The sequence below is a fragment of the Ochotona princeps genome, chromosome 8, assembly GCF_030435755.1.
Source record: "Ochotona princeps isolate mOchPri1 chromosome 8, mOchPri1.hap1, whole genome shotgun sequence".
Lineage (NCBI taxonomy): Eukaryota > Metazoa > Chordata > Mammalia > Lagomorpha > Ochotonidae > Ochotona > Ochotona princeps.
Window position 1 is genome coordinate 15,118,424 of NC_080839.1, and position 72,089 is coordinate 15,190,512.

At 47.9% G+C, this 72,089-nt stretch overlaps 1 protein-coding gene across 1 annotated transcript; it reads right to left on the reverse strand.

Annotated features, from left to right (window-relative positions):
• Window positions 1–30,552: 30,552 nt before the first annotated feature.
• On the reverse strand, window positions 30,553–54,633 carry RPIA (ribose 5-phosphate isomerase A). Its single transcript, XM_058667643.1, has 9 exons — window positions 54,297–54,633; window positions 46,626–46,686; window positions 44,864–44,919; window positions 40,810–40,869; window positions 39,456–39,520; window positions 38,723–38,791; window positions 37,829–37,970; window positions 35,445–35,544; window positions 30,553–31,011 (listed from the first exon to the last, which is right to left on the reverse strand). Exons 1-9 carry the CDS (start codon window positions 54,579–54,581, stop codon window positions 30,914–30,916), a joined length of 936 nt encoding a protein of 311 aa, XP_058523626.1. The 5' UTR covers window positions 54,582–54,633; the 3' UTR covers window positions 30,553–30,913.
• Window positions 54,634–72,089: the final 17,456 nt, after the last annotated feature.

Here is a 72,089-nt window from a genome sequence, read left to right on the forward strand (position 1 = left end):
ACAATGGATGGATGTCTATTTGTAAGCTAGGAAACACACAAAGAGACCCCTAATGCAAGTTGGAGGGAAGAGAAAATACATGGCCTCACCTGTCTACTCACACATTAGCTATCTGACACCGAAGGTGACCACACAGCCCTCTAAGAAATATGGGTTAGCAGGCTCCCACATGGAAATCCACCACTTAGAAACTTACATTCTTTTTTTAAGATTTATTTATTTTGATTGGAAAATCAGCTATACAGAGAGAGAAGAGACACAGAGGAAGATCTTCCATCCGTTCATTCACTCCCCTAGCGTCCATAATAGCTGGAGCTGAGCCAATCCAAAGCCAGAAGCCTGCAGCCTCTTCCAGGTCTCCCACATGGGTACAGGGTCCCAAGGCTTTGGGCTGTCCTCAACTGCTTTCCTAGGCCACAATCAAGAAGCTGGATGGGAAGTGGGGCCACTGGGATTAAAGCCAGTGCCCATATGGGATCCCAGTGTGTCTAAGGAGAGGATTTTAGCCACTAGGCTACTGTGCTGGGCCCAGAAACTTACCTCCTTTTTATCTTCAGATCTGTCTACAACAAAGCAATAACAATAATACCTCTATCTCACCATTACTGTGAGCAATACATGAACTACTGTGCATAATTCAAGTAGTACAGAGCATGGCTTAGAGTATGTGCTCATTCTGTGACCTTTTCAAATTCTTAATCATCAACAGGTTCTTGAGCCTGGGCCTGGACCCAGTGGATATTTCCCCTATAGTAATTGCACAAAGAACCCTTCTTTGGTTTTTTTAAAAAATTGCTTCTTCCCATTATGCAATGTTATAATACGGACCTTCTAATCATAATTACCTGATTTCACATGTATGGATAAGAAAAACTATCTCCAACTGAAATATGAAGAAACTGAGGCACTATTTGTTGGTTACTGTATTTTATCCACAGACAGAAGGATCTACCCTTTACCCCCATCCTGTTCTCTAGACACAATGGAACTCACAAAATGTTACAGAGTTAAGGTGGAAGACATGTTTTTTCAAAAGAGCAGTATTTCTAGTGATTCAACTACACAACTTTCTTCCCAACTGAAAGGACAGCTGTATTTCTATGGGGAAGGAGACTCTGGAATCCAAGCAATCACAAGTTCATCTCAAGCTCTGCAGGCAAGTAAGGGATTTGGAATGCACTGAAGGTTTCAATTGACTAAAACTTGTGTGTGTGGTGGGATGGTGGTGGGACGGCATTCACTGTACAAAATACAGGGAAAAAAATAAAATCACAGTTAAAGCTGAGCAAGAAAACTGATAAACAACCTGGGAAATCAAAACACACTCACCATAGCTTCTTATGACTCTGGACCACCATGTCCTCCTGGGTTCCTTCAGCCTATAAACATTTGTGAGCACCTGGTCCGTATTCCAGAACCTGGAAGATGGATGAGGGAAGGGATGCAAGAAAAGGGAGGACATGGCAATCCCTGTTCTCCTGGGCCCTAGCCCTTTGAGAGTCTCACCAAAAAGGGGGCCAAGCTCTGTGGCCTAGTAGTAAAAGTCCTCACCTTGAATGCACCAGGATCCCACATGGGTGCCATTTGTAATCCCAGCAGCTCCATTTCCCATCCAGCTCCCTGCTCCTGGCCTGGGAAAGCAATGGAGGATGGCCCAAAGTCTTGTGACCCTGCACCTGCGTGGGAAACCTAGAAAAGCTCCTGGCTCCTGGCTTTGGATTGGCTCAGCTCCGGCCATTGCAGCCACTTGGGGAGTGAATCATCATATGGAAGATCTTCCTCTCTGTCTCTTCTCCTCTCTTTATATATGACTTTCCAATAAAAATAAATAAATCTTTAAAAAAAATTGTCACCAAAAAGGAAGCCCAATCTGTTCCCTGGATCCAACAAAAACAGAAGGACCTCCAACCTGCTCATATTCAATTCTCACTACTCTACAGACTCAAGACCCACAAATCAGTTCCCAATTTATATTTTCACTTGTCATCCACCAAAGATAATTATCTAGACATGATGAAATTTTGCATTGAGGAACACTGATGCAAGCAAGTAACAGGCCGCAGTCCTCTATGTTCCTTTAATTTTTTTTAATTATCTTGCATTTTTTTAAGATTTGTTTTTATTTGAAGGGCAGACTTACAAAGAGAAGGAGAGACAGAAACTGATTCACTCCTCAAGTGCCCACCATGGCCAGAGTTGAGCTGATCTGAAGTAAGGAGCCAGGAGCTTCTTCCAGCGCTCCATCGTAGGTGCAGGATCCCAAGATTTTGGGCTGTCCTCCACTGCTTTTCCAGGCTACAAGCATGGAGATGGATAGGAAGTGGAGCAGCCAGGACACAAACTGGTACCCATATGGGATCCCAGCACTTGAAGGGGGAGGAGTAGCCAACTGAGCCAAAGCACCAGGCCCTCTCTTATATTTTTAAGGAAACATTCTGTTGGTGTGCATGTATGCTACAATTCATTTACAAAAATAGGCATAATTTAACTCCATCACGTGGACAATAAAAGTAAATGTCGGAAAGAGTTAAAGGAGGCAAAATAATAAAGCGAACATGAAGAAAAATAAAAGATGATAGAGACAGAATAAGGAGGAAATAGAAGAAAAGACAGAAATAGAGTGATGGACAGCAGCCTTTCTCTGCAGGAGGCCTGACTGGAGACTTCTGAGGATTGTTGAGATGTTCATTGGCTGGCCTGCTGCTCACTGACCAGAGTTCTACTGCTTGACAACACAGCATGGAAAAGTCTCCACTGACTGTTAACCTGAGCAGCCCACCTGGAGATGGAAAGGTACTCTCAGATTGCAGCAACAGCAAAGACAGCCACACTGGCAAAAGGACCAGAACATTCTGAGGCTCATGCTCTGTCTTCAGTCATTCCCCACACCACTCATCCTTTTAACATTGTCAGTGCTTACGGACACAAACAAGAGCTCCACAACTAACTTTAAAAACCAATGTTCATGGGGCCCGGCATGGTAGCCTAGGAACTAAAGTCCTCACCTTCCACATGCCAGGATCCCACATGGGTGCTGGTTCTAATCCCAGTGGCTCCGCTTCCTGTCCAGCTCTCTGCTTGTGGCCTGGGAAAGGGTCGAGGACAGCACAAAGCCTTGGGACCTTGCCCATGCGGGAAACCTGGAGGAATTTCCTGGCTCCTGGCTTTGGATCAGCCATTGCAGTCACTTGGGGAGTGAATTATCGGATGGAGGGTCTTCCTCTCTGTCTCTCCTCCTCTACGTATATCTGACTTTCCAATAAAGATAAATAAACCTTTTTTTAAAAATACAAAATAAACCTGGTTACCAATATAAACAATTCAAGAGCATTCTTTAAAAAATTGCCAATGTTCATGTAACACAGTTACCTATGGATACATAGGTGGAAAATGACAGAACACGATGCTCATGGTCCCTGAGCCGGCACACGTGCACACGCACACACACACACACACACACACACAGAGCTTCTGTTTGGTTTGTTCTCATCCCTGCTGCTGGATCTACTCAACCTGTTTAGTTTCTAATAATATTGATCAGAAGCATAGTTAGGTATTAATTATTAAGAAAAAGAATGTTGGGCAGCTGAGCCCTGAGGCAGGGGAGCCCAGCAAGGCCCAGGCCACCCCGGCCATGGATCTTTCGGACCCTGTAGCCCAGGTACCAATGGAGCCAGCTAAAGTTCTTGGGCAGCTTGGCAGCATGCTCTGGGGGGTTGGGAGACTGGGCTTGCCTGGGGCCTGGGGGGTGGCATGGGGAAGAGGCCGTACAGGGATGTGAGGGCTTACATCCAGGTGAGGAATGACTTCCGATGGACTTGCATCGACAAGGCCACTGTACTTGCAGGTAAGTGCGGGGACTGACCAAGCGGTTTGAAGGAAGGAATGGGAGGAACTTTAAGGGTCAGACAGAAGCACTTGCACATATGGGAGACCAGAGCTGGGCTACTTAACATTGACCACTGTTGAATATCACTCACTGGCACATTAAAGCCAGGGCTGGGAGCCCACCTATCAGAGCTAGATCACAGTCGTCTACAGCCATACTACCCTGATCCAGCACTATATCACAGCACCCACCAGTGAGAGTCAGAACAGAGAAAAGGTAATGTTAGGCTGGGGGCAGATTAAGTGCAGGGGTATGTGGGCTCATCCCTGTGGAACTGCAATTTCTGTTGGTTTACTGAAGAGCTGGGGTTGGTGATAAGCTGAGCTAGCACGATCACGAAATCCTCCAGCACTCATGGGTACTGGGGTTGGGTACAGGCTAGGCTGATCCAGGATGCAGCACCCAAAGGTGCACCCAAGAATAGGGTGTGTGGGCCCACCATGGTAGCCTAGTAGCTAAAGTCCTCGCCTTGCACACGCCAGGATCTCACAGTGGCACCTGACGGCCCCACTTCCCATTCAGCTCCCTGCTTGTGGCCTGGGGAAGCAGTCGAGGACGGCCCAAAGCCTTGGGACCCTGTGCCCACATGGCAGACCCAGAAGAAGCTTTGGATTCCTGGTTTCAGATTGGCTCAGCTCCGGCCATTGCGGCTGCTTGGGGAGTGAATGAACGGATGGAAGATCTTCCTCTCTGTCTCTGCTCTTCTCTGTATATCTTACTTTCTGATAAAAATAAAATAAATCTTAACAACAACAACAAAAAGAATAGGGTATGGGGCAGGCCGGGCTGTAACATCCACCAGCTCGTACAAAGGCCAGGCTGGAGGGGTCAGACTGCTGGGTAAGGACCTAGTATCCACTGGCACAACCCGCACCATGCGAAATTTGAGTCTGGGAATGGGCCTGGTGGGGGAACTTGGGAAACTCCCCTGGTGCGGGCCATAGCTCCTGCTAGTGAGCATGTGACTCAGGCCTGGGTGTTGGTCAACCTTATAGGGTAGCTCCATCCGTTGGCAAGTGTGTGGGTTAGTTTTGGAGTGGGAGCAGACTAGGCAGGGCCAGGCCAGCCTTAGCTCATTAGCAAGTGCAGGAGCCAAGTTTAAGTATGGGTCATGATGGGCTAGACTAACACACCAACCAATTTGCAAGAGGCAGGGATGGCAGCAGACTGAGCAGGGCCAGGCTTCAGCACCCACCAGTGAGAGTTGGGACTGGGGACAGGTCGGGTCAGGCCAGGCTGAAGCATCCTATGGCAAAGGCTAAGATGGGGGATGAGCTATGCCAAGCTTAGTCTTGGCTCACACAAGATCTGTGGCTGGGAACAAGCCTGGTTGGGGAACTAAGAGGACACCCGGCTGGATTGTAGTTTCCACTGGTAAGCTTGAGGGCCAAAATAGCGACAGCACTCTAGGCTGGATATGACTGCAGTGCCCCTTGGCACAGGTGTGGACTGGGTCTGGGGTACACCAGATTGGGCTAGACTGCAGTACTCACTGGTGCTCATGAAAGCCAGGGTGAGTGTAGAATGGGCTGGGCTAGGTCTTGGCTCTCACTGAATCACACAAGAGCGGTATCAGGGCATGAACCAGGTGTGGTTGGGCTGTAGGACCCAACAGTAAGAACTGCAATGAGTGTGGGCCAGTTGGGCAAGGCCACTGTTCCTGGCAGCACAGAACACAGATTAAGGCAGGGCCAAGGATCCAGCAGTGTCCGTGAGATCTGCCCCTGGGAGAAGACCTGATAGAGGAGCTTGGGGAACTCCTTTGCCAGGACATAGTCCCTAAAGATGAGCTCAAGAAACAAGGCTGGGAGCAGCCCACACCAGGTCAGGTTACAGTACCCGCTGCCATATGTGTGGGTCAGGCATGCGGCCAGACCAGGCTGGGTGAGTTCATAACACCAACTGGCAGATCCAAGAACCACAACGTGGTGCAGGACAGGTAGGGTCAGGCCACAACACCAGCCAGTTCACATTTAGGGTCAGGACTGGGAGTTAACTGGACCAGATTAGGTGGCAACACCCACCAGTACAAGCTGGAACTGGAGGCAGACCAGGCCAGGCCAGATTATGGCACCTACTGGCATATGCTGAGGTGAAAGGGGCTATGCCAGACTGGGCCACAGAACCCACCAGCACACACAAAACCCGGAGTGAGGGTGGCATGAGCCCAGTAGAACTATGGGGACTCCCCTACTGGGCCACTACTCCTGCTGGTGAGCATGAGAGCTGGGACTTGGGTCAGACCAGGACAGAAAGGGATACAACTCCTGTTGGCTTGCATATGAACTGGGTTAGGCAGAGGGCCAAGCTGGGTTAACTGACTGTATCCACTGGTGCAGGCATGACCCAGAGTAAGCACAGGCTGGTTGAGCTTTGCCACAGGATCAGCTGGCAAGTGCTGGGACTAGGGACAAGTCGTGTCAAGCTAGAATGTAGAACCACCTGGAGAGTGCAAGATCCATGACTGGGAGTGGGCCCAGCAGGGAAACTGTGGGCATTTTTGTGATGGCTGCAGCTGCCACTGGTGAGCATGAGAACTAGGACTGAGGGTGGGCCTAGCTAGACAGATGGTGGCACCTGCTGGCATGAGTGAAGGCTAGAGGGTGGAGTTGAATGGGTTTAGTTAGGCTCCAATGCCCAATGATGTATAAGAGAGCTCACTACATGTGCTGACAGGCACAGGAAACAGGGCTGGGAACTGGCCCAGTGGGGGCTATTGGGAATTGTTCTGACTGGGCTCCAGCTCCCAATGGTGTATGTGAGGGCTGAGAGTATAGTGGGTAGGGTTGGGCTGGGCTACAGTATCTACTGGTTTGCGTAAGAGACAAGGCTGGAGACAGAACTGACCCAGCAATTGCAACTACCAGTGTCTGTGTAGGCTGATGTGAGTGACAGAATGAGCTGGACCCCGTCCTGGCAGGTTCATACAGGAGTCATGTCTGGGATCATCTCAGATGAAATTTCTTGGAGGGGCCCCTCAACTAAGCTGCTGGACTCAGAACTCCAACCATGGGGAGAATGGCAGGACCTGTCATCTGACTGTGGAGTACATGTGTCAGAACTGGGCCTTCTCAGTTACTGAAAATGGTGCTGTGGTGAGCATACCCAGATGCCCATGGAGAATTTGGCAGTCCATTGGAGCCTGTGGAGGACATCTGGTACTACAACAGAGAACAAATTGGTTAACTACCCCAGCAAAGCTTGACAGTAAATTTTCGGGTGAATGGAGACTCTGAGGTGGATTATGCCAGCCAATGGACCTTGGAAGGATTTCCTCATCATTGGATCTGCAAGATCAACAGCATTTCAGAAGTACTGAAACCACTTGAACAGAATCCTCAGAACATATTCCACATCGGAAACCCTTGGATGACATGAAGTGGCTGTTCCCCATCCCTGGGTACTGAGGTGGTTGGGAATCTGGGTGTGGCTTCTCCTCTTATCTCTCCTCTTCTCCCATATACAGGAAAACTTTTTAAAAATGTGGAAATATGATCTTACCCACTTTCCCTTAATCCTCAAACACTGCCACCCTAATCAACTAGATAAACATTATCATAAATAAAACTTTAAACAGAGAAAAGAACAAAGAATGTAGTTCTTTCAGGAACTATATTCAGTAGTATATGAACAGATTCCTAAAATTTAGCTGTTCAATAGATTAATCTGATAGGCGGTCACAAATCTCAGTGTCACTCATGTTGTAGGATTTATGACATTCCCCAAAATAATGAGGTTTGGTAACTGTAACACAAAGTTGATAGTCTTCTAAATTTGAGGAGCTAATTATCTAAAGACGTGTCTAAAAATCAATAACAGACTGTTTTTTCAGTAGGCCTAAGGATTTCCCATGTTCTGGAGCCAGCAAGATGGTTGAATTGGCCAAGCATCTGCCTACAGTGCCTGGGCATCAGTACCTGTCCTGGCTGCTCCACTTTCGATCCAGCCCCCTGCTTATGGTACTTTGGTCTTCACATATTTTTAAGCTTTTTTTTTTTGTAAAGTCAGATTTACAGAGAGAAGCAGAGACTCAGAGAAAGATCCTCCATCTACTAGTTTACTTCCCAAATAGCTGCAATGGCCAAAGCTGAGCCAATCCAAAGCCAGGAGCCGGGAACTTCTTCCAGGTCTCCCATAAGGCGCAAGGTCCCAAGGTTTTGAATGATCTTCCATCCTCTGCTGCTTTCCTAGGCCACAGGCAGGCACCTGGATGGCAAGTGGAACAGACAGGACATGAACCTGCATGTACATGGAGTGCTACACCTACCAGCCTCTGAGATAATTTGAACTGAGATAGTTTGACCAGAGGCAAATGCTTATTGAGTTTCCCTGACATAGAATTACTACTTTTTCACAGCTGGGAAAGAATTGGTGTATGTGCATTTTTAGATTAATTTAACAAACAACTTGACTTAGTTAAAAGAATGAATCTTTCCAAGCTTTCTCTGGACCGAGCCTGGCTCCACCTCTGGACCCCCACCCTCCCTTGCAATGACCATCAGGATCGCTCCGAAAACCCCTCATAGCAAACAAACAATCATACAATCTAAAAAAACCTAAAATAAATAGACAAACAACAAAAAGTAGAGCTTGCAATCTGACAGGAAAGAGCTGGCATGGATTGGCTAATGCCTCGCTGGGTAGGACACGAAGATTAGTCACTCTTCACCATGGTGTTGGGGACTTTCCTGCACACCCCCCCCAAAAAAAAAATGTTCTGCACCTCAACTGTTGACAAATGTCTTGTTAGAGTTACAAGCCAGTCTAGATTATCCTAAAATCTGCCAAGATCAGCAAAATTATACTTCAACACAACAAATGGCTACATACTGAAATGAAATAGACATGAGACAGCTGAATGGTACCTTATAGCCATTTTAAGGTATATAGCAGCCAGTCCTGTGTACAAACTAAAATTGAAATGTCAATGAGCAAATCATAGGTTGTGGTTAAGATCATGCTTCTTCTTTTTTTTTTTTTTTTAACATACTGGTTACTCAAAACCATGTCAATTCCATAATGTTACAAATTGCTGTTGATGTTATATTGGGACTCTTAATTGACTGGGATGATATTCTACCAGCTCTAACTTTGGACCAGAAATGGTCTCCCCAAGAAACTGTTCAACCCATCTGGACAATAAGTAGCTGGACTCTATGCTTGGTATATGTTTGCAAGGAAAGAATCTTGATGGAATTTGAACTGTAATACTGCATCAAGGTGGAGGAATCCACCAGGGGGGAGGGGCGTGGGGAAGGGTGGGGGGATTCCCAGAGCCTATGAAACTGTCACATAATGCAAAATAATTAATAAAAAAAGAGAATGAATCTTTCCAAAGCAAAACAAACAACGTGAGACTAGCATTGTGGCAACACCAGCCAATTCATATCCCAGTTGCTTCATTTCCAATTCTGCTCCCTGAAAAAAATATTCCTGCAGCAGAAGGTAACCCAAGCCCTTGTGTTCCTGCCACCCATTTGGGAAACCTGGATGAAGCTCTTGGCTTCTGGTTGCGAGTTGGCCCAATCCCAGCCATTGTAGCCATTTGGGGAGTGAACCAGAATTGCAAGATTGCAATTCTCCTTAACTCCACTTTTCAAATAAATAAATAAATCTTTTTTTCAAATCCTTTGGCAAAATGTCTACAACATCAGCCCAAAATCATATATTAGATCTATTAAAATCCCAGAATTTGTTCAAAATATTTTTTTCAAGATTTATTTGTTTTTATTGGAAAGCCAGATATACAGAGAGGAGGAGAGACAGAGAGGAAGATCTTCCATTCGATGATTCACTCCCCAAGTCAGTGCAACGGCCAGCGCTGCACCGATCCGAAGCCGGGATCCAGGAACCTCTTCCGGGTCTCCCATGCAGGTGCAGGGTCCCAAAGCTTTGGGCCATCCTCGACTGCTTTCCCAGGCCACAAGTAGGGAGCTGGATGGGAAGTGGAGCTGTCAGGATTAGAACCAGCGCCCATATGGGATCCTGGAACGTTCAAGGCGAGGACTTTAGCCACTAGGCCACGCCACCGGGCCCCACTTGTTTAAAATATTAATAACTTTTGACTCTTGACTTATGACTCTTTCACACATATGAAAGCCTAAAGCAAAGACAAAATCATGGTGAAGCAATAAAGCAAGTGACTAGCGTTTGACAAGAATCCCCAAGAATGTGGGGTACAGGGATTAAACAGCTTAGGGATATAAGGGGCCTGTGTGTAGAAAAAAACAAACAAAAATCTTTGCCAAAAAAAAAAAAAATGAAAATACAAACCAGGAAAAACTATAATAGTACAAACAGCACTAATGCTCTGAGAAGATCCAGGTAAAAGTAAGAGTGATTGAGGCTAGATTATAATTAGTCAAAAAGTTGGATGAAAGAACAAAAGGTGAATTCCATGAGGTCTAAAACAGCACCCAGCAAAAGCAGAATACCTTCTTCATACTGACAACTGAGGCTAGAAGCAATCGACTGGCAGCACTATCAGTAGCTGAACTTGAACAAAGACTACAGGTCAGGTCTTGAGGCTCTTCTGTCTGGTTCTACCTCCTCTAGTCTACATTGTCAAGCAAACCCAGGTGAAAGACCTTGAGAAGCGGGCACACAGACTGAGACTGAGGTTGTAGGGAAGAACAGGGAACGACATGAGCCATCCTGTTCCAGCTAACGCAAAGGGAATGGTTGAACCAGCAGATTCACTGGCACACGTACCCTAGTACTACTTGGTCTGGTTGTGCTAAATCAGAGTGCTCTGGATTCGTGCATGTACAGGGCTGAACTAATGCGGCTTGAATCAAATTGAAAGCTGGAAGATGCTGCATCTCATGAGATTATTTCCACTTCACAAGAACTCACCTATTTGAGCCATGGAAGGGCCACCCCTAGGAAGGCATTACCACCTACTTAGCAAGCCAATGCGTAGTGCTAATGTTTCCTCTGAGATTCAAAACATATTTTAAGGAAGTTCATAGAGTTCTTTTTCTTCTTCTTCTTCTTATTTTTGATAGGCACATAATAGTTGTACATGTCAAGGATCAGATCACCTCAAACATGCATCATTTCTTTGTGCTGAGAACTTAAAACAAATTTTAAAGATTTATCTCTTTTTTATTGGAAAGTCAGATATACAGAGAGGAGGAGAGACAGAGAGGAAGATCTTTCATCCGATGTTTCACTCCCCAAGTGAGTGCAATGGCCAGAGCTACTGCAACCCACAGAAATGTTTATTGTAAATAAGTATCTGTCTGTGAGAGTAAAATGTAAAGCCTCTGTGAAATTACCCACTCAGGTGGTGCTACTTGTTGAGCTGACTGATTCTAGAGAAAGCCAGGCATTTTATAAAGCAGTGTGGGACAAGCTCTGAAGTCAAACATCAGAGTTCCCAGAGCCTGTCCCTTCCTTTAAGGATCTGAGGTCAGGTTGTAGGGAATTTGAGAAGCAAGATCCAGAAAAATATAAATGACAGAGAGAAAATTCTATTACCTGCTATATCTGTGGCACTTCCTTCTCTTAAGAAAAAAAAGGGGGGGTGGGGAGGGGACCACAGTGCTTAATAAACTGCCCTATCAGAATGTCTGGTTCCAGTTTTGGCTGCTTCCTGCTGATATGCACCCTAGCAGGCCAGAGATGGACAAGTATGTGGGTCCCTGCTATTCACAGAAGACCTGAATTGATTTATGTGCCTCTTTCTTCAGCCCAACCCAGCCCTGGCTGTTGCAAGCATTTGGAGAGTAAACCAGTGGATGGATGGGTCTCTCTCTATCTTCCTCTCAAATAAAATGAGAAATATATCAAGATGTTCAAAGCATAAATCATGATGAATACCAGAGATAAAAGTTTGCCCCCCATGCCTGGCGTGATGGCTGAGTGGCTAAATCCTTGCCTTGCAAGCAGCACCATATGGGTGCCAATTCGTGACCCAGCTGCTCCACTTCCCTTCCAGCTCCCTGTTTGTGGCCTGGGAAAATAGTGGAGGATCACCCAAAACCTTGGGACCCTGTACCTGCCTGGGAAACCTGAAAGAAGCTCCTGGCTGCTTACTTTGGATCCGCTCAGCTTCAGCCGTTTGCAGCTGTTTGGGGAGTGAATCTGTGGATGGAAGATCTGTCTCTGCATCTCCTACTCTCTGTAAATTTGCATTCCAATTAAAAAATAATAATAATAAATTGCCCCTGGAACTGGTAATTATTCAACCCAAGTCATTATTCCACATAAAATCATTTAGAATATCTAACTTATTTCAATTATTAAAAGTTAAGGTCTAGGGCCCAGCGCAGTGGCCTAGCAGCTAACGTTCTAACCTTGCATGTGCCAGGATCCCATATGGGTACCGGTTCTAATCCCGGCAGCCCCGCTTCCCATCCAGCTCCCTGCTTGTGGCCTGGGAAAGCAGTCGAGGATGTCCCAAAGCCTTGAGATCCTGCACCCATGTGGGAGACCTGGAAGAGGCTCCTGGTTCCTGGCTTCAGATTGGTTCAGCTCTGGTCTTTGCGGTCACTTGGAGAGTGAATCATCGGATGGAAGATCTTCCTCTCTGTCTTTCCTCCTCTCTGTATATCTGCCTTAAAGTAAATCTTTTTAAAATTTTTTGGAAATTTCAAGAAGGATATTTACTATTTAAGCCAAAAAGGAAGAATTATTGTCATGGAAATAACTTACCATGATACTAAATTAAATCATCTATGGCTTTCTGTGACTTTCAGCACACATAGGGTTTGCTCAAGCCTGTGAGTGACACTCCCAGCACGACAGAGGGCTGCTGGGACAGAGTAAATGTCAGCTCAAGTAGGAATATGATGTGCTCTAACCATTGAGAATAGTCTTTATGCTTAGATACTCCTGCTAGAACAACATTACCAGAAGACTTGAGTGAAATAGAGATGGCAGATTACAAAATCAAGCTCTAATCAGAACTAAGAGCACAGACTATCCAAGCTAGGAGAGACCCTGAGGTGTCAAGAATAAGTCCTATATTTTTTATCAATGAAGAAACTCGGAAAAAAAAAATCAATTGATAAATGAACGTCACACAGAAGTCAGGAGCAAGCCATGATGAAGACAGAGACCATTGCCTTAACCTGAACAACAGGTGAAGAAACTAGGGGATTTCCATAGTGCCACATCACACGGAACAAAGACTCTATTTTAAGAGTCCACCCCTGCACCTGCTCTGGCCAGATGGGCTTGGCAAAAGAAGAAATGAAAACAGACTTTTCTCACTATAGAGCTGGTATGAGTGTCTGGGTCACAGGTCTCTTGCACAACACCGGAAGAACTGAGTGAAGCTGACGCCGCCAACCCATGGGGGTGGGGAGCCTTCCTCCCAAGATTCCCACTCAGTTACTCCACTTGTTCCCATAACACAGAGTGGAAACAGAAGGTCACATCAGCAGAGGGAACTGTTTTTAAATGCAGTCCTACTGTGTGCTGCTTCAGCAGGAGTGGGAAGCAAAAAAGGACCATCTGTTAGAGGCAATGGTGGGTTAGGATCCCATGCCTCCTACCTAGCACGTCCACAAAAAAAAAAAAAAAAAAAAAAAAGGAAGTGATCAGACATTGGAATCAGTTGTCAAAGAAGGCAGAAAAGCATCTTAATTCTAATTACTCCAAGATATTAATAAAACTGTGATGGGAAAAGGATGGGCCTTTGAGTCAGGAAGACCTGACCTTGAGTCCAGCTCACCTGTGTGGCTTGACCTTGAACCAATTATCACTTCATGCATAATTCCTCATCTATCATTTCTGCAGATAACATAGTAACTCTTTGATGGCTCTTGTAAGAACAGGGGCAACGTGACAGCATCTAAGGAAGGGCCTAGGCAAAGGTATCCTCCACCAACCTAGGTGTGAACGGTGCATTCCACTTTGCAACCTCCACACAGGAAGCTTCACCCCTCTGTCCCCCGTTCACAGAACATGGGCAACCAATATTCTCCTTGAGCTCCCACCTGTGACATCCAGGCCCCTGCCCCAGAATCTGTCACTCAAGCTTACGGGATTTTGCAATTTTTTCATTTTTAAATCACATCACTAGATTTTAAATCTGTCCCATGTGGTTATCAAACTCCCCAAACCAGGGTGAGTGTTTACCTTGGTGGTTAAGACATGAAGTGTGGTGCCCGCATCCCACACAGAGTACCTGTGTTTTTATCCTGACTCTGCTTCCTGCTAGTGCAGACCCAGGGAGACAACAATAATGACTCAGGTACCTGAGTTACTGACAGGCATATGGGAGACATGGATTACACTCCCAGACCCCAGCTTTGGCCCATGGCCTTTGCAAGCATTTGGGAGCAAACTATCAGATATCAGCACTCTCCCTTCACTTTGCCACATTTGTGTGTGTGTGTTTATGTGTGTGCGTGTGTGTACATGTGTGTATATGTGTTGGCACCTACCAAATAAGATTAATTTATAAAAAGCTTTAAGGGCCCAGTGCAATTGCCTAGTGGCTAAAGTCCTCACCTTGCAAGTGCCAGGATCCCATAAGGCCACTGGTTCTATTCCCAGCAGCCCCGCTTCCCATCCAGCTCCCTGCTTGTGGCCTGGGAAAGCAGTCGAGGATGGCCCAAAGCCTTCTGCACCCGTGTGGGAGACCAGGAAGAAGTGCCTGGCTCCTGACTTTGGATTGGCGTAGCTCTGGCCATTGCACTCACTTGGGGAGTGAATCATTGGATGGAAGATCTTCCTCTCTGTCTCTCCTCCTCTCTGTATATCTGACTTTGTAATAAAAATAAATAATACATCTTTTAAAAAGTAAATAAAACAAAAAGCTTTTGAAATCTGAAACTTTATTTCTTTAGCAAAGGTGAAATAAAGATATTGATTGATTGCAGTGCAAAAGAAATGGATAAAAATTGTTTAAAGATTCCCCTGAACAAAATGGAGGAATCAAAGCATTAATCAAAAAAAGATGGAAAATGGAGTAGATGAATCAACCACCTCAGCTTTATGCTTGCAGCGGAAAACTGGACAAGGGGAAACCCTAAGACGGACTATGTCAATCAGTGGACTCTGCACCAGCCTCATCATACCTGGACTGTTGCTGATGATATGTTGGAGCTTCTAATTGATCGAGGTGACGCTCTGCTGGCTCTGCCTACAAACCTGAGAGGGCCTCCCTAAGAGGCCGTTGAACTTGAACTGGACAAGTGGGATGCTGGACTCTGTATGGTGTAAACTTTTAATTAGGGAATCTCAACGGAACTTGAGCTGTGGTTATGCATCAAGGTGAAGGAATTCATGATGGGGGAAGGGTTTGGGATGAAGGGGGGGGTGGAAATCCCAGTACCTATGAAATTGTGTCATGTAATGCAATGTAATTAATGAATAAATGAATATTAAAGAAAAAAAAAAGAAGGCTTCACCACAAAAAAAAAAAATTGTTTAAAAAGCTCAGGAAATTCCATGTTAGCTTTACTTAAGGAATGAATCATTCTAGTTCAATGAAATATATTTCAAAATCCTCGCTGAATTAGATAAAGCCAGAAGTGCTGTCCTTTCCTCAGCAGTTGAATTCCTCTGATCATTCATGTAGGTAGCTCACAAGTCACTATAACACTACCCAGGGGCAAATATCATGAATTAGACTATGTTTCATAAAACTGCAAATAAATCTTATCTTCCATATTCATGCTTCTATGTATTCAGAAGTTTAAGATTCATTTATTTTTATTGGAAAGGCAGATTTACAGACAGAAGGAGAAACAGATCTTCCATCCACTGGTTCACTTCCCAAGTGACCACAAAAGCCAGAGCTGACCCAATCCAAAACCAGGAGCCAAGAGCTTCTTCAAGGTCTCCCATGTGAGTGCAGAGCCCCAAAGGCCTTCGCCCATCCTCCACTGCTTTCCCAGGCCACAGGCAGGTACTGGATTGCAAGTGAGGCAGCAGGGACTTGAACCCACACCCACATGTGGATGCTGGTGCTTACAGGCATAGAATTAGAAAACTAAACTATTGCACTGGCCCCCTATTCAGAAGTTTATAAACTGCAAAGGACCTCCCAGTTGTAAGGTGCTGCTATAGTTCTTCTTATTTACCTGTGATTTCTAAGCCAGGATCTTCCTCCCTGCGTCTACTATGGCACCCTTTTGGAAAAGAGTTCAGATCAGAGGCTCAATGTGTAGCGCAAAGACAGTAGGCTGGAGGCCCTCCTCGGCCAGGCAATTCAGTGAGCTTTAGTTCCCCCATGTAGAATAAGAGAGGGTTGGATCAGGCGAGTGTAAAGGTTCTCTTCACCTCTGAAAGGTCACCACTTCCACATGGCGACAGAGGAATTTTTAAGGTTCTTTCTTTGAACATGAGTTGCTACCTGGAATGTGGAAATAATCACAGTACTATGAAAAGGGGCCTTGCAGTAATCCTCCTGGAGTAACAATGAAAGAAGAGCTGCTCTGAGAAAGACAGATGGCCAAAAAGAAACTAGAACAACAAAGACAGACTGGGCCCACCGTGCAGCTCGCCCTGCCGCCCAGGGTTCAGGTCTCATGCCAGGCTGCACCCGTGCTCGGGAGCTAACCCCCTAAGACACATGCTCATCGCCACACATGCTGGGCATCCACATCCACACACAGAGGAATGAGATCAAGAGAGGATGCAGGCTGCTGAGACAAGGTAAAATTAAACCTGCAAACTCCTAGGACCCCTGGTTTAAATGCCAGTGTTGGACAAATCTGCCAAGGCAGATATCCCAGTGTTTCCCTCCTCCTATGCTGCAATTGTCACTAGAGAGCGTTTGAGATGCTCTCTGATCGCATGTTGGAAAGTAGTGAAGTGGCCTCAAACAGAAGTAAGTACTCAAACGTCAACACTGGCTTTGAAAACATCCATCCTGGTTTACTCTGTCCCTAGCTGACACTGACTAAGATACTCACCCATCTACAGTAAGTCTCACTGTGGAATCGCAGTCAGGATTACCTGCTTACACTCTGTGGTTGAGTACTGCTCACACAGCAGTGTTCAGGAAAATGCTTTGCAACCTTAGCACATGAGACCTTCAGAATGCTCGTTCTGGGGAGGGGGAGCAGAATCCACTTCCAGGATGGGAACTCGGGGAGCCCCCCCCCAGTCCCTATTCCCTCCATGGGAGAAGAGCTGGCAAGCCCACCTGCCACTCCCTGCTGAACATCAACGTGGCCCCGCCTAACTGGACTGGCGGGAACAGCTTCCCTCCACTCCGCACACCTGCAGTCATCGAAACAGAAAACCAGAGCTTCCAGACCACTGTTCAGGGTCTGTGACAAAAACATTCAGAACCGGATTATCAAATAAGAGCAAAAAAAAAAAAAAACCAGACTTGAGGCCTGGAGCTAAATTGGTTCTTTCTGTTTCCCGGTAAGAGACTATTTGCAATATACGTGAACAACACGTGCACACAGACATGTCTACTGTACTCTCAAGCAAGTTTTTTTTTTTTTTTTGCTGAATGGGGGGGCAAAACAATGACGTGTGGAAATAAACTGCAAGATAATGCCTACATGGTTAAAAATAGCCTTTGTGACCACTGAATTGGCATTTGTAAGTCAATATATCCTTTAGAAATGGAGTTTATAACAGCTATCAAAAACCGTTAAAATTTCATTCTCAACTCCCTAAACTCAAGAAGTCTAAACATCAAACAACAGAAATATCCTCAGTGCCCAAGGTCCAGCATACGGTCAAGGAAACCAAGGGAAATCAACTCCATGGACTGACCTACAGTCAGTTGAGGGGTTTCTAAAGTCTGCTTGGCAACACAGAAAACTGCCAATTAATAAGGTACCTGCAAATAAATAAGCTCTGTGTAAAAATGGTATGCCATGAAGGAAGATTGGAAAAGGGGTAGATTGCTGTTACAATCAAGTGCAAGATTATGAATTTCCTTCCTTTAAAATTTGTGTTGTTGGGCCCAGAGCAGTGGCCTAGCAGCTAAAGTCCTTGCTTTGAACATGCCAGGATCCCATATGGGCATTGGTTCTAATCCTAGCAGCCCTAATTCCCATCCAGCTCCCTGCTTGTGGCCTGGGGAAGCAGCCAAAGATGGCCCAAAGCCTTGGGACCTTGCACCCATGTGGAAGACCCAGAGGAAGATCCTGGCTCCTGGCTCCTGGCTTTGGATCCATGCAGTTCCAGCTGTTGCAGTCACTTGAGGAGTGAATCAACAGATGGAAGATCTTCCTCTCTGTCTCTTCTCTCCTCTGTATATCTGACTTTCCAATAAAAATAAGCAAATCTTAAAAGAGAGAGAGAAGAAAAAATAATAAAGCTTTGCTTCTTTTCTGATTGAGGTGGAACAGTCACTCCCTGCCTGGTCCTGAGTGGTTCATTCTGTGGCCACGGAGACCCCACTCCAGCCCACAAAGTGCCATCACTTAATCAAACAAGCATCAACATCTTCTAACAGGAGTGATCTGAGAGGTAAAATTTACCAGAATCATGAATTATCTCCTTCTGGCAAGTGGCACGTGAGCCCTACGAAGAAACCTGACCACTCTGGTCTGGAAACTGGAATGATTTTAGATTTAGACAATCACCTAAAGAGAATTAGCAGGGTATGTCGGGGAAGGCGCAGACCATAGAGCAGGGCACTCTCATTGCTCACACGCCTTTGTTTCATTCTGTTCTTGAGAGTTTTCAAAAAGGCCTGAATATGTTCAAGAAGAGAAAGCTCAGATGCATCCTCTGTTTTACTGCCTTGATGACAGAAATTATTCTCACTGAATTTTTGGAAAAGTAATCCATGTATCTAATAAAGTAGTGAAACAGTGCAAAAAAAAGAAGTGGCCACAGGAAGTAACTCTCTCTACTGGTCCATATCCTCCATGCTGAGACATCCTTGATAACATCTTTAAGCTCTAAAGCATGTTGGGATTTTCTTAAAGGTGGACTGAAACCAGAAAGTGCTGTGTCAGGAACACCAGAACAGCAAGTGAAGGCTTAGAGGTATGAGCTGCATGAAGGTAATTCAAAAAGTCTGTGGAAAATGGAATTAAAGATGTTTACATTGGTGTAAAAAAGTTGAAATACACAGCTTTTTTTTTCACAATACACATATTTCACGAATTTTGCAAAAATGCCCTTACATCAGGTCTTCTTGCTGAGGTAAAATACTTCTTTAATTATAAAACCAAAATTGGGGGAATTTGTTTAGAATGACTCTTACACTAAAATTCAGATTATAAAAATACTGATCATTTCTACCACAGAAAGCTTTCAGGAAAGTGGGGTCAGAATGCAGTCTTCATTTGGGTTTGGTTTTGGATTATTTACTCACTGCCATCATTTATATTCAAGTGAAAACCCAGAATTACAGACATTCTAGTGGGTTTCCTAAGGGAAAGAGTATCCAGGAAGTATATGTTGTCCCTAAATGTCATTATAACTATAGAGCACTTACCACGTGAATGCAATTAAAAACCAACCCCACAGGGTTGCTCACAAAGGGAACATAAATATAAATGTTTGCACAAATATCCTACAAATACAGCACTCTAAATAAGACAGCACAGTGAGAATCTAATTGCACGTGAATTATAGCATAATTTGACAAATAAAAGTGTAACACATGAAACCCAAGAAAATTGTACTCAGGGAAGATCCGGTCTCCTGTGGACACAGCTCACAGACACCCTCAGCCCTGCTCCGTGCTTCAGGAATCTCCCAAGCCAGGATAATGGCTTTCTCTGGCACTCAGCTTTTCTTGCCTGAAATAGTGCACTTTGAGGAAACCCCACTTCATTTTCACAATTAAAACTGCATCCTGAGCCCTCTTTACCCACAGAGCTCGGCTCACACGGCTTCTTTATGTTCCTCCACAGTGTTTTAACTTGGGCTCAAGCGGTTTTCACTCACATTCCCAAAGAGAAAGGCATGAAATAACAATGCAGTCTACATTCACTGAGGGACAAAAGACACCCAAATAAGACCCGCCTTCAGTTGAGGAAGGTGGGAAGAGGGCTACTCGGAAGAGCCAGACTGTAAAAACTAAACGAGTCTAACCTTCTATCCTTCTCCCTTGGATTTCCAATAACAGCCCAACACACCTGCCCACTCACACACAGAGGGTGAGAGACTCACAGCCTCAGGATGCTCAGGACACACACACAAGCACACACACACACGTATACATGGTGAGGGACACATGGCCCCAGGGTGCTCAGGACACACACATACACACACACACACACACACACACACACACACACACACAGTGAGGGACACATGGCCCCAAGGGGTGCGTGGTCAGGAGCCAGACCTTACCCAGAGTTTCTGCACAGGCAGCAGGTTGGCAGCGCTCACTGTGAGCACCCCTACCGCAGCCCAGGGGCTCCCTGTGGGGCTGCAGCTGCTTTCCAGAGCTGAGCCCTACTGCATTAGTGCAATGCCCCCCACTTTGGAATTTGACCTGTTCTCCCACATGACAGCCTTGTCATTCCCTAAAACGAACTTCCTCTGATCCCTGGGGACTCATGGGAAGATGTGCAGTGAAAATCAGCTGCCCAAAGAGACCTCAGAGCACCTTCGGGAAGGCAGGATTGCAGTAGGCCCGGCCAGCACAGAGCCAAGGAAGCTGCCACCGTGCAACCCTAACTACACCTGGCCTTTGCTAGTTGTAGCAGCCAGAGCTGGTCTCCCAGAGTCAGTGCCTTAGGATGAGAACACTCAAAAAAAAAAAAAAAAACAGCAGGAACTCAAAATCAAAGTACGTTGACACAGTGATTTGAATGACTTACTGGGAAAAATCACAGAGGATTAGATAGTGCGTGTACCATTGTTATCTGGGACTGACAGTTCTAAGCAGTGGCCATTGGCATCCCTGGACAAGTCGCTCTAGGTCACCTGGAATCAGTACAAGCATACCAGGCCACATAGGTGCCCTGAAGGGTGAAGGGAGGCCCCTCGAGGCCTGGGGGTATTCGGCCTAGCCTTCCCGGGAATCCTGGCAGTAGCTTGCCTAACACTAAATAAATGCTGGACCCTGAGACAGAGATGGACAAAGACACACGGAGCAGAGGATTAGCCAGCTGGGATCCTGCCCCACAATGGCTCCCTCAGCAGCCTGACCAGGAGACGTCAATGTGCTGGACAGGAGTGCCCCCTGCTGGCCACACGAAGGAAGCGCCTCAGAGTGTCCGCCTGTGGGTTGCATCACATCCCTATTCACACAATCTCATTTATTTATTTGAAAAGTAGAGCGACGGAGAGAAAAGGAGAAAGAATCTTTCATCTCCTGGTCCACATTCCAAATAGCCACAATAGCCAGGTCTCAGTGGGTCATGCTGGAGCTAGGATTCTGGAGCCAGAAACTTCATCCTGGTCTCGGCATGCTATTCCACATGAATGGCAGGGTCCCAAGCATGTGGGCCACCATCTGCTACTTTTCCAAGTGCATCATCAGGGAAACCATGAAGGGCTATATCCTCACACAAACCAATCCCACCAATCACTACTCTTCGCAGCATTTCAGAAGCATGATTTTTATCCAGTTGAGATTATGCTGTGTGGCAGTCATCACCCGTCTACTTTCAGGCTCGTTTCCTGTCCCTGGCTCCATTGGCATCTAGAACTGGCAGAGGGAAGCCTGGCAGGGGGCAGGGAGCAGAAGAGGGGTTGAAGAAGGTGTAAGCCAGGGTCTTTCTCTGTCTCCACTGTGCAGCAGTGTCGAGCGTGGCGGTGACTGCCCCAGGCTCTCAGCCTGGACACCCAGGGAACAGCAGCTCTCCAGCCCTGCGGGCACCATGCCATCCTGGCGGGACTCAGCTCAGGGTTGCTTCAACCCAAGGATGAGCTCTTTTTTCTTCACCTGTGAAGCATTTTCTTCTCTTGGAAATCCCTGGAGGAGGACATTTTTCCTGTGTGGGTTCTGATTAATTTCTTGCCTAAATAATAATGTGTCAGAGGCTGATTGTTGTGGCATGAGAGGTTAAACTGCCGCCCGCAATGCCAGCATTCCATATGGACACTGGTTCATGTCCTAGTCGGTCCACTTCCAATCCAGCTCCCTGTTAATACATCTGGAATGGGAAACCAGGAAGAAGCTCCTGTCTCCTCCATCTGGCCCAGCCCCAGCTATCGAGGCCATTGGGGAAGTGAACCAGCGGGTTCTGCTTTCTGTGGAGTGGCACACTGGTATTCAGGTTAGTTGTCTACCTGCGGAGTCAGCATCCCATATGAGTGCCAGTTTTAATCCTGGCTGCTCCACTTCCAACCTAGCTCCATGTTTATGTCCTGGGAAAGCAATAGAGGATGGTCCAAGCCCCTGAGCTCCTGCCCCTACATGGGAGACCCCAGGGGAAGCTCCTGGCTCCTGGCTCCAGATGGGTGCAGTTCTGGCTGTTGTGAACATTTGGGGAATAAACCAGTGAATGGAAAACCCCTCTGTCTCTCCTGTTCTCTCTCTATAACTCTGACTTTTGAGCAAAATAAATATATATACATTTTTTAAAAAAAGTTTTCTAATTCTCCCTCTCTTCCTCTAACTCTCCCTTTTTCAAATAAATAAAAATACATCTTTTTAAAACAATGTACCAGTCAACATGATTCCATCAAAGATTTTTCTATATCTTAGTTCTTTATAAGCTTTTCTGAGTGCACACCATATTAAAGCACATCTTCATTGATATACCTAATCCAGATTTCCAATTTTTGCTACAAATGATATTGTGTAAACATCCTTGTGCATAAATTTCTATCCTTGTCTCTAATAATTTGTGTAGGTCAAACTCCTGGGGGTCACTTAAAAGGATGACCTATTTTATGATTTTGTGAACCAGAGTGGGAAAAAAAAAGAATAAAGAAGGGTGGGGGATTAGGGCAGGAGGGAGGAGTGTGGGGAAGTATTACTGAGCTCCAAAATCTGAATTGTAACATTTTAAATAAATTTAAATATGTATATATTTGTATACATGTTGTCCAAAAAAAAATCCCCAGGGAGGAAGTTAGGCAAGTGTACAGTCCCCACCTGCCATCTAAGAAAGCAGGTCTCATCACGCCCTCTGATTACAGTAACTATTCAGGTCACTTTACAGGCAAAAGAGGCCTTTGCTTGCCCCTGTTTACCCTGGGTGCCTTTGTTTTTGTTGTCAGCCAGGTGGGACGTTTGTCCTCAGATGTTTATTGTCCATCGGCACTTCCTCTGTGGCCCATTGTCTCATGTGCTTTCCTCTCAGTCCTGAACGATTCCTTTATTAACCAGGACGTCACTCAGAGTCCCCAGATGCAAACAGGAATAGATCTGGCTAAATTAAGCAGAACGAACTGAATCGCATAAATATGGGATTCATTCCCATAGGTCATTCCAAGGTCATCGTGCAACTCCAAAGTGAATGGCAAAACTGGAAAATTCGGTTCATGTAACAGGAGGAACCAAGGTTACCTGGCCAAGGTTTCCCTCTGCAGCCGTGTGAATAAGACACCCTGTTGATGATGCTACCCTGAATGCTAGTCCTGGCATTGCTGCCAATCACCACTCAATTCTGGGTGCCACTCCTTAGAATCCAGCTGCCTGCCAGGCTGTGGGGAAGGCCAGGGTGCCCTGTGGAGAGAGAGAGGTCCAGGCAGCACCCCACACATATCCCAGCCTCAGTCAGACTGCTCTAGAGGAAGACATAGGCCACGGGATGAGCCTTACCCACCAGGGCCTGCCAACCAGCCACTCAGGGAGGAGACCAACGGCACAGGTCTCTCAAGGTGCTGAGTTACTGAGCAATTTGCCAATGTAGCAGCAGGTAACCAAAGTCATCCCTGAAGGTTCGAACCCTGGGCAGGAACAGCCAATTGACGAGGTCTAGGGCTGTGCCTGGCCCAGCAGGGAGCACATGGGGCTGCACATTCTTCCCACATGGAAGCAAGATGTTCAGATACTGGAGAAAACCTACAAAATCTCTCTTGGAACCTCCTTTTATCTGGATTCGCATATCTGCCTTTTCATATTAATCTTAAACTATAAGCATTGATAACTGTCTCAAGAATCCTGTGTGTGTGTGTGTGTGCCTCTCTGCCTTTCAATTAAAATAGAATTCTACTCTATGTCATACCGTGTTTGTGGGGCTTCCTGAACAATGGATCATTTTCCATGAAGCACTTCTGAAGTTAAATTTCCTGGCAGTGGAAGCAGGGCTCACAATCCAGACTGGCTGCACCCTGGAATGGAAAGGAAACATTTCATTCACTTTCAAGACCATCTTACAATAGCCCGGGAAGCCCTCTGGAGCCCATCCTAGACCTGTAACTGCCTTCCTGGTCCAGACTCTGCTTCTTTCATCCCATACTCCTAGTTCTAGAAGCTCCTGGCTTCAGCCTGACAAAGCCCTGATCATTGCAACCATTTGGCGAGTGAACCAGTGGATGGAAGATTCTCTCTCTCTCTCTCTCTCTCTCTCTGTATATATATATATATATATATATATATATATATATATATATATATATATATATATATATCCTTCCCTCTGACCCCACTCCTCACTTGTGCCTTTCAAATTAAAAAAAATGTGGTCCTCAATCTCAGAAATTAAATTGCCTATAATAATATTGCTTCTGCCTTTTCCATATTCCTGGGCTTTAAAGATCAAAAAGGAAGTATGTTGCATCTGAAGATACATGTATATGTTCATTTAGGCAAAAAGAAAGGATAAGGAACACAACACCAACAATAAAGACCAGACAACGAAAATCTAAGTCCACCTAAACACACACATTTGCATAGCAGCACTATCCATTACAGTGGAAAAAGCCAACTATGCAACAGCTGATGGATTAATCAAATGGCATACCCATGTAATAGAAGATTCTAAAATTAAAAAAAGTTGGGTCCGAGGGAATGGTTCAATTGACTAATCCTCCACTGCAAGCGCCAGCCTCCCATATGAGTGCCTGTTGGTGCTCCAGCTGCTCCACTTCCCGTTCAGCTCCCTGCTTACAGCTGGGAAAGCAGCAGTAGAGGATGACCCACTTTTTAAAAGGACACAACTGAATAACCACCTGCTTCTGGAGTCTTCTCTAATATCCCCAACAAGAAGACAGACAGACAGACACACATAAAGTGCAGTAAATTCCAAAACTTGGCAAGTCATCTGATGGTAACTTTACTATGGAAAATATATAAACTCAAAAGTAAAATGGATTCCTAACATAGGGTGCTACTGCCATCACTCTTATCTCTTAGGGAAAAATTAGCCCATGTCAACTACAACAGTCATTTAACTTAGAAGCTGAAAGGACGGTTCTCTTCCCTGGAGCTGAGATCAAGGCAGGCTGCCTGAAGGCCAGACGAAGGTCTCAATCAAGCTGGGGTCACTGAGTGGACACCTGGAGCAGTTCTCCATTTGCCTCAACCTCCCATGGTCTGAGGAACCACTAGAAGATCGCAGGAGAACCCCACACTTACTCCAAGAAACCAGAGGAGCCAGAGTTCCCCTCGAATTCTAGATCTGTGACCCACCTGCCCCCTCCCCCCACGAAATACTACAGTCACCAAGTTGCCTATTAGCCCTTGGAATGTGGCTAGTCTCAAATGTAATATCCTTGAGTAAAATAGACACGGTATTATGAAGTCAGTATTCTAGCTATTTGGAGTAAAATACGATTTTCTATTAAAATCAAGGTCATCAGTTTCTTTTTGCCTCCTTAGTGGGATGACTAGATCATTTAAAATCCATGTATGGCTCACATCTCCATTTACAGTGCTGCTCTTAACCGTATCTAAGCTGCCCTGGTACCAGTGCCCGTGGGCTCTCACTGTGTCAACGTTTCTCACAAAGAAACAGGAGACAGCAGCCTTGGCACGGAGGAACATGGGAAGCTTCCGAAGCCACAGTGATGCTGACTTCCACTGAGAACAGCTAATGAAGTGAGGATGAGCACAGCCTATCAGAAACTCTGAAACCCCCTCAGAATGGAGTGCTGTCATCAGCGGGATGCGGGGATCTTACAGCCACTGGGCTGAGACTTCGTTTCCCTGACACAGAGCTCCCCCTCTCCTGTTGCTGCTGAGCAGATGGGCCTCAGTGACAGCAGAATGCGGTCCCACCCTGGGTGATTCCATGAGTCTGCACATCACAGAACCCTGGAGTTGCCTTGCCAGGTAAACACTGTCCCTTCCCGCCCTAGGCGCTGCCTCTATCACACTGTCCTCATTAACTATTAAACTTGCATCTTTCTCAAAGCTCTATGGGATGTTTATCTTGTGAGGTTAACATTTGAATGCTAGACTATATCAGAATGTTTTGCTGCCCTACAACACCACCCAGTTACTAAAAAGGAAAGGCACTGCACCTATGTCGAAAACATCATCTGATTACTGGGTTAGTGGAGAGTGAAGGCTGATGCAATCCTGCATCTGGCTGCATCAGCTACTAAGTGTGACAGGAACTGAGCAAGGTCAGGCATTTGGGAAGTCACGAGAAATGGCTGTCATGGTGCTAATGTAGTCAGGGCAGCAGCCATGTCACAGGGCATGCACAGCCCAACTCCTCCACCCCAGTGCCCAGGACACAGGGAGTGCTCAACGTCATTAAACAAGGGCAGTTTGAGAGTTGATTAAAGAATACTCAGGTCTGCATAATCTGGGAGTGGGAATGGCCTGAGAGGGAAATAGTGGGCTCCTCCCTCTTAGGTTGCCACTCCCCATGGGAGGGCACGAAAACTAGGACAGGGGCTGGGGTGGCTAGACAGACCCCCAACAACTTCTGTGAAGGCTGGATAGTTGAGCTGGTTAGATGGAACAAGGTTAAAAACCCATTGACATCTATGAGAGCACAAGGGAAGGTGGGTCAGACTGGATTAGTATGCCACACAAACAGGCAAACCAGGGTAGGGGGCGGGCCTGGTTGGGGTTATTGTGGGTAGCTCCGGCTAGGCTACAACTCCCACTGGTTTGTGTGAGGGCCGAGTAGGCGCTGGGCAGAACCAGGCTGGACCGCAAACACCCATCGGTTCCAGAGAAGGACAGGGATGGAAGCAGCACCAACCCAGCGAATACAACCACCAGCTGATTGGGGTGATGGACTATGGCGGGCCCTACACTTGCCAGCACATACAAGAACCTGGTCTGGGAATACCTCAAACTTCCATTGGGGATCCCCCCCAATCGAACTTTCGGACTCGGAACGCTATCCATCAAACGACAAGACAGAACAAGTCAACCAGCCACCTCAGCTATATGTTGGTAATGGAAAAACTGGGCAAACGGAAACGCTATGATGGACTGTGTCAACCAGGGGACTCTCCAGCAACTGCAATGTGCTTGGAGTGACGAGAGGGGCAGCAATGCAGAACTGTTGAATTATCGGAACCACTTGGGCAAGACCCTCGGAGCGTGCCCCACATCTGGGACCCGGGGTGGGTGGGAGTCTGGACGGGGCTTCTCCTTTAAAATCTGCTTTTACATCAGGTTTATTAAGGAAACAACACGGAACTAATTGTCTTGCCCATCTTCCTGTAGAGCTTGAACCTTTTTACCCTAATTATGTCAAGATTGTCAAAAAAAAATTAAAAAAAAAAAGAATACTCAGGTCCTCCAAATCCTGAGATACTGTCTCTGACAGCCAGGGGTTGGCTTGGCTCTGGTTGGCTGGTCTGGCAGACAGATGCAGGCCCTGTATCTTCTTCTTGAACACAATTCCACATTAACATCAGACCAGACCATTTTGTGGTCAGTGTGGATAAACATGAAAACAAGGTTATTTCCTGATTATATCTCAATGCAGACAAAATCTGACCATTGTCCAATGGCAGAAGTGACCAAGCAGCCTAGCTAGGAAGCACTCAAGGCTGCTTTCCCATTATTAACTCCAACCTCCCTGGATTTTCTTACCTTCTAAGACAATAAGTCCCAGAAGGACCTGGATTCCTGACAGCTTCCAGTTCCTGGAGCCCAAGGGAGGTGACACCTGGCAGCTACCGAGTTAAGAGAATTCCCTCTTTCACTGGGTCAAGACACCCAGCAGTGCTCCTCAATGGAACGAATGGTCCTTATCCGTAAACACCCCTGTCCCGGTCAGTGACGCCCATGGTTGTCACTGTGCGTGTAACACAGGGAGAAAAACAAAGAAGCACATGGGATAGGAAAAATAAAACCTATGACTGTCAGGCTTCACCCCGGTGTGGCAGAGGAGGGCATTAGCCATGACTTACACCAGCACAATTACACATCAGACTCCAGCTCTTCAACAAATTACTTGTAACTTGAGCTACAACTGATGGGCACAACTAAGGAATGAACACAAACCATTCAAAGTCCAACACTGATCTCCACATAGACGGGAGGCCTGGGGCCCCAGAAGTCCTGTCCAGCGTGGACTTGAATAAGTTACTTAAACTGGACCTGCTTCTCTGAACCCTGCAAACCGAGTGGACATAAAGTCATGTGGGACGCCAGAACACAGGCCCAGAACTGTGCCTGGTACACAGCACTCAAATAAGATCACTTCATATCTCAAAAGGTGGAAGCTCATGAAACAGGATATTAAAAATAACACATTACAGCAAAGCCCTTCTCCTCATGGACGTCAGCCTCTTGAAAAGATCATCCTAAAATTAGCTTTTCTTTGAAACTTTCCTGAATCCATTGAAATTTTCCCCAAAAAAGTCATAGCATGACATCCACAACACCTCTAGTGGCTGACATGAGAATCCTCCCAGACTATAAAACCCTCAACCGGCAAACTAGGGGACCACAGCTGGTTCACCTGTTCACTGACTGGCTGTGTCTGTGACTATCCAGACTGGTTCTTCCACCATACACTGGCTCGTTAGCTTCATTAGAAGTGCTCTGGCAGCCGCAGTCAGCAGTGGTGACCCACAGGCTACCACCAGGGTCACTTGCAACCACTCTCCCCACCGATGGACCTGTCTTACCCAGACGGTGCTGATAACTCCTCCAGCACTCCACATTGCTCTATCATGGCGCACCTGACCACTTGCCCACCAGGCTTGAAACAGCTGGAAAATGGGCAGTTCTCTTATTTCTGCTACACTTTCTGACCCCAAGTGTCCAGGATGGAAGCTATTAAATTTGGTGTCACAAGAAGTGCTAGCCAAAGCCAAAATGGAATATATTTTATTCCAATCCAATGGCTTTTCTCACTACTGCCCCCATTCCCAAAAGTGTGACATCTCTCTGGCTTACAAAACTTTACCCATAGATCAAACCTGGAATCTGTCCTGTGTCACTCATAGTTGATTACAGATACGAGCAAATTATTGTCTCCGTTTAAGGGTTTGCCAGCAAGATCACTCCTAATAAAAGTTTTATTGAAGAATCTTTAAGCAAACTTCACCTCTGGAGCAAACTATTTGTGTGTGCCTAGAATATCACCCGTGTTTGTTTTCTTTAAGGGAAGAAAAACCTCACATTTAGAGTCAAGCACTGCTGAGTCACAGGTGTGAATGCTACAAAATCAGCAGAAAATTTGCATGTGCCATGAAGCATGCAGGTGTTTTTCAAAAATCTACTTTATCTTCATCTCTGAATTAAATCCATGCCACAAAGCTTTGAAGGATTATTTCAAAAACCTTTTCTACCAAGTATTTCCCAGCTAAGATTTAACACCCATTTGGGGCCAAAGTGACCACTGTCACCAAGGCAGTCTGGGCGAAGCAGCGCGTGCTCCTGACAGGCTTCCTGGCAGAGGACGGGGCAGCTGCCAGTGAAGAGCACCTTGGGAACACAAGCCAAACAGCCTCTTGCAGGCTCAGGCAGTCCCGCTCGGCTTTAAGTCTGCAACGTGAATGAATTTACTAATAGGAACTCAGTAATAGTCCAAGCTTCAAGATAGAGGGAATGAATAGCTGAGCATTGGGCAAAGCTGGCACAGGGAAAGCCAGGGTTCTGACAATAGAGCAGGTTCCTCGGAAGCCTGTCGGGAACACTCACTGAGCTGGCCCTGGCCTTGGCTCTCCTTCTGAAGCTGTTTGCTGGGCAGTTCCCAGATGGCCTGACATCACAGGGCAGGGGCAATCACAACGTAGGGGCCATCACAGCGTAGGGGCCATCACAGCGTAGGGGACATCACAGGGCAGGGGCCATACAGGAACGTCAGGTGCCCTATTTCACTGCTTATCAGCTTCTGCAACCAAAGCAGCTTTGACTTTACAGGTCTATGTAACAAACATTGCTCCCAGGAACAAAGGAAGCTTTCTTTGGCTCCAGGTCTCTTCAGTGTATCTCACTCATTCTCAGGTGTCAACCAGGAGAGCAAAATCGATCCCCGTTTTCCTTCCAATCCTACAGAGAAGACACAGACTCCAAATGGCACCACACTGCTTTATTCCAACCTTCAAACAACACACAGAAGTGATGACTTCTGATGCCAAACCACGCACATAATAAAGGGACAAAACAAATCAATGACAACAGAAAGAAAATGATTACACAAACAGCTATTTCACATTTCACAGAAGTGTTCTGGCAGCGTCGGCAAGTACTTCCGGCCGACTGCCTCCTCCAACAACAAGGATCTGAACAAGCCCCTGACCTTAGCAAAAGTGCCACATTTGCCCCCTGACAGGTCACACTCCAAGTCGCTGTAGGTCACACCACTCCGTTCAGCAGACTTTTGTATACTCGATCAGAGGTAACTAAATTGTGCGTGATTCCAATGAGACCCAACTGAAAATACAACAGAGAGTGGCAGGAAAGGAAACAGGCTCCCTGGAAGGCATCGGAGCCGCTGCTGGCTGGCCTTCACCAGCTTCGAGGAAAGCTTCACCTCCTTTCTCAGCAAACCAATATTCAGAAGCCGCCTCAGCAGGTTCAAGTCGAAGATTTTAAAGATCATCTCCCCATCTTGCCCTTTTTATTTTTCTTTTTTTGGTAAATGTTTCATATAAAACCTGAAATCAAGTTCTACTTTATAAAAAAAATTGAATATCTTAATAGTAAAAATATATATATAATCTTTAAATTTCTGTTTAAAAAGACATTAATAACAATACTGCAGAAGACTGGATTGAGCTCCCCCTCACCCCCACAGACACATTAAGGCAAAGGCCCCCGGACGGCCACGTCCCCCTGGCTGGGGGCTGCAGACCAAGGTGGACACATCAACAGCTGGGCTTCTCCCTCACGTTCACAGAGCCGTCCTGCATCCCGAAGTACACTCGCTCGGCCATGTTGATGAACAGGCCCGTGTCCACCACGCCTGAGGGACAAAGCACGGAAAGCAGCGTTAGGTTCCAGCTCCCAAGGCAAGGGGGCGGGCAGATCCTGGGGGCGCCAGAGGCCACCGCACCGGGCCAGCAAGGGCTGCCTCCTCCCCTCCTGTCTTGGCTTTCTCTCTGTACCCAAACAGGCCAAGCTCTGTCCCACCGTGGGGCCACTGCTTAATGCCGTTCCCTTTGCCGGAATGGGTCATTTCCAAGTGCTTCTGGGAAGGACTTCTCCATGTTTCCAACACAGCAGAGGACAGGCCGATTTCTAAACAGACTGTCTGTAACCACTCCCAGCTATTTTCAACAGCACAACAGGCATAGAAGGACTTCTTCACAGAGCAGGAAGAGACAGCAACGCATACCTGACAAAGGAACCACACTGAAATACATGAACAACTCCTCAAAGCATTTAAAAAGGCCAACACCCAATGAAAAAATGGGCCAAAGACCTGAACGGGTATGTCACAAAAGCAGCTATCCAGTGTGCTACACTGCTGCTTGCCACTGCTAGCATCCCACATCAGAGCACTGGTTTGTGTGCTAGTTGTTCCACTTCCAATCCAGCTCCCTGCTAATGTGACTGGGAGGGCAGCAGAAAACAGCCCAAGTACGTGCAAGGCCCAGGTGGAGTTCCTGGCTCCTGGCTCCTGGCTTCAGCCTGGCACAGCCCTGGTCATCTGGAAGCATTTGGGGAATGAAACAGCAAGCAGATGGGAGATATTCCTCTGTCAAACACATAGATCTCAAAAGAAAAAGTGGGGGGAGGGTGGGGGCGGCGGCACAGTGGCCTAACTGCTAAAGTCCTTGCCTTGCACACACTGGAATCCCATGTGGGTGCGGATTCTAATCCCAGCAGCCCTGCTTCCCATCTAGCTCCATGCCTGGTGCCTGGGAAAGCAGTCAAGGATGGCCCAGGGCTTTGGGATCCTGCACCCATGTGGGAGACCCGGAATAAGGCTCCTGGCTTCGGATCAGCTCAGCTCCAGCCATTGAGAATGGAAGATCTTCCTTTCTGTCTCTCCTCCTCTCTGTATATTTGATTTTCCAATAAAAATAAAATAAATCTTTTCAGCAATGCACACAGACAGCAGTGAGCTCTCTGCATCTCACACTCAGTCACCAAGCACTGGTCAGAGCTATTTCGGAAAAGTAAAACCTTCTCTGTACTGAACACACACAGACCCTCTGTCACTGTTTCCTAAGCACTGGCACACAGCAGTGACTTGCACAGCATTTAAATCACATCAGGAATTCTAAGTAACCCATGATGAGTTCACATACAAGGAAGACACGCACAGGCAATGTGCCCTGCGTCTCATAAGGAACTAGCACGTCCTCTGATGCTGGTACCCACAGGGAGGCCTGGACCCAACGCCCAGGGATGCCAAGGACAGCTGGACCATCCAGTGTGCTTCGCTGGAAGGGGATGCCTGGCTCCAAGGATAAGCAGGCTTCTCTGATTCCACTCGGCGGTGTTGGCTTGGCTTCTGAGCACTCTGCTTGTCATACACCGTCAGTGTGTGCATTCCCGTCCATCGAAGCACTGACGCAGAAATGTCCATTACAGGCGATCCAGTGACGTGCTCAACTACACTGTCATTAAATGAATAATACAGCTATTTTTTTACTGAAAAAAAGGAAAGATTAAGGAAGCTCTTTGGTGAGTCAATATGTCATCATCTCCAAGCCAGAAAAAGCCAGAACAGACACGTATTAAAATGCACTGTCACTTGTGAAAAAGGAGCAGGGTAGGGGCCACGGCAGAGCACCCGAGGGAGCAGCCACACTGCAGGGACTGGGCCCTTCTAACAGAGTCCTTCTAACAGAGTCGGAAGCCTTAGTCCTAACACAGAGCGGCGGTGGTGATGGCTCAAGCACCTGCGCAGGTCACTCATGACGGGAGATTCAATTAACTTCTTACCTCCTGGGGGGTTACCAAGCCCAGCCCCAGCCACGTGAGCATGCGGGGAGAAAAATCTTCCACCAGCAGATGCGAGATTTCTGTCTCTCTTCCCCTACCCCATGCTTTACATTCTCTTTCAAGTAAAATGAAAATACAAACAAACACATACACATAAATAAACAGCATTTTTTAAGAAAGCCATAGAATGCTCTGGTAACAATGGCTGCCTCCTAGTTGGCTAGGAAATAGGGGAAGGGACTTGTCACGGTTTACTCACATGAACTACATCATTTCCAAAACAAAATAAAATAGTGAGGCACCAACAAAACACAGAAGTTCTGATACCAAACTGTCTCTCCAGCCAGGATTTCCCAGGGACGAGCAAAGCAGCCCGGAAGACCCTCCTCCTCAAACATCATGATCCAAGAAAGGCGGATCAGTCCAGACAGGCCTTAAAGAATGAGCAGTGAAGGCGGTGCTGTGGTGGGGTGGGTAAAGCTGCTGCCTATGGTGCCAGCACTCCACATGCATGCCAGTTTGTGCCCTGACTGCTCCACTTCCCATCCAGCTCCCTGCTAATGCACCTGGGAAGGCAGCAGAGGATGGCCCAAAGGCTTAGGTCCCTGCACCCACGTGCGAGACCTGGAAGACGCTCCTGACTTCCAGCCTCGGAACAGCCCAGCTACGGCCATCACGGCCTTACGAGGAGTAAACCAGCAGAGCGAAGGTCTCGGTATCTATGTTCCCCTCTGTAACTCTGCCTTTCAAAGAAATAAATAAATCTTTAAAGAACGAGAGAAAGAAGAAGGAAGGACAGATGGGCAAACGAGCACAGACTAGTGGGCATCTTCTAATGACAGAGTTGCTGGTAATGAGTGCTGCCCTCCCTTCAGATAAAATACAGTGGAAGGGCACAGGATGCTAAGATGAACAGGGAGGGAAGAACCCAAAGCCACGCTGGGCTTTATCTGCTTAACTGTGAACCTCTTGTTTCGTTTTCCTAACTCTGGGTTCCTAATAAAACCCTGAGCTTCTCTGGATGCAGCTTCTCCAGGCTGAGATGGAAAGCAAACAGAAGGAAAAGTCCTCTGGCAAAGGGACTGCTCATCCCCTCACCAACCCAAAGCCTGAGCAGTGCACGGGCGCCCCCTGGTGGACGATGCAAGAAATTACCTTACAGAAGAACCATGACACAGAGGCACCATTGCCCACCCAGTCCCCTATGACTGCCTGCATTACCATCACAGGCAGCTCCCTATTTCACTAACAGCAGCCTATGTGTTCTCTCCTTCCCATCGTCATGGCTCCTTACTCTTCCATTAAGAAAGCAGCATTAGGCAAGACAATGAATATAGCTCATGAGTTGAACTATCTCTGTCTCCATAAATCTTATAAAAGATTGTAGAACGTTGAGATGACATAGAGTTGGAAGAATCAATTCTTTAATTCAGGGCACGCAGTCACACACCGTTTCCATTCCCAGCTATCATGGATAACTGAGCACCTACGTACCTAGCAAACGGTGAAGACATGGTGTCCTTTCCAGGGATCTATTCATCCATAAATACACCAATCCGCTCCACAACCTTGAGATAGGTTCAAGCAGCAGCCCCTTTCACAAAGCAACAATGTGAAGCACAGAACTTGTGCCCAGTGCCACAGCATGAGCAGCCAGGCTCCTTCCATGGGCAGCCTGCTGCAGACCGCACTCTCAGCCACCAGCTCGGCTTTTCGTGCTGGGTTGGCCTTGTCTGTCTCCATAACATGGGAAACTCCAGGCTAGACTGCTGCCTCTCATTTCTCGGCTCCTTTTAACCCTCCACGAGAGTGTTCAACTCCCGCTGTAGTCACTGAGGCCCATCTTTGCGCTTTCCCCGGCCACCCCTGCTGCTCCTGCACCCCTCCCAGGCACAAGCTGATCGGAGCTCTCCCTGGACCCACACATGGTCACACTACCTCTCCCTAGCCCAGCTCCTGACACCACGTGAGGATTAAAGTTCAAGGTATGGCAGCCAACACAGGACTGCCATCCTGGGGCTGCAGCCAAGGTTACTGAGTAATCTTCCTCAGCCTGCGTCTTCCTCCATTGCGACCTCATCAATGTGGACACAAATTAAACCGTTTCAGGCACTCAGCACTGTCTAGATTATGTTACACTAAGACACAGGCCTAATCTATTCCAGAAACCTCGACATCTTAGAACTCCCTCACCCTCTCCGAAAGAAGCAGCTCTGTACTACAGACTCCTGGAATCCCGCTGGCAGAATTCAGCCCACTCTATCTCATCCGGGAGCAGATTCACTGCTTTCTCCCAAAGCTGCTGTGTTGGCACCAATGATTCCCGGGGAGCAAAGATGCAGGAAGCCAAGCCAGAAACCCCGAATATGGTAAGAAGAAAGTCGAGTTCTTCCTTGCAACCAAGTTGTTCAAAGCCCATGTCCCTCATGCCTCCCGCAGTCAGGCTGGAGAGACAGATGAAGGGCACGGGACCGCACGCCCAGGGGATGCTACTCACACTACCTGGGATCATTTTGATGGCCTTGTTCACTTCACTCCATTGATGAACCCGGTCAAACTTCCAGTCCAGGATAAAATTCCCATTATCCGTCACCACAGGACCCTAGAAGACAATTTTCCACAGTGACAAAAGATGTAGATACAGACAGGAAGAAGTACAAGAAAGCAGAAATGATAACCAAAGGCAAGAATCTTAGTTAACCCACTCTGGCTGGTACTCACACCTTACACCTTCTAGAAGGCGTGCTGGGAAGGAGTACTGAGCAGGAGCTTTGGAGTGAGTGGGACTCGGGGTGTGCGTTTTAATGCCACACAGGTAAAAACTGGAGAGGAGCCATTAACTCCTGTGAGCTTCAAGCTTGTGTACTACAAAACTCAAACACATGATACGTCATCAGGGCAAATACATAAACATTGCCTAGGATAACCAAGGGCTCAACAACTCTTGGCTCAACAACTCCTGCTATTATGGTGAAAAATTACCACAGGACAGATCACTGACATTACATGACAGGAGCAGCAGCGTCTGAGCTCAGACAGGCAGGGGTAGGTTCAGTTCATTGATCTCAAATTCCTCTGTACCTCTGGATACCGGAATAGCAGAGGCAGAATGCAGGAAGACAAACGCTGACAGACAACACAAAGATGAAGATCCTAGAGGATTCCCTGCAGACCAGCAGGAACTCAGGGCAGTGGTGGCTAGACCACTGCTTGGGACACCCAAATCCCACAGCAGGGCACCTGGATTCAGGTTCTAATTCTGCCCCATTTGAGATTCTTATTAATGCACACCCAGGGAAGACAGCAGAAGTGATGGCCCCAGTCCTTGGGTGCCCAGGAACCCAGGTATCTGAGATTCAGACTAAGTTCTTGGCTCCTGGCTTCAGTCTGACTCATCCCTAGCTTTTGTAGGCACTTGGGGAGTAAACCAATAGTCAGGAGAAAACTCTAGTCTCTTTGTCTTTGAAATCAGTTAACTTTACACAGAGAGAGGGAGAACTCCATGAAGGCAGGGAGCTGCAGCTATTGCCTGGAGTAACCCACCTACAAGAGACAACCCCACCACCTGCCCCTGGCCCTTCTGCTACGAAGAGACCACACACACCCGTCGAGCCTGTGCAGCCCACCTCGGCTAGGACCACTCTCAAATCACAAAAGCACGGAGAAGCAAACACACTAAACTACGAAGGTACCAGGGTATAGTCACAGACCGCCTTTCTGTCTTCATATTTTGTAAACATTTTATTTAGCAAATAAATATACTATGCAGAGAATATAACTACAGTTAGGTTGAATTATTTTTTTGGCTTATTTATGTGTGCGAAAAAAAGCTTTTTTGCAATTGGCCCACTTTGGAAACCAAAGACAAATATTTGGACGAAAGTGTCTGGAGTATTCTCCTAAGGAGCAGTACGTATGCTCCTCCAAAAATTCCGTATCTTGTCACACTTAAGCACGGAATGAGGAAGAGGAGGAAAAATCAAGCATGTGGTGAGTGCTGTGACTCAGCTGGGCAAGCCTTGTAATGCCAGCGACCCACACACAAGTGCTGGTTCAAGCCCCGGCTGCTCTGCTTATGCCCAGCTCTGTGCTAATGTGTTTAGGAAAGTGGCAAAGGTGGTCCACCTACTTGAGCCTCCAACATCCACACGGAAAAACCAGAGATGGACTTCCAGGCTGCTGGCTTTGGCCTAGACCCGCTCCATTGGGGCGGTCATTTGAGGAATGAACCAGTGGATGGAGATCTTGTCTCCCTACCTCATGTCACTCCGCCTGTCTAAATAAATAAATATAAGATTCCAAGGGATAGAAACACTCATGTCCTCATTTAATACAGGAGGGCCCGGCGCAGTGGTCTAGCAGTTAAAGTCCTCACCTTGAACGCACTGGGATCCCGTATGGGCACCGGCTCTAATCCCGGCAGCTCCACTTTCCATCCAGCTCCCTGCTTGTGGCCTGGGAATGCAGTTGAGGACGGCCCAGAGCAGTGGGACCCTGCACGCATGGGGGAGACCCGGAGGAGGTTCCTGGTTCCCAGCTTCGGATCGGCATAGCACTGGCCGTTGCGGCTCACTTGGGGAGTGAATCATCGGATGGAAGATCTTCCTCTCTGTCTCTCCTCCTCTCTGTATATCTGACTTTGTAATAAAAAAAAAAAAATCTTTAAAAAAAAATACAGGAGAGTACACCGTATCGGGTATGGTCTTATCTATTTGTGATTACATACACAAATATATAAAGTCAACTCCCTAAAAATAAACACATTAACTGGGTTGAAGTAAGCAGAAAGCCAGCAGCCTGCTCTAGGCATAGAGGACCTAACTGGACCAGAGCGGAAGGCAACACTGGGACTGGAGTGCCCTCCAGAAACCTCGCTGGCCACTTACTGCCTTGTGGACGGCCATTCGAAGTTGAACCTCGCCCCCAAACTTCCGGGTCACTGCTCGGCTCACTGGGACGTAGGCCATGGGGATGACCTCGATGGGGATTCCCTTTTGCCACTGATCCCCGAGATTCTTTGAGTCTTTCCTGCCGAGAGTCAAGAAGCAGCATAAAAGTAAATGAACTTAGTGGTTCAAACACCAAATGCATGAACGGGGCTAATGAGATGATGGGAGGACAAGGAAAGTGATGGGGCCAATATACACAGGCCCTCACATGCATAGGCTGCAGTGTTACAGGTGATAAAAACGTTAGAATCCAACATAGCTGGCTTGTGGGGAAGCACGTCTTTGTTATTCATGTTCTTTGTATGATCACTATAAAATTTCCTAAACCTGTCCTGTATATACACATTTGCATGCACATACACACATACATGCATTTACACACACAGACACACAACTGCCTTCTCTCAGACTCCTCACAGGAGACTCTAGGAGCCTGTTTAAAGACGGCCTGCAACACGGATCACGTGTGGCACACCCTGGAGGAGAAAGGGCAGGCTGAGTCACTGCCTGTGGGCAGAGCGTGCCCTGCTGCCCTGAGGCTCCCTGGGGTGAGCTGATGAGTGCCACGCAAGAACACACTCTGCTAACGGGACGACAAGCTGTTTCCTTCCCTTCTGATGGACACGGGAAACAGTGCCGGCGATCCTGGCTCAGCCCAAGAGCGCTGTGACCAGTCAGTGACATCACAGCACGGACACGGAGCCTACGTCCTTGGTCCTAGATATCAGCCTCAGAACGTCAAAGAATCCATCATTTCTTTCCAACTTTCCCCCATAAAAGGGGGTGTGTTCTGCCTTCCCAGTGGGCAGTTTAAAACCTTGGGCACCGTACCTGAAATCAGCAATCACGATGAAGTGACTGGCATAGCCTGCCACGATCTTCTCCTGGGTCAGGCAGCCTCTGGGGAAGGAGAGAAGGAGTACAGCAATAAGCACCCAAGAACTGTATCAGATACAGAAACCCCAAATCCACTCAATCTGGCAGATTTCACCTGACAGGATGAGGAAATGGAACAAGCCCTGGGTGCCATCACTGCTGACCAGCTAAATTACCTCTAGTCTGCCATCAGAAGGACCAACTAACATGAAAATCTTAGAGACAATATGGGGAGGTTTGCACCAATTATTGCTTGATTGTAAGAACCAGGGCTTGAGTTTTTTCAATGTACCATTTCCTGACCCAAGGGTATCACTTCAGAACTAGCAATATTTTCTAAATAAATGAACAGATTCCCTAACTGCCCAGAGAGTAGAGGACCTTCAAAGCCAAGGCCACACAGTGACCCCACATCCAGCCCAGTAACACGCTGTTTATAAAGTCTGAGAAAGCAGACACAGACATACAGAGGAACCATTAAAATGATTCATCTCACTGAATAGGCCCAGGCTTCCAGCCACCAGATCACTGCTAATGACCAGACATGTCATTCCAGCTCTCGCCATTGACATCCTGATGGAAAGCAGCCTCCCATCCATCACAGCAGTAATTTGTTTATCTTGTATTTTGCTTTGGCAAGGGCTAACAAGTATACACCCTTTAGAAAGAAAGTCACCACGATACTCACCCACCCCCCTTGATGAGGTTGAGATCAGCATCCACTTCATCGGCACCATCGATGGCGAGGTCAATCTGTGTGGAGGCACAAGAGAGACACGAAACCTGTGAGAGCCTCGGAGGAGTCTCTGTGCTAACCCTACCACGCAGCACCTCATGAAGCCCTCAGCAGCCCTGGTTGCTAACACTTAGCCAGCCAAGAAGCTGAGGTCAACTAGGAAGGCAGCAAAAGACAGCCCAAGTACTTGGATCCCTGCCTTGCTTCCCATGTGGAAAACTAGGATGGAATTCCTGGCTCCTGTGCTTGGCTTGGCTCATACTTGCCATCTGGGGAGTGAACCAACTGATGCTGAAACTCACTCATGCTGTCTCTGTTGCTCTGCCTTTCAAATAAATAAGTTCCTTAATTAAAAAGAAGCAGCAGGGCATAGCGTGGTAGCCTAGTGGCTAAAGTCCTCACCTTGCATGTGCCGGGATCCCATATGGGTGTTGGTGCTAACCCCCACAGCCCCACTTCCTGTCCAGCTCCCTGCTTGTGACCTGGGAAAGAGTGTAAAGGACGGCCCAAAGCCTTGGGACCCTGCACCGCGTGGAGGACCCTGAAGAAACTCTGGGCTCCTGGATTTAGATCGGCTCAGCTCCGGCTGTTGCAGTCACTTGGAGGGTGAACCAATGAACAGAAGATCTCTCTGTCTTCCCTTCTCTCTGTATATCTGACTTTCCAATAAAAATTTTAAAATAAATCTTAAAAAAAAAATCATGACCTTAGGCAAATGACTAATCCTCTCCCTGTCTTTTCCACATCTGTGAAATGAAATCATTATGGCACCCACCATCAAGACTCCTGAAGATTAAGTAGCTTAAACAGGTGCAGTGCCTAGTATAATACCTGGTATAGAGTATCTCAGACAGCGCTGGCCGGGGTGATGTGTGACACCGCCAACCCTCGTCAACTTCCGCCTCCTCCGGCCTGCCCTGTGTTCAACAGTCCTCACCACAAAACTTAACTTGAACCTGTTTTCAGCTGTCCATGGCTGCCTCGGATGATTACTCCTTACCTGCTCATCCCCACTTCAGTGTTAAACTCCAGGCTGGCTTTACCTCTGGTAAAGGATCCTAGAAAGCCGATTTCAGCCAGCCCAGCCCTGTCCAGCTCCTCTCTACTGCACTCATCCTGAGCCCTTAGAGCTAAACCACAGGGATCACCTCCCCACTTGGCATCTCTGGCAGGGTTAATACTCAACTTCAGGACAGAAGTTACTATAACCGACTAAATTCTTCCCCAGACTAACAAGATAAACTGAACCAGGCATAAGGGACAGCCATGAAAACAGAGAAAGCCACAGCAGCCTGCTGGCTCTCACCTCTGGGTGCCGATCCAGGTCACTGAGGGTCAAGCCATACTGCAGGATGAGCTGCCGGGCCTGCGGAGAACAGAACACACCCACAATCACGTGCTGTCAGCACATGGCACGGATTCTCAGAATTTCTGGATATAAGCAAACACTGAGTTCTGATCTGGCCCACTAAGAGATAAGAGAGTTAGTCCCATGATGAAACTGCTGGTTCGGGGCTGCTGCTGTGGCATAGCAGGCAAAGTCACTGCCCGGGGCAACATGGACATTGGTAAGACAGCCTGCTGCTCCACTTCCAATGCAGCTCCCTGTCAATGCACCTGAGAAAGCAGCGGAAGATGGCCCACACACCTGGGCTCCTGCCACTCACATGAGACCTGGGTAAAGCTGCTTCCCGGCCCAGCTACAGCAGTGCAGCCATTCAGGAAGTAAACCAGTGATTGGAAGCTGGTTCTCCCTCTTCTGGAGCTCTGCCTCTTAAATCAATAAATAAATCTTTAAAAATTAAATGCTATTGCCTCCTAAACCTTCTGGCAATAGGAATCTAGATGAAAAATTCCAATAAGAATAAACAGACAAAATGCTAGGAAAGTTTTTAAAATAATCCAAGAGTATGAAAACAGACTGAAGATCGCTATAAATCGATGCAGTGTTTGCCAGCCTATTCGATTAAGAAAAAATAAAAAGAATCTATGCACCCACAAGAGTATATAAAGACTTCCAGAATAGCTGAGGACCTCGGCAAATTTAGAGTCCCAGATTAAGAAAGACCAAGACTACTCATGAAAAAAGTACCATTTACTTGAGACATGCCTCCAGGGTGGCCAAAAGGGAGAGCGGTGATTATAGCTATAGTAGCTCAAGCCAGACCTGACCTGAGGGTCTGTATCCACATCACCGCCTACAACACAGAGACACAAAGGCCAGGAAATCTCTTTCAAAGGCACCCCTTTAAAATTCCTCCTCAGGTCTAGATTCTAATGTTAAATAAACCAGCCACATAGCTCTCGGCAAGCACTGTTCTTTCTGGAAAGACTGGATAAAGGAAATGGTCAAGGCCAGCTACCTAGGCCACAGTCCTAAGCCGGAGACGCCGGGCCCAGCGCCACGCCGTGGTTAGGCTAAGCCTCTGCCTGTAGTGCCAGCATCCCGTCCAGGCACCAGAGCCTGGCCCAGCCCAGCTGCTGCAGCCATTTCTGGGAGTGAACCAGCAGCTACAGCACCTCTCTAACTTCCTTTGCAAAAAAGCTCTCAATTCTAAATGACTGTTCCAACCTATTATCTATAACTGGCCAGTACTTCCGGTCTCGGTGTGTCATTATCAATTACCACAATAACACAGGTTAGGAGAACATAACATACAAGCACAGGATCAGACGTCCAGTTAAAAACAGCAACCTGAACATCTATACTTCACTCAGCTCTTTCTAAAAACCTATTTTTTAAAAAGATATTTATTTTGTTTATTTGAAAGATTTAGAGAAGGTTCTTCTATCTGTAAACTGGTTCACTCCCCAAATGGCCACAAACAACTGAAGCCAGGGCAGGCAAAGCCAGAAGCCTCTTGTGGGTCTCGCACATGGATGCAGGGATCCAAGCACTTGGCCATCTTCCTCTGCTTTCCCAAGCACATTGGCAGGAACCTGGGTTGAAACTGCTGTAGCCAGTACTCAAACCAGGCACATACGGGATGCCAGCACAGCACCACAGGGAATTTTCTTAAAACTATAAACCTCACAGAGGAGAAAACAGTAACAAACTGTCAAAACCTGGATCACGGATGGACAAAATGGCAGAAATAAGAAAGAGAAATTCAGGGGGTGGGGGGGAGGTAACAGCATTGTGGCATAGTGGATAAAGTGGCAGCCTGCAAAAAGTCCCAGCTTGCTTACGTAGTTGCAGAATGGGGACTGTCCTCTACTGCAGCACCAGCATCCCAAATGGGCATTAGCTGGTGTCCAGGATGCTCCACTTCCCATCCAGCTCCCTGCTTGTAGCCTGGGAAAGCAACAGGGGATGGCTCAAGTCCTTGGGACCCTGCACCCAGTGGCTTCAGATCAGATCAGCTCAGCTATGGCTATTGTGTCCATTTAGGGAGTGAACCAGCAGATTGAAGATATCTTTATCTCTCTCTCTGTCTCTCTGTCTCTCTCTCTCTCTCTCTCCCTCCTCTCTGTAAAACTGCCTACCAAAAATAAATAAATCATTTTCTCTTTTAAAGATTTATTTTTATTGGAAAGTCAGATTTACAGAGAAAAGGAAAGAGAGAAAAAGATCTTCCATCCACTGATCCACTCCCCAAGTAAGTGGCCATAACAGATACAGGTTGAGTTAATCCAAAGCCAGGAGCCAGCAGCTTCTTCTGGCCACATGGGTGCAGGGTCCCAAGGTTTTGGGTTGTCCTCAACTGCTTTCCCAGGCCACAAGCAGGGAGCTAGATGGGAAGTAGAGCAGCTAGAATAAAAACTGGTGCCCATATGGGATCCCAATACATGCAAGGTGAAGACTTTAGCCACTAGGCTATTGCGCTAGATCCAAAAAATAGACAAATAGTTAAAAAAAAAAAAAAAAAAAAAAAGGAAATTTCCTAGAGGCAGCATTGTGGCATGGTGGATTAAGCTGCCACCTGCAATGAAGTCATCCTATATGGGTACAGATTTGAGTCCTGGCTGCTCTTCTTGATGCCCAATTCCCTAATATTGGCCTGGAAATCAACAGAAGATGGCTCAAGTGTTTGAGCCCTCAGCACCCACTGGGGAGACCCAGATAAAGCTCCTAGACCCCTGTTTCAGCCGGAGCTAGCTCTAGCTGTGTGATCATCTGGGGAATGAATCAGCAGATGGAAGAACTCTCTCATGCTCTTTCTCTCTGTAATGTTGCCTTTCAAATAAATAAATATTTAACAATAACAAAAAGATGCCTGACTGTGAAGGGAAACTCAAAGGCAACAGCACAGCAGGCTGAAGAATCACCCACCCAACTAGGCGCCACCAAGTGATGACACTGAGGGAATGGGACAGGGCTGTGTCAGAAAAACAGACCTCCCCGCTGCAGCAAGGCTTTGGTGATTAATTCATGAATGGAATACAAGAGTAGAGGCAGCAGGAGAAGAGAGAAGAAAAATTAAACTAAGCTAAGCTAAGCCATGCAAGGCAAGACAAGATTTAACTTAACTTTAGAGAAAATACATCATTGGAGAGGCAAGGAAGAGTTATCAGCACACCACCTGGTTTACCTGTACTGTGACATACACATGGGACATACACATGGATTGAAGAACCAGAGAACTTGAAAAGAAAGAAAAATGCCCTCACCCCCAACCCCTTTAGAGTGACCTACTCTAGCTCAACGGTATGCATTATTCTAATTCCACAGCTTAGCCGGTCTACCTCGGATGCCCACCTCCAGGGTCCACTTTGCCTCTATCTCCCACATGGTTCCCACATGGTTCCCACACGGTTCCTACATGGCTCAGAAGAGTAACCCACACCCCCCTTCCACCACTAATGGCTTCAGGATTTCCTAGAAAAGAAGACTGTCTGGGTTGTTCAAAACTAAGTTCATCGAGTCTCAGGGCACAAACCACCTGTAAACCCAATCTACTTCTCTAGCTCATCATTTCACCTCGATGGTACACGTGGCCCTCCTCACAGTGGCCAGCAGAAGGACAAGAGATGGCTCCAGCTCAGCACTTCTTCCCCCTTTTACTTCCCAAAGTCTATACTTTCTGTACGTTCCCCTGTAATTATCTGGCTCCACCAGCTCCTACCATTTGAGGATGAAAGTACCATAGATATGAAACCAAAACACTGTATTTGTATGATTAACACATCAATCACCCTCTTTCCTTTCTCACTTGTACATGTGGTTGATAATCCTTGAGGACACAGACCACAGGGTCACATCCATCCGCTTCACGGTGCTGGACCTCAAGATGCCCTGGAATACGCAGGAATGAACATACACCCCTCGGTGCTGACTCCGGCCTGGAGCTGCCCTGACACGCCACGTCTGCCCCGTCAGAGACGGGGGACTTAGCAGAAAAAAAGGATGAAAGACATACCTGGAAGGAAGTGGGAATACAGACAAGGCTCAGATTCTCCTGTTTCACTCTTTCAGCTGTGGAAACAAAAGCATATCAGAGATGATTCAGCCTCCTCACTTCTCTTCTTGTCACTGGTATATCCGCTCAAACCCAGCAGACAGGACAAGCTCTGCCTCCCACACTCTGTGCCCTTGACCTTGGTAAAAAGCAGTAGCCACACTTCACACATCAGAAGATAGGAACACGAGAAAGCTCAGTGAGGGGAGCACTCACAGGTGTGTTCGTCATCACTCTGCGCCTGCCAATACCCTAAGAATTTTCCATACATGACCTCTTTTAGTCCTAACAACCCAGAAGGGGAATTACAACTATACAGTTACTATCTCCACTCCACAGACAGGGACACTGGAACAGAGGGTAGAGCAACTTGCTAACCACAGGGTCGGAAGCGGCAGGGCTGGGCTGTGACCCTGGACAGCCCAGGTCTCCACTGCTATCCTCCACTGCCTTTCCCAGGAGTTTACCTCTGCATCTCTAGGCCCCGGAGGATGGTTAAAAGTAGTCTATTCATAATTGAAAATGTACCTTTTAGTAAAGCATGGTTTAACTAAAAAAAAAGGAAGCAGCTTAAGGAAAACTCATTAAAAATCCAAGTCTTTCTTTCTAATCAGCATCTGCATCCTGGAAGGTTTAGGTGCCAGTATTATAAAACCCACAGCCACTTCTGGTCCTAAAATTCTTCACATACTTGGCCCAAGTAGAAAAGTACACAACACATGGCTCATGCCTGACCAATCAGAGGTTTCCAGAAGCCATCACGCGCACAACATCTCCTTAACGACAAAGTGTCTCTGGACTCGGCCTTCTGGGCACTGCCCCTTGGCACCCAAGAGAGAGATCAGTATTCAACAAACTTCTCTTCCGGGCTTCTATACCAGGAATAAAAAGCAGAGCAGTAAAACCTGTTGAACAGCTACTGGGCCTGATCCCTGCTGAGGCTTTCCTAAGCGCAGACACAACCCAAGTCAGTGAGTACCTTCAGGCACCAGACACCAAATGCAGCAGCCCCGTGTCCACTCCACGATCATGCATGGGGAAATCCACTTTGGCCTCCATTTGTTTGCCTGAAGAACTCACAGGCTGAAGAGGCAGCCTGAGACCTCACAGGTTCCTCTGGGACCTTCTGCTAAGCTAGGGTTTCCCCTCCAGTTGAGCAAAGCTAGAACATCTCTCATAGCTGACAGAGGAGGTGCAAGAATCCCTCCCTCTGGGCCCAGCAGCGTGGCCTAGTGGCTAAAGTCCTCGCCTTGAACGCCCCGGGATCCCATGTGGGCGCAGGTTCTAGTCCCAGCAGCCCCACTTCCCATCCAGCTCTCTGCTTGTGGCCTGGGAAAGCAGGAGAGGACGGCCCAAAGCTTTGGGACACTGCACCCGTGTGGGAGACCCGGAAGAGGTTCCTGGTTCCCAGCTTAGGATCGCCACACACCGGGCCCGTTGCGGCTCACTTGGGGAGTGAATCATCGGACGGAAGATCTTCCTCTCTGTCTCTCCTCCTCTTTGTGTATCTGACTTTGTAATAAACTGAATAAATCTTTAAAAAAAAAATCCCTCCCTCCAGAGACAGGCAGACATATGGTACGGATCTCAGACAGGTGCCCCCCCCACCAGCCAGCTCTGCACCACTACAGCCACGCTGGTCAAGTGCAAAAGCAGTGCCCCAATTCCTCTACTGCAACCACATCGCCACACACAAGGCACCCAGAGGGCGGTCAGGACATACCTATTCGCTGTACAGCATGCACAATTGTCGAGCCACTTCCAATTCCCAACACTTGGTTATTCTGCCAAAATAAGGGAAGAAAAAGCAAGGCTTGTTAATGCCATACTTTACACCCAATTTTCAGTTCACTTCCTAAAGGTACAAAATTATAAACAGCAATCACAATACAAGTGCAAGTTAGGCACAGTCCCTAGAAGATAGAAACATCACCCATCTCAGCATTACACTCCATCCTAGTGATCACTGAGCAATTCATCACACAGCCTTTCCATCACCTTATTTGTTTTAAAAGATGTGTTAACTTTCAGTTGAAAGGCAGTCTATTGATCTGCTGGTTCACTCCCTAGATGGGCTGCAACAGCTGGAGCTGAGCTGATCTGAAAGTGGGAGCCAGGAGCTTCTTCCAGGTCTTCAGCATGGGTGTAGGGTCCCAAGGACTTGGGTCATCCTCTACTTGCCTTCTCACTCCATAAGCAGGAAGCTAGATAAGAAGTAGAACAACTGGGCCATAAGCCAGATTGGATTCTGGCACTGCAGGCTGTAGATTAGCCTGCTATGTCACCATGCCAGCCTTTCCCTTCACTTCTGACACCAAATATCATCACTTCCTCTTTACATTCTACCCGACAGATTGAGCCCATTTCTTATCTTTTATGGCAACTTAAGGCAGCCTGGCAGAAAGGCCTGCATATAAACACAGAAGAATTCCTAGCCAATCCCAGGGAGATCAAGTATTCAGAGGGGAAGGCCTAGAGGAGAAGACCCAAGGAAAAACACAACAGTGCCAGGGCAGAAAGCTTCTGTGCCTGTTCACATCAGACTAACTTAAAAGACAGGCAGAGAACTAATCACAGGCACCTTCAAGTTGGCATCACCCCAGGAGGCCTCAGGGCCACCCCAGGCCCACAGGCAGAAGAGGGGAGAGCTGCTGAGCCTCAGCACCTGTCTGTCCAGTGGACACCTGGCGCCCCCCGGCAGGAGCCTGCCTCTGAGAACAGGATGGAGACAGAGGCTCAGGGAGGACCATGGGAACAGTTTTCACCTCTAACAAAAGATGGAGAAGCCTTCCTGGGATACAAAGGATAAGAAATAAGTGTCACAACACCTACCCTATCATAAAAAGAGGGACGGACCAACGGGCACTCAATCCGGCCACACACAGCAAACCAATGCCAGCAACTACTAACAATCAAGGACTAATGGAGTTCTCAGCTCCATCTCCTGGGATCGGTTTCTTACAAGTTCAAGCTAAAACAACCAAAACCCTGAAGTAATAGCTATTTATTTACTAAGCATGTACCAGAAACAACTGTTACAGTCAAGTCAAACTTAACAACAATCCTAATCAGACTGATTTTTTTTCCCACACTTTGGAGATTAATTCAACACCCATGAAAAAAAATTTTAAGACTTTGAAATGAACAAAGGACATTACTGGATTCCCTTTCAGTGGAATGTTAGAACCTGCTTAGATGACCTAACCCCATAAGGACAGCTTTGTCTGTGACCAGGCTATTCGACAGCTCCTCTGAGACAGACTGTAACTTATAGAAAACTGCTAACAAAGCCCAGAATTGTTCTCCACAAAAATGTAAATTAACTGTGAAATGCGATTAATTATGGTCCTGGAGACAGAGCTTGTAAATTCATGCTAATATTGACTACCTATGAAGTTATGTTAATATTTAATTGCTGTTAGACAGTACTAAGAAATGAAAACTTTTTTTAAGATTTATTTATTTTTATTGGAAAATCAGATACATAGAGAGAGGAAGAGAGACAGAAAGAAAGATCTTCTGTCCAATGATTCACTCCCCAAGTGACCACAATGGCCAGTGCTGTGCTAATCCAAAGCCAGGAGCCAGGAGGTCTTCCAAGTTTCTCACATGGATGCAGGATCCCAATGCTTTGGGCCGTCCTCGACTGCTTTCCCAGGCCACAAGCAGAGAGCTGGGTGGGAAGTGGGGCTGCCAGGATTAGAACCAGCACCCATATGGGTTACCAGGGGTACAAAGGGAGGATTAGTCTGCTGAGCTATGGGCCCTGCCCCAGTGATTTTACCTTTTTAAAGACAAATTCTCGATGAGACACAGAGTGGAAGACGGCTGCAGGCATGCAGCAGAAAGCTCTGGCCTTGACACAGCCCCAGCTCTGTCCAGTGCTTGGAAAACTCCAGATATGCCGCTCACCTGTCCTGTCCATGCCCACTGTGGGTGGACCCCCTCCACCCGATGTCTGTACCCTCACTGAATTCTCAGAACGGAGGCGACTTGGCAGCCGAGGCCATAACCTATGTGACTGCACGTTCTGTCTACCCTTCTGCCTCAACTTGCACTGCACAGCCACTCACGGTGACTTACGCAAGCTTTGGCTGGTGAGGATGCCAGGCTCCATCTGACTCACAAGTCATGCGGTACCATGGCCTTAAAGTGGGGCCTCAGCCCCAGGTGTCTTCAATGGGGGTCCAGACTGGAACTGACCCCGGGGAAGCTGTCAGTTGCCCTAAAGCAGATGCTGATCCTGAGCATGGAGGCAGGGGCCATCCCACAGCGTCAGAGTGGGGCTTCCTTGGCTACACCTGCCACCATCAGAGATGAGCTCTTCCACAGAAGTTCAAGTTCACACAGAGTAAAACTGGGACAATTCCAAAGGAGTCAGAGGTCACTAAAAGTAACCATAAACTCCCCAGTCCCTCAGTTCCCAGCTGGTCACCCATGGATGTGGAACCAAGCAGGAATAAATGGCCTCTAGCTGCCAGCAGGGGGCGGCAGAGTACTCAGGCTTTTTCCCTGCCCTCTGCCATCTTTCTGGTCTCATTGGCACAGCACAGCGGTGGTGGGGGGCTTTGTGGGGGTCCTGATATGGCTGATGAGTTTGCAAGTTTAGCTCCTGCAGATCCGTGGTTTGGCTGGGCCAGGCCAAAGCCAGAAGCCAGCAGCTTGTTCCAGATCTCCCACTTGAGTGCAGGGGCCCAAGAACTTGGGCCATACTGAAGAACCTCAGTATCAAAATCCCAAGCATTTGTTCAGGCCCATTGCTACTAAGAAACTGTGTGAGCTTGCAAGCCAAATGGCCTATGTGACCTTTAGCAGCCTATGTCACCTTTAGCACGGATGGGCCCCAATTCTTATGAATCAAGTCTGGTTATCTCACAGGTGGCTCCAAGTAATTAAGCAGGTGCTTCCCTTAGTTTCTGGAGGCATGGGCTGTCCAGCCGAGATAGGTAGGGAATGAGTGGTTATTTCCCCTCACCTTGCAGGCTATTGTGAATTGTCCCTTTTCAAGCTATTATGGACTGCCCCTATAATATAAAACCCATGAATGTGCTGTTCGGGGCCACACTCTGGTAAGGGGTCAGCCAGCTGCCTGCTCTCAACCAAAAATCCCAGACTCAGACGTGCTGAGCTTGAATAAACTTTCCTTGTGCACTTGGATCGACTTCAGACTCCTGGTGATTTCTGGGGATCTCAAAATCTGGGCACAACAATACTTCACTGCCTTCCCAGGTGCCTTCACAGAGAAGCTGGATGGGAAAGTGGAACAGCTAAATCTCGGGTGTCCATGTGAGAACACAGTGGTTTAACTCACTACCTCACAACATGGGCTCCACGGATGCGCCACTGCGTGAGGCATCAGACGGGACAGTAGGCAGTTAGGATTTTTGGTCCCTTTTGAAATTATTTTTTTATACATAAACGTATTTCTCCTCCATTTGTTCTTTCTAAGAGCACAACTTCTCCCCTAGAGGGAGGGAAAAGGGGCAGAATTAACATAGGAATTAACTATCTAAAGAGTTGTAACAGAAGCAAGAAGTGACCCACCTAATCTCATCCCTGGGCCACTGGCAAGGAGATGGTGCCTGAGAGGTCAGCTTGTCACTAGAACGGGAGGGAGTCAGCCAGTCCCACCCTTCCAAGGCTAGATTCCATACCAGATGCCACTGTGAACAATTTTGTCCTTCCAGTAACTTCCCTGAGATGGTGCATAAAAGACACCACCTGCACCATTGCCTCGGGCTTTTTCCTTCCCCTGCCACTATGGAAGGAGGTCTGGGGTTTTTTCCTCTGGGCACATGGAGCCCCCTCCTGCCACCATGACAGGAGCCTTTTCCCCCTTTTTTTTTTCCTAAATAAATCCTGCTTTGCAAACTGGGAAAAAAAATTCTCTTTCAACAATACCATTCTCTCCCCCTACACGAACCTCACGTGGAATATGCAACTTCAGGAAGTTTAATTTGCTAAAACATTTCAAGGTTCTTAAGAGCTCCAAGAATTCATTAATAATTCATTTGGCAGGGGAAAGCTGAAAGCGAAACTTTGTGGGAGGAAGAGATGTCTTGGAGGTCCCTCAGCACAAACTGAGAGTCATAGTTAAAACCCCACAGCCCACAGGACAAAGCCACAGGAGAACCCAGACTCACTCAGCTCTGGGTCCCACCTGTGTGGGTCTTTTCCCAAGTCCGACTATCAGAAAAGATCAGAAAGAATTTGCAACAGGTAGAGAATTACAAAAAAAGATTTTTAAATGATTACTTTTGCCACAACCCACACTTAAAAAAAAAAAAAACATTCATTTATGTTTCTTTGAAAGGCAGATTTAGACAGAGGAGAGACAAAACAATCTTCCAACCACTGGTTCACTGCCCAAGTGGCCACAACAGCCAGAGATGAGCTAATCCAAAGCCAGGAGCCAAGAGCTTCTTCTGGGTCTCTCACATGAGTACAGGGTTCCAACAAGGGAGCCTGACGGGAAGTAGAGCAGCCAGGACTGGCAGGCGGAGGCTTAGTCAGTTGAGCCACCACACTGGCCCCACAAACACATACTTGTACCCTAAAGATGTTTGTGGGTGGGTCTCATGTTTTTAACCTGACAGTTTTGAAACCCCTTTTCCACAGTCAGCAAAAACACCAAGAAACTTTGGCCATTGTGGCAGAGCTTGCTTTAGGTTAGAACTCCACCTGCAGCAATATCCTCAAAGAAGGCAAGGCAGTGAAAACCCTTGGCTTCCTGGGCAAATCCTAAAGGCTTCCAAACGAGAAAATGGGACATCACAACATGGCTAAACCTATCAACACACAGAAGACTGCAAGCCGTGAGAAAATGTCTTAACTTAGCCATGCTTAGGTAACCTTAACCTGACCTTTATACTTGAAGCTAAGAGCAAGCTCCAGCTATGCTGCAATTCAAATACCAGATTCCTCAAGATCAAGTTCAGCCGGACACCCATGTCACTCACAGGGGCCCAACAAGCAGGTGACACAAAGATGAACTGGGGTGAATCAGATAAGCTCCAAGCAGGGCTCCTCCTCCAGCTTTTGGAGGAGGAATTACCAGGACCTGCCAGACTCCGAGCTCTTCCACCATGTGACCCTGATACCTTGGAATCAAATGACGAGCCCGGGAGCCAGTGCCTTAGCCAAGGCAAATCAGAGGTGGCCAAAGGCTTCCTGCAAAGTGGCCACAAAGCAGACAGCTGCTCTAAGGGGCAATGCTAAACCACATGTCGTACAGCCACCATCAGAACACCACTCACCTACCCAACAGAGGAACCCTGAACTTCCGCTCATCATTTAGAACTACTGTCCCCCAACTTCAAGCTAAGCCAGTCAAAAAAACAAAGCCTGGGCTCCTGGGCTCCAAGGAGAGCGAAGAGATGAGGGCCATCCACCCTGCCAGCTCTGCCTCCAGCAACAGGCAGACCGAGGCTGGCTCTACTGAGGGTTTAACTGAGCACCCTGCTAGTTCTCCACCCACCCAGATGTGGAAACAGCCTTGGAACACCAACACACAGGGAGACTGGAAACCCTTCACCCAGAAGATTCTAACCACAAGGCCACCAATGACTTAAAATGCCCATATCTGTGTCCACAGTACACACGTCTATAAACATTTACAGATAGGCCCCACCAGGACCAGCCCTGAATGAAGATAAGAGCAACTATCAGCTAAGAGCTTATCAGCTAAGAGGAGGAAGGGAGAGAGGAACACAGAGGCAAGGGACTCTGAACCAAACCCTGAAGACCACATGATTTTTAACAAGTATTCTCAGAAGGCCAACAGAGGGCTCCTCAGGACCACCTGTTAACGTGGTGGAAAGATGTGGCCTGAATCTTGGGTCTTGGGGCTCAAGTCTGTACTGAGGACTTGCAGATTGTTACTCACACTCAACTACAAAACAAAGCTGTGGAGGGAAGGGCAGTGGCCCTGCAGCACAGTGCGTAAAGCTGCCAGCATCTCATATGGGTACCAGTTTGTGCCCTGGCTGCACCTACAAATGGCCTGGGAAAAGCAATGAAGGATGGCCCCAGTGCTTGGGCTCCGATCATCCATGTAGGAGACCTAGAAGAAAGTCCTGCTTCTTCCTGTGAACCACTGCAGCCAGCTGACGAATGAACCAATGAATGGAGCTGTGTCTCTATATAAAGCTCTTTCAAATAAATAAACAGATTTGAAAAGAAAGGGAAAAAAGAAGAGAAAAGGAAGAAACAGAACACATATGTCAACAAAAAATTGACATAAATACATTAATAGGACAACTTAGATAAGGGGTTCTGGAGCCCAGTATTGTGGCACAGCAAGTTAAGCCACCAACCACCTGCACCGAGGCCCAGCTGCTCCACCTCCAATCCAGTCCCCTGCTAATGCGCCTGGGAAAGCAGTGGAAGATGGTCTAAGTGCTTGGACCCCTGCACCCCTGTGGGAACTCCAGAAGCAGCCAGGTTCCTGGCTTCAGCCTGGCTCAGCATCATCCGTTGCTGCCTTTTGAAGCACGAACCAGCACGTGGAAGCTTTCTCTCACTCTTTCAAATAAAATAAAACTGTTAAAAGAGAGAGCCAAAGACAGAAACAGAGAGACAGGGTACCTGATAGCTCTAAGAAACAGAAAAGAGAACACCAACAAGGCCAAACAAACTCCACCATGGGGCAGAAATACTCCTTTTGACCACAGACAAAGCACTATAATTCAGATCATTAACCTGGGGGTGCCGGCACACTGGGGGGTTAAAAGGGGTGAAAGCGCCACACCCACAACTTAGCACACCAGTGGAGCCACGACCTGTGTGAACCCTCTGTGAACCCGTAAACACCTTGGCAGCCCTACCTTAAAGACAGCATCTCCCCAGCTCCCCAAAGGGTGCACCTGCCCTATCAAAGGGAGAACCTGCCTTATCAAAGCGAGCAGGTTTCAAAGCTGCTGGTTCCCGCCCCCGGGTTCGCGTCTCCCTTTCCCTCCAAAAAAGCAGACTCCGGGGCCCGCACGCACCGACCTGGAGAGTCGAGCTTCCCGCGACAGTGAGAAGGGAAGAAGCAGAGGCAGCCCCGACAGCTGTTCAGGAAGCCTGGCGGTCAAGTTCCTCCAAGTTCACCCACTCCCCCACACCCGACAGCGCCAGGCTGCACTTGACAAACGGCTCCGCCGGGACTAGGAGTCTCCGGAAACGGCTCCAGCTAGCTGGACGAGGCGTTTCTAGAAAGCTCAATGTGCATGGCACTCTACCCTAAGCAATTCCACAGTCCACAGGCCTTGAAGGGACAGGGAAAACGCTTCCACGCTCGGCTCAGGGCCACACCCTCCCTCCCGCCTCGCGCGCTCCCCGCCATGCCCGCGGGCACCCAAGAGCGCGCGGCACGAGCGAAACGCGTCCCTGACAGGCGCCCCAACCTGCTCACCCTGACGTGGTTCTCCACCGCGGCGCGACCCGCCAGCCTCTTGGCCTCCTCGGCCTTGGACATCGCGGAGGGGGCCGGGCAGACGTGCTTGGCGTCCAGGCCGCTGGAGCTCGCGCTGCCGGTGGCGCCGCGGGTCCCCGACTGTGCACGCCCCGGAGGCTGCACGTGGGAGCCCAGGAGGCCCCAGCTGTTCCCGCCTCCGCCGGAGGCCGCGCCCCCGGCCCGCCCGGGCAGCGGGGCCAGGACCCGCCCGTAGAGGGTGCTGAAGGGCCCGGGTCGCTGCATCCCGACGCCTCCTCACTCCAGCCTCCGCCGCTGCAGTCCCGCCCCTCGGCTCGCCCGGAAGTCTGGGAGCTGACGCACAAGGTGCACGGCTCTCGAGGCTTGCTGGGAAATGTAGTTCTCGAGCTCCCTCAGTCCGTGGCTACGCGACAGTCTGAACTACCCGCCCCACAATGCGCCGCAACAGGGTGTGCAACTCCCCGGCGAGGGTGGGTTTTGGCGCGCCTGTCGTGGGGTCGGAGATAGCTGGCGGCGGAGTGTGACAGGGTGTGGTGGTGTTCACGTTGTCTTCAGAGGAATCCTGGTGGCTTTCTGTGAGGAAGGGGTCTCAGGCCTGGCCCAGCATGGCGGCGGACAACCTCACGGGCCGTGCTGTCTGGTGCACGTCGTGACCTTTTTTAAGGGGCGTCTGCTCCAGATGTATGGCTCAAGGAAACGCACCTGCCATTCCGCCGCCCCCGTCCCACATGCGGTGCATCGTAGACCCCCACAAACTCAGAACTCCCTACCCTGGACACTGTGCGCTTGGCGAATGAAACGTGATTCGTCGGCCTCGGCCAGCTTCATAAACACGAATCCACCGAGTGGAGGCGCTGGCCGGTCCTGGGTGACCGGCAAAGACTTTTGCTCAGTGTTAACAGGTTGTGCTCTACCTTGAACGTTTCTTGCTGTTGAAATCATCACGGACGAGGAATTCTTAACCCTGTCTTGCATGCGCGGGTACTAACGCTGGCCCTAGCTTTATCAGGCACTTGGAGGTCCTTCAAAGCACTTGACCTTGGAGTTGCCGTTTGTGTTAATGGAATCACTGTTTTCTGTTCATGAGCTCATCTCCTGGCCTTTTCTGCTGTGTGCGAAGCCCCGGAAAAAAAGCACTGTTACATCTGGCGTCACCTAGACTCTATTTACTGCTGTACCCTGGAGGCTGTCTGCCGCTGAACCTCCACCTTGGTCTGTAGGAGAAGTTGTTGAAAGGGATATTTGAACTCAGAAATGAACACATGTTCTGGCCAAGAAGCAGAAAAAATATCTGGATTCCTATTTTTGTTGGTTTACAAAGTTGAAATTTGGGACTTTTTTTGTTTTGTCTTGTTTTTTGTATCTCCTGGTGGGAAATCTTTCCCCTGTTTTTGGACCCTCAGCACCCACTTCCAGAAGATGTGTGGAACAGACGTTGGCCAGTCTTCCCTGGACCCATCCAGCTTCTGGGCCTATGAACCATCTTAGATGTTCTGCCTGCCCATCTGGGCACTACCAACTCCAACTCATTCTTTAGACCCAGCTGAAACACCACCTGCTCAGAGAGCCCTTCCTGAGTGCTCCCTATAAATGGGTGGCTTTCCACCCACCCATCCTCTCTTCAGTCTGTTCATAGTTTGTTAGAACTTTCCTTGATCCTTTTTATTTGCTGACACTGAGTGAACTTGTGTGATTTTGACATAACAGTCTCAGAAGATTATTCATTCTCCTGCAAAATCTCCATTCCTGAAACAGCACCTGACATTTAGGTGAATGTCAACTTTACTGGTCACCAAATCAAGCCTCAACCCCACACTCTTTGGCCCTGAGAATTCCACTCCCTGCGCACACATTCTTATCTCCATGGCTTTGCACACATTACCCTTCTTTCTCCAATGTTCTTCAAGATTGCTTGTGACTTCCTACACTGCAACCCAGAAAGCCACTCCTGGTTAGACGGGCTGTTCTTTGACTCTCAACTTCTCTGTCAGATTCTTTCTGGCTGGAGTCACTTGACTGCCTCAAGTCTTTGACTCTTCATTGCAGAGAATTTCATTCATCACTGAGTGACAACACCTGGATGCGTTAATGTCTTGAGGTGAGCAGTCTTCCACAAAGGTGCACCTGTTCTGTGCATCTTCGCTGACTCTTTCCTTCTCTCCTCTTGCACCCATTTCCTCATTCCTATTTACCTTTCGATGCTTTGTCCTAAGTCTGCTGATGCCGGGTAACTCTCCTGACCATTTTGAAATCCCACTGGTCTTTCTTCAGGCTTATATTAGTCTGTGTTGTGTACTCTTCTGAAATACCAGAGTCTGTGGAACTTTATAAAGAGGTTCTGCAAACTCAAAAACAAGAGGTTGTATCTGGCAGCAGTCTACACTTGAGGTGACAAAGTGTGTCACCTGGCAAGAGAGAGGGAGGACACTTGTGTGCCTGTATCGTCTGTTCTCTGTCTTTTATGTAGCCACGAGTATTCAGTTATGGAGGCTCTAGGCTGATGACCTTATCTAATCCTAATTATCTGCCAAAGATCCCACCCCTAATCGCCATTGGTGGGTTAAGTTCTTAGTACCTCATAATGGATATGAACCCTTGAGGAACACATTCAAATTATGTGGGTATGGGGGACCAGACATTTAGCCTGGCAGTGAAGATATAGGTAAGACACCCTTATTGCCATATCAGAGTCCCTGGTTCTACATCTGGCTCCAGCTCTTTCACTGACTGCCCCGATGAGCCATGAGCTGTGACTGGGTGTGGATCAGGTTTGGCGGGACTGTAACACCCATCAATAAGAACCAGAATGGGTGTGAGCTGGTCAGTAAAGGCCACTGTTCCTGTTAGGACAGGAGGTGGACTAAGGCTGGACCATGGACTCACAGGTTATGTGAGATCTGGCATTGGGAGATCTGATTGAGGAGTTTGGGGAACTCCTCTGTTGGGCTGTAGTCCCTGCAGGTGAGCACAAGAACCAAGGCTGGGAGCAGCTCACATCAGGCCAGGGTGCAGTACACACTGGCATACATATTGCTCAGGTCTGGGCCAGTTCGTATCACCCACTGGCAGATCCAAGAACTAGAATGGGGCGCAGGTCAAGCCAGGTTGGGCTGCAATGCCAGCAATTTCACATTAGAGCTGAGACTCGGGGCTGGCTGAGCTGGGCTAGGCTCTGGCTCCTACCAGCATGAGCTGGAACTGGGGCTAGGCCAGGGCGGGCCAGGCTGTAGCACCTACTGGCAAATGCCAATGTGAGGCAGGCCATGCCTGACTGAACTGCAGTGCCCAACCAGCACACAGGAGACGTGGGGGTTGGCGAGGTGAGCATTCAACCCAGTAGAGGGGCTGCAGAGGGCGTCCCTGTTGAGCCATTACTCCCACTGGTGAGCTGAAAGCTGGGACTGGGAGCAGACCAGGCCAGGCGGGGCTACAACACCTGTTGGCCTGCATGTGAACTGGGTTGGGGGAGAGCCAGGCTAGGTTGACTGTATCCACTGGAGCAGGTATAAGCCAAAGTGGGTGCGGGTTGGTTGGGCTTTGCCACAGCATTAGCTGGCAGGTGCTAGCACTGGGGCAGGGGGTAAATCCTGTCAAGCTAAACTGCAGAACCACCAAGAGAGTTCAAGATCTAGAAGTGGGCCCAGTAGGAAAACTGTAGGCAAATCTCTCTTGAGTTTCCACTCTGACTGGTGGGCATGAGAACCAGGGCTGGAGGTGGGCATGGCTTGACAGAGTGGCACTTGTTGGCATGAATGTGGGCTGGTTAGTGGGACTAGTTGAGTTGAGCTAGGATTCAATGCCCATTGACATGTACAAGGGCTGAATGGGATGTGGGACAGACTAGACTAGTCTGCCCTACACATGGGAACCAGGGCAGGGGGTGGGCCTGGTGGGGGTTATTGAGGTTCACTCCACCTAAGCTGCAGCTCCCATTGGCGTGCATGAGGGCCGAGTGTGTGGTAGGCAGGATCGGGCTGGGCTGCAACACCCATTGGTTTGCGTAGGAGATGGGGCTGGAGGCAAAACTGACCCAGCAATTGCAGCCACCAGTAGTATGCACATAGGCTGATGTGAGTGATAAACTGAGCCAGACCTGTATTGGCAAGTGCACACAGGAATCAGGTCTGGGATCATCTCAGATGAGGTTTCTTTGGAGATTCCCCCCAACTGAACTTCTGCTCTCAGAACTCTAATCATGAGGAAAATTGCAGGTTCTATTATCTGACTGTGGAGTGCATGTGTCAGAGCTGGGCCTCCTCAGTGGCTTAGATGGAGCAGCTGACAGCATATCCAGATGCACATGGAAGATATGGCAGTATACTGGAGACTGCAGAGCATACCTGGTAGCATAACATAGGAGGGACAGAACAAAATGATCATCTACCCCAGCTAAGCGTTGGCAGTGACTATCTGGGAAAATGGAGACTTTAAGGTGGACTATGTCAGCCAGTGGATCCTGGATGGATTTCATCATGCTTGGAGCAGCAAGATTGACAGCAATTCAGAACCATTGAACTATTGAACTATCAAAACCACTTGAGCAGGATCCTAGGAGCATGCCTCACATCGGGGACCCCGGGATGACATCCCAGGGTACAGTAAGTGGTTGGGAGGCTGGCTGCAGTTTCTCCCCTTATCTTCCTCCTTCCCGCAGATACAGGAAGACAAAGAAAAAAAGAATATAGAAACGATGGTCTCACCCACATTCCTCTAACCCTTGATCCTTCCCATCCTAATCAACTGTGTAAGCATCATCATTTAAAAAAAAAAAAAAAAGAGCACTCTGGACTTGAACTTGCATTTGCAAGGGACCTGGCTTTCCATGTGGCAGTTTGACTCACTGTGCCACAACACTGGCTCTGGCTCCGGCTCCTGACTCCAGTCTTGTGATAATGCAGACTCCAGGGGGCAGTGGTGATGGCCGTAGTTCCTGTCAATCACATACAAGACCTGGAGTGAACTTCTGGCTCCCAGCTTTGGCCCAGCCCAGTCCTGGCTATTGCAAGAATGTGAGGAGTAAGCCAGCAAGCATAAATGATCTTTCTCTCAAATTGAAAGCAAAATGAGAAAATATCAGAATTGAATTCTGTGCTGATCCTTGAAGAGTTTGGCTATCATGCTTGTTATTTGCAAGATGATCCAGGGTAGTATGAGGGACCCTGCTAAATGCTTTGCATATACTATCAGATTTAATCCTAATAACTCCAGGAAGTATTATCCCTACTGTACAGGTGAGACATGAAAGAAGGCCCCAGTAGTACATGGTCACATCGCTTGTGCGTGAAGCTGGGACGCAAACCTCCAGTAACTCTAGGAGTGTATTTGGACTAGTAGAGTCCCCTGGGTGTGTTTATTACCCCCACTCTACTCCCAATGTAAACCACACTGTCACAAGTAAGAACACAAATCTTAACACAAAATTATTGCCTCAGAAAAAGAAACAAAGAACTGAATGACAGAAAGTATGCACACTTTTGCCAGGCGTGTTCAGGTTCTCATAAAGGCAAAATCAATCTCCTTCTAACAATACTAGTGTCCACCCAAAAAAAGCCCCTTTTTCAAGATTATTCACACTAGGAACATCATATATTGGGCCTTCTTTTTGAGGAATGTAAGGAAATTGGTTTAAGATTCCAAGGAACTCTTGGTAAGAGAATTTTCAGGACCCCAAAAAGTCTCCCAGGAGGTAGAGTCCAGCATCATAAGGAGAGCCAAAGAGAGGTCTTCAACCACTGGCTCATTCCCCAGATGGCCACACGTCTGGGGCTTAGTCCATCAGGAGCCAGCAGCTTCTTCCGGGTCTCCCACGTAGGTGCAAGTTGCCAAGGACTCGTGCTATCCTGCACTGCTTTTCCAGGCAGCTGTTTTCGCAGAAAGCTGAATGGGAAGTGAAGCAGCCAAAACATGGACAGGCATCCATGTAGTGCTTACAGCTGGAAGATGAGCCTGTACACCACCATGCCAGCCCTCTTCCTTACAATTTCTTTGACATATGTTCATTTTGAAAGTGATTCCCAGGGAAGATTGTTTGGAGCTGGAAACCAGCTTCTAGAATGAGTTTGAGGATCCTGCAGTGATGCTGGTTCAAATATACCTTGGGTTTGGACTTGGAACACATTGTTTCTGTTCAGTAGCTACACTTGAAGAAAAACAGCCACTCATGTTCCCGTCCTTCTTCCACTCACACACTTACCATGGTCCCTTGGAGTCGCAGCCTGCAGCCTGTATTGCTATTCCCTTTGTATGAGGGCAGGTCTATTGTCTACTAATAACCATGACTTAGAGTTAAGTCCTTGGAAAATGATGGATATTTGCTCTTGGTAGGGTAGTAGTCAAAATGAATCATCAGTGTTACCTCAGTGCTATGCACTGAACGCTGGAAAACAGACAGCATAGTGCAGTCCATGATCCGAAACAAGTCCTGCTGGTTGCTCAAGACCATGTGATCCTGAACAAACGGGTGTACAAGAATGGTTTGCTGCTGTGTAACACGATCCTTCCTTATGCGTCAAGCTGCCTTTTCAAATTTTTACAGCATTGGTTGAAAACCTGGAGTCACTTTTGCCCCTCCTTGCATGGAGATTGTTTTCAACGTCTCGAGGCATTTTTCATTGTCAAGTTTGGGAAAAGGTTAGTGGTATCTAATGGGAGAAGCCACAGATGGCTGCTGAGCACCCTGTAGTGCCCAGACAGGAAGGGTATCCACACCCGGGACCATTGGTGCCGAGCTTGAGAAGTGCTGCCTTGAAGAATCCTTCGGGACTGGGGTACAGAACCTATTTGCTGCCAATAGCCATTTGTGTATTTTACTATCATTCATGGGCCCTATAGAAGTATCAGCTTCAAAATTAACCTAGTACCAACTGATTGACTTTGGAGCTCCACCTGTGGTTGCCTTGGCACTATCAACCACGTGGTCTTGCAGGCTGGACACTCCCTATCCCTGCTCTGGGAGGTTTTGTGAGCCGCTCATTTCCCACCCCGACTCCCACTCCCTCCCCACCTCCCTGCCACACACACACCCTGTAGTTTGTTTTAGTTGCTTCACCCCCACACAGAACTTACACACGATCACACTTTTTCAGATGTGTGCTGCCAACAAGGAACCTCCCTCCTCCCAACACCCTCATCCATGCTGGCTAGTCCCTGCTCCCCACAGCTTTCCCAAGTCATAAGCAGGAAGCTGGATGGGAAGTGGAGCAGTCAGGAAACGAACTGGAGCCCATATGCTGTGCCAGCTCTGCAAGGCAGAGGATTAACCTGTTGAGCCACCACACTGACCACAACATTTACCTTGTATATCGTATATATCTTTTATATCATATCTCTCATCTCTCTCCATTGTGTTTCTCTCATTCCTCTCATAGATAAGAGTAAGTCAGTAAATTTATGGGGGAAAGGAATTAAAAGATAAATTTAGTTGGGCAGTTGGCACAGTAATGAGGAGACCACTTGTCACACCTGCGACCCATATCAGGCTGCCTGCTTTTCGTCCCAACTCCCCAGCTTGCTATCCAGCTTCTGCCAATACACACGCGGGTGATGGCTCACGTGCGAGCCTGAATCCCAGGCCCCTCCCTTTGTCCTGGTCCAGCCTTGGCTGCCGCAGGCGTTCGGAGAGGAAACCAGCAGATGAAAGCTCCCTCTCTCTCTCTCGCTCCCTCTATCTCACCTTCTGTTTCCCTTTCAAATAAAATGGAAGTAAATAAGTAATTTAAACATTGGCAATAGAAAAGGTAATTTCATTTTGATGCAAAATGTTTTTAAATCCACACAAAACTTTTTCGTCACATTTTCCATGAAGCCCTGCTATACGCATGGATTTCACCCCAATAAGCTTTCTTTTCTGTGAACTTCTTGAAGTGCCCTTAGTTATTTCTCTCTCTCTCTCTCTCTCTCTCTCTCTCTCTCTCTCTCTCACACACACACACACACAAACACACACACAGACACGCACACACATCCATACCCATCTTTGCCCACTAGAGGGCAAACTCCTTGTTTTCTTTTCTGAGCTTAGAGCCCGCGTTATTTTTTCTGATGACGTTTAGGTCGTGTGTCCGCGTGGAGCCCTGATTGGGCTGGGGAGGATCAAGGTATAGGAGGAACTGAATGAGACAATTGCTTTCAATTTTCTTTTTCTTCCTGTACCTGGAGGAGTGGGGAGAGAAGCGGAGAGGGCCTCTCCCAGCAGCCTAACTACATCATTCCCCGGGGAGGGAAGACAGCCGCTTGATAGCATCTGAGGGTCCCTGATGTGGAGCATGTTCCAAGACACCACTTAAGTGGTTCTGATAGTTCTAAGATGCTGTTGATTTCATTGCTCTGAGGTTGAAGAAATCTTTCCAAGGTCCATTGGCTGATATGCTCCACCATGGAGTCCCAGCTCACACAGATGCTTGGGAGAGCTGTCCAGTTTGTTCTGCCTTCCATTTCCACCCTCTGCCATGACACTAGATGTCTTCTGCGGGCCTCAGTGTGCTGCCATGTCCCATGTGTGCATCTGGGCATGCTGTCCACTGCACAGGCTTTAGCAACTTTGCAGGCCCAGTTCTGATACACATTCCACAGTCAGACCCTGTACTTTCCCCCATGTCCACTGTTTTGAGTCCAGCGGTCCAGTTGGGGGGGTGTTCCCAAAGAAACTTCACCAGAGGTGACCCCAGCCCTGACTCCTATGTGTGCCAGCCGGTGCAGGGTCCAGCTCAGTCCATCACCCACATTATCCCACACACACACATACACTGGTGGTTGCAGTCGCTGGGTCACTTCTGTCCCCAGCCCCATCTTATATGCAAATCAGTGGATGCTGTGGCCCAGCCTAACCCTGCCCACCACATGCTTGGCCCTCAAGCACACCAGTGAGAACTGTAGCTTAGTTGGCTCAAAGTTCAAAAATATAATTATATAAAAAAAAGAAAGAAACAAAAAAAAATCTCAAAAACCAAGCAAGCCAATTAGAAGAAGAGTATATGATGTAAAAAGAAATTTCATCAAAGAGGATATGCTGATGGCCACATGAAAATACATTTAACATTGTGCTTTATAGATACATGCAAATTAAGCCCATGGGTACATAGGACTCCACACCTATTACCTTGCCTAAAATAACATGATGACAATACCAAACACAGGAGAAAGTGGAGAAAGTAGACTTTTCTGACATTGCTGATGAAAATGTGACACGGGACAGCCATTCTGGGTAGGAGATGGGCGCCTTTTTAAAGAACGAAATGTGCCACTAATACAGTTACACAGCAGGATCCTTATTCCAGGAAAACTGGAATATGTCCACACAAAGGCCTGTGTGTGCAGGTTCTCGGAAGCGTTCTTAGTGACAGCAAGACCAAAAATTACTCTAGTTATCTTTGAAGGGTGAATGGTTAAGCCAACGATGGTACATCCGCTTATGACATCACAGTCCACAGTGCCAAAGAACCACTAGTGACACTCGCAGCAAGTTGCTGAAAAACACAATGTCAATCTCAAAAGGTCATGTGTGGCAGGACGCTGTGTGGGTGACGTTGTGCAAGTGACAGTACAGACACGCAGGACAGGTTAGCGGTTGCCAGGGTTCAGGGTGCCAGAGCGGAGACACTGGGCACGACTGCAGTGGGTGTTATAAAGGAGCTCTTTGTGTTCCTGGAATGGCTCTGTGTCTTGATCGCAGCCATAGTTACACCTGTGATAAAATAGACACAAAGCATCCGGGTTAGTTTCCTGGCTTTGACCTTGTTCCGTAAAATGCAACCACCTTGGCAATTTCCTATGAATGTATGATTATTTCAATGCACCAAGTAACAGACAAGTCTGTTGTATTAAACTACGCAAGCTCACACTTTGGGAGAGAGAGAAAATACTGAATTGGAATCTTTGCTGCATCCCTTGCATTATTGTCTAATCTCAGACAAGTGTCTTAAGTCCTCTGAATAGCCAGCTTACTTCTGTAAGGTAGGTAGGATGTTATCCACGTGGTCAGGTTGCTGTGAGGAGAAATAAACCTTGTAGAATATCCAGTTTCTGGAAGTATTCCATAGCTAGTTCCCTTTTCTCTGTCTTTGTCCTATTGCTGGTAGATTGCTTTCCTTATACATGAAATCACAAATAATTTGGAACATTCTTTGTCAGCTTGTTCTGCTTTCGCGGTTAGAAATACAGTCATAGCATGCAGATTCTCCCGGCCTTTTACTTAGGTGGTTTCCCAGAGCGCAATGCCACAAAGCACCAGCAGGTGGCAGACCATCCTTTCTTTAGACTGAGCGATTAGGTAATACCGTCATCTGAGGCGTTGGTAATTAGCTATATTTAGATTATGAAGTCTCTCTGATTTCTGCTCTGAAGAATTTCTAGAACAATCCAGTTTCTTTGTAACTTTTGATTATAAGGTTTTAAAGGGATCCAATAATACACTCAGTTACACTCAATTCAAAACAGTTTATCAACTGTTTATCAAGTTCCAATGGTAGGCATGAAGCTACTTCAAAAAACTTGTGGAAATATGATTTAAAATAATTTTTGGTGATAAAAACGTTTAAATTATGCATATCTATAATACATATCTTCTTTCTTTTTTTAAGATTTATTTATTTTTATTGGAAAGGCAGATATACAGAGAGGAGGAGAAATAGAGAGGAAGAACTTCCACCTACTGATTCACTCCCCAAGTGACCGCAACAGCTGGAGCTGAGCCAATCCGAAGCCAGGAGCTAGGAGCCTCCTCCAGGTCTTCCACACGGGTCAGGGTCCCAAAGCTTTGGGCCATCCTCTACTGCTTTCCCAGGCCACAGGCAGGGAGCTGGATGGGAGGTGGAGCTGCTGGGATTAGAACCGGCGCGCATATGGGATCCCGGCACATTCAAGGCGAGGACTTTAACCGCTACCCTATCATGCCGGGTCCTATAATACATATTTTCATGAACTTTTGGAAGTACCTTTATGTTGTACAAAGAACTACCTGTACGGAACACATTTGCTTGGAGGGTGTGTGTGTCTGTGTACTCCAAGCTATCTTCCTGTCAGATCTTCCCCTATCCAGTGACACAAGGTATTACAAGAAATCCGTGTTGTTCTTTGCTTTTAGGCTGGGAAGTCCCACATCCATGGAACCTTGAGAAAAGCAAGGCGGTTTCTTCCCCTTCCTTCCCGGTCCAGTTGTGGCACCAGGTGGCTGTCCGGCTGTCAGGTGCGCTCCAAGGGGCCTTTGCATCCTGGAATAACATCCATGACCGAAACTGAGTCAGGCAAGTCGGCAAATCCCAGCAATGGGCGAAGAATAACTGGTTGGGGAGGGAGCCATTCATTTGGGTGGGCAGAGGGCCACCAGGAAGCAGCATTTGAGCTCAGCCCTGAATGAAAAGGAGGCAGACATCCAAAATTCTGAACAAAAACACGGCAGAGGGTGCAGTAAGCGCTAAGAAAGATGCAAGAAGACAAACAAACAACAAAACAAAACAGAAAACGGTCCCGGCAGAGGCAGTTGGGGAGGAGGAGATCCGGTCTCGGGTTTGTCATGGTGGGCGGCAGCCAGGACTCGCAGGCCTCAGTGAGGAGTTTGGACTTTGTTCCAAGTTTGAAGAAAGCCATCAGATCTTAGGAGACGAACAGGGTTCAATTTGTGTTGTTAGAGTTTTCCTGGCGCGTGGGAGCAGGATGCGCTGTGAAGAACTGGGGTAGGGGCAGAGAAACCAGGAGGTGCCTACTACATGAACCAGACTCACACTGGTGAGCCTCAGACTGGTGAGGCCAGCGTGCGAGGGTGCAGGCTCAGTGTGGGCAAGGAAAGGGGGTGGCCACCTAAAGCAGCTCCCCAGGCAGCAGCCCAGCCTCGTGCCCCAGGTCCCCCATTGCAGCTGAGACCCCATAGTGAGCCTGTGGTGTGGGCCCAGGGAAGATGGCCTCAAAGATGAATGGCACACTCCTGGGGTGCTACTCCTCCTTCCCTGAAAGCACACAGAGAAAGAAGTGATGGGAAGGGAAGGTGGAAGGAGACAGTTCCTCACATCTGTGGCTCCCCCACCCGCTGTGGCTATCAAAGTCTTCAAACACCCAAAGCCCTTATGTAAAGAGGTGCGGTAGATAGAACTTACCTGTGCACGCCCGCATGTTTCAAATAATCTCTGGATACTTTTAACACCTGCTAAAATGTGAATGCTAATAAATAGCTGTTTTAGTGTGTTTGGGGAATATTGACAACGGAAAAAGAAAAATCTGATCATATTCAATGCAGGTGCAATTTACGAAAAATATGTTTTCTTTTTCTCTCTCTTTTATTATTATTATTATCATTCTATGATACAGTTCCATAGGCCCTGGGATTTCCTCTACCCCCTCCCCAAGTCCCCCGTCCACACATACACACACTGAGTTCTCCCATATCATTACAACAACATACATACATACATACATACATACATACATTCAGTCATAAGTCCCTCATTGCAGGCATGGACAATGGCAGAGAGTCCAGCATCCCATTGTCAAGACACATCCCACAGTTTCACAGGGCGTCCATCCTTGATCCGGAAGTAGAAATGCATACTGCACTGTATCCTCATATCTGGACATGTCAGTCTCCACCACACAGTCACTATAAATCCCACGAAGTGACACAACAGGAAGAAAAGCATACAATGCCATGAAGTTAAACAACATGCCACTGGGTGTGAAAACATATTTTCTAATCTGCATTTGGTTGTAGAAGCTGCAGACATGGAGGACCAACTGTATAGAAAAATGTGAGAAGCAGGAAGGCAGTGAAACCTTCCAGTGGCACCTTCCAGTCCTTAATCCTCACTCCACAATCCTGGGAACTTTTTCTCTTCTCCCCAGTCTGACACCAGAACTAAACAGAAAACTGCTGGCGGTTTATTTGCAGGCTCTCACAGTGCACCTGCTACAGCCCTTGAAATGAATGGGAGTGTGGATACAGGGCCAGTCTGCCCGTCCCAGCAGCAGCGTGGGTACCCCTCTGGCAGGGCAGGCCACTGGGGGCCAATGTCCAGAGTGGAAAGGAGACCATGGTACTGGCAGCCCCAGGGCACGGCATGGATGAGAACCCTGGTGGCCAAGGCAAGAGCGCTGACACATGATCCTGAGGAAGTTTCTCGAATGGTGGTGCCACCTATTCCTCTGGGCACCCAGTTTCCCCTCCAAGCTGAGCATGGGTATATGGACAGCGATTCATGAATGAGACTCAGTGGGGAAAGAGAAAACGAACCAGTCAACTATGCTATTAAAGACACTCGGTTGGATACACTCTCCATCCCCAAGGCCAGCCTTCAGCTAGGAGGAGTCTTATGGTCAAGCATGATTCAGATCAACCACCAAGTGCCTGAAATGAGTGGTTCGGGAGAGAGGCCGGGGAGTTGAGCAAAAACTGCTCACGCGGGCCAGGGAGGGTCCTCCCAAGGATGTGAGGAACTTGGGAGCGTGGGGCGGGGGAGGTGAGGCAGCAGTGGCCGACTTGCTGGCATGGCTGGCGCAGGCAGGTAAACAAGGCTCGGGCTCCTTGGCCCTTGTTTGATCTGGCAGAGGCCAGGGTGGGAACAGACACAGGCATCCCGTGACGGTGACTCACAGCTCTGCCCAACGGCGCCCGAGAACCCGAGGTGCCTGAGAAGGGCAGCAGCTGGTGAGGTGAGGGAACTGCCAGCTGCAGCTGCACCCCACTGGGAGGGCACCCGTCGGGGGCCCCGGGCTGGTCACGAGACACCCTGCAACTGCACTGTCCCCTGCTCTGGCACCTGTGGGCTGTATAGCCTTTTCACTCCAAGGACTGAGGTCCCCGGGCATGATGATCAGCCGTGGCTTGCCATGCTTTGGTGTGATTAAGGAAAGTTTGCGCAAGAAATGGTAGATAAGTGCTTAGATGTTGCTCCTTGTTTACCCGCCACTGTTGCCTTCAACGTGACCTTGACTGAGAGCACCCTGTCCTGATATTTCTGATTTCTACCTCATTATGCACTTCCTGAAAGCAGGAATGGTATCCCATGTCCTCAACACTTAGCGCTCTGTCCAGCACAGAACTGATACCCAAAGGATAACTGCCGCACAGGACTGAAGCCTGGCCCAAGGCGTTTCTCTTTTTCCCGCTCTCTGCTGCCACTGTAGATATCTTTCCAGATGGGAATTTCCCCTACTTTGGCTCTGAGTTAGAGATGAGGGAGAACCTAGTGGGACACCCACAGCAGAGGACCTGTGTTCGATTCCTGACTGCGTTCTCTTTCAGCTTCCTGATAATGAAGACCCAGGGAGGCACCAGGCGATGGCTCAGGAAGTTGGATTGCTGCCAGGCGTGTGGGAGACCTGGATCTGGACCAGCTGCTGCTGTGGTGGGCATCTGGGGAGTGAGCCAGCAAGTAAGCTACATTTCTGTCTCTTTCTCTCAAACATTTTAAAAACAGATATTTTTTAAAGATTAATTTTACTGCAGAGTCAGATATACAGAGAGCAGGAGAGACAGAGAGGAAGATCTTCCGTCCGCCGATTCACTTCTTAAGTGACCGCAACAGCCAGAGCTTAGCAGATCCGAAGCCAGGAGCCAGGAGGCTCTTCCAGGTCTCTCATGTGTGTGCAGGGTTCCAAGGCTTTGGGCCGTCTTCATCTGCTTTCCCAGGCCACAAGGAGGGAGCTGGATGGGAAGCGGGGCCACTGGGATTAGGACCGGCACCCATAGGGGATCCCAGCGCATTCAAGTCTAGGACTTTAGCCACTAGGCTACTGCGCTGGGCTCAAAAATAGATATTTTTTTAAAAAAATATTGAGCCAAACAAAAAGTGAGGACTTTCACATATGTCTGAGAGTCTCACATTCTATTTCTTTAAACATTTGTATTTGTTTACTTGAAAGAGTCAGAGGAAGAGAGCGAGAGACCACAAACACACACATGCATAGAGATCTGCTGGTTCCCTCCTCAGATAGCCACAAGGACTAGGGTTGAGTCAGGCAGAAGCCAGGAGTTTTCAACCAGTCTGTCATGTGGGTGGCCAGGGCCCAGGCCCTTGTGCCATCTCCCAATGCTTTCCCCAGTTAGCAGGGAGCCGGATCTGAAGTGGAGCAGTGGGACGTGAACTTTAGCCCATGTGTGATGCCAGTGTTGTAGGCAGCAGCCTTGGCCGTATGCCACAATGCCACCCCGAGCCTCACATCCTTAAAAGAGCCCTGGTTCCCATCAAGTAGGTCTGTGTGCCTCTTCCCAGGAACCAGTTGTCTCCCAGGGAACCACTTTCCTTTTGACTTCACCTTTGTCTGTATCCCAGATGTTACATTTGGTTTGTTACTGTATCTTATTGTGACGCCTGGTTTATGGGTCAAGGTTTAGTTTTAGCAAACAATCCACTCTAGATAGCCTGGGATGTGCCTGTCAGCCATCATGTATCTACCCGCCATCTATACACTCGTCTGTCTAGTCCACCAGACACTCTCTCCTCTGTTTGCACACATCCTGTTGGATCTACTTCCCGGAGCGCCTCCCCCAACCCCAGTCCAGCTCTCTCCATCACCCTCATTTGTGCTGTGGTACCATTCTTTGCCTCGGGAAAGGAGAAATGACACAAGGGCTACGTTCTGCAGCTCACCTACGAGCAGCTTCTTCCTCACTGGCTGCAAGAGACAGCGTGGAGCAAAGCCATCTGAGTGAGGACAAGGCAGCAAGCGGGTGGTGAGGCGTGGCAGCCTGCAGAACTGAGCCACATGAGCCACCGGGTCTGACCCCGAGCCCAGGAGGTGACTGTCCTGTGGCTGCTTTTGTTCCCTACGTGAGAAAGAGAATTTAATAACACCATATCTAGGAGTGTTCCAAGGATGCTCGCGGAGGACAGGCCCTAGAGTGCCTGTTGAACGTGCTGAGCCTTTAGCTGTTAGAGTACCGCTATCCTGGAGATTACATGCTAATGGGCTTTAGGCATTCCCGTTATATTTATTTAAAATTTTCCTTTTATTTTATTTGGAGAGGAAGAGAGAGAGATCTTTTGTCTGCTAGTTCACTCCCCAGATTGAAAATGAATCAGCAGCCAAATTCAGTTGCTCTGTTTATGTCAGTCAAACTCAGACACCCCCATACAGGATATGGGTATCACGTGTGATGTCTTAACTGCCACAGCCAAATACCTGCTCCATGCTGATTACATTTGACTGACATTAACTGAGCAACGTGATGGTAAATACAGAAGCTACCTAACAATCCACTTAAAAGATGCCCATAGGACTGAAGACAGGTAATATGTGGTGGGGAGGGGAGCCTTATTGGAAAATGCGGTCCAGGTCTCAGGATTATTCTCCTCTCTCCCTGGGTTGGCTAGAGTAAAATAAATTCCTCAGGACTTCGTAGAGAGCTGAAGACAACGATCCATGAAGAATCTCCAGGAGATTCCGGAACTAGAATGGACTGGATTTCTGGGGTGCTCGTGTTGTCAGGACCATGAGGAAGGAGTAAATTCTTGGCAGTTTGGGAGGTCCTACCACGACTGCACATACACATACCCTGTGACTCAGCAGTTTCTCCTGTGAAACTCTCCTAGAGAAAGTCATATGCATATTTACCAAAAGATAAATAAACACAAAATGTTCATAGCAGAACAGTTCGTAACACTGTAATTACCCAGATGTCCACTGTCGCAAACATAGTTTGCATTTTTTTTTTTGTTGGCACAAAGGATTGAATGTCACACGGCAATGAGAATTCATGAACTACAACTGTCTGCCCATTTGCACATGGGAGCTTTTTCAAGAAGCGTTTATTGGGACATGTGTTGCATGGAACACATGAGTTAGTGTGAAAGCAATTGTCCTTTAAAAATTCCTTTCCTATTATTCCACAGCTCCCAGACCTTTCTGTTTTGTTTTTCTCTCTGGTGGCTGAAGCTGGGAGCAGGAACCGAATCCAGGTCTGCCACGTGGGAGACAGGTACTGGAGCCGTCACTGCCATACTGTGCAATGTGGGCATCTTTATGGGTATGTTAACCATTAGGCTGAATGCCTGCTCGTCCTTCCTGTTTTTTCATACTTGCAGAACAAAATGTCCTTATCTGGCACAGAGGCCCTTGTAGATCCATCTCCATCTTTCACAGTTGCCCACAATTCTGGCCAAGGATGTGCTTCCCACAGCCAAACTGATCATTCCTAGAGTGGACAACTTCAAAGACTATTTTAAAAAATCCTTCATTTCATTTGAAAGGTAGAGATACAGAAAGAGGCCAAAACCTTCCATCTGCTGTTGTACTCCCTACATGAGCACAACAGCCAGAGTAATCCAGGGACAAGCTAGGGGCCACAAACTCTCTCTATAGGGCTCCCTCATGGGTGGCAGGGATCCAAGTGTTTGGTCCACCATCTGCTGCCCTTCACGTTGGAAGCAGAGGAGCCAGGACTCGAACCAATACAGATATAGAGATATGGAGACCCTACAGTGACATCTCAAGCGCTGTGCCAAATGACTGCCCCAGGACTGACTTCTGGTCACTGAAGGCTTTATGGCTCTGTTATGATACTCTCTGACCTCACTTTTCCAGCTTCTGCCAGATCTCCCATAATAAGCCTGTAAACACAGGCTTTAGATCCTCCCAGCCTCACCCACGAGCAGCCAAGGCTAAGGCCACATCTGTCTTAGGCAGTTCAGGAAAACAGCTCAGAGTCACCATTGGCCTGTCTCTCTCTGAAGGAAAGTGGTGCTACAGGGTCAGGTGACTGTCAGCTTACTGAAAACACAACCTCCTGATCCAATCAGGAAGAGCTGACGAGAAGCACCCATTTCCTGCTTAGGGCACTCGGGCTGT

Coding starts and splice junctions, on each gene's coding strand:
- RPIA (XM_058667643.1), bottom strand. CDS start 54,581: ATGCAGCGACCCGGGCCCTTCAGCACCCTCTACGGGCGGGTCCTGGCC. Junction 39,521..40,809: donor ACCTGGATCGGCACCCAGAG/GTGAGAGCCAGC, acceptor GCCTCCACACAG/ATTGACCTCGCCATCGATGG. Junction 35,545..37,828: donor GAATGGCCGTCCACAAGGCA/GTAAGTGGCCAG, acceptor ATTGTCTTCTAG/GGTCCTGTGGTGACGGATAA.